This window comes from Pinus tabuliformis, chromosome 8 (assembly GCF_031772625.1).
Source record: "Pinus tabuliformis cultivar Carrire ecotype Pingquan chromosome 8, CPIR1, whole genome shotgun sequence".
In the NCBI taxonomy this organism is placed as follows: domain Eukaryota; kingdom Viridiplantae; phylum Streptophyta; class Pinopsida; order Pinales; family Pinaceae; genus Pinus; species Pinus tabuliformis.
Genome location: NC_142294.1, coordinates 1,484,184,084 through 1,484,256,172, shown reverse-complemented (window position 1 = coordinate 1,484,256,172; position 72,089 = coordinate 1,484,184,084). Strand labels below are relative to the sequence as shown.

The following is a 72,089-nucleotide window of genomic DNA, read 5'->3' as shown; positions in this document are numbered from 1 at the left end:
TGGCACACTTGGGACCTTAGTGAAGTTTGCAGTGACAATGGGGATCCTTAGTAAGAAAGGGCAGTTGTTCAAGCATTGCTTGAGGATAAGCAATTTTTGGTGGGGAGGATTGTAATGTCCCCAATTTTGGTTTTTCATCTGAGGGAGTGAATGGAGTTTATTGGGAGTGCTAAGAGGCATAGAACAAATTATTAAATTGAACATTGGAGTCATTTTTGGCATATGGGACTTAGGAGAAATAGAAAATTAATTTTCTAGTGGAATGTGGGGGCCACACCTATAAGAAATACACACCACTTGGAGAGAAAATCGAATTTCTAAGGGAAGGAGGTGAAAATATTGGATGTAGGGACCCACATGAGGAGGAAAGAAAACAATTATAAATAGAAGGAGCATAGTAGCTATTGGGGCCTTTTGTTCACTAATATATTTTCTTTATTTTTCAACGTGTTTAGTGGGGTCACTAGAGCTGCTTAGCACAAAGTTCTCCAAAGGTAGAAATCACCCTTCTTTCAGTGGACTTTGCGTGCCACCCTAGGAAGGAAAGCTATTACTATTTTGGTGAGAGGGTTGTGGAGTATTGAATCATATTTCAGCATATTCCTTCAACCTATTCGTACTCTAGGGAGGACGCAGTAGAGAAATCAAACCACTCATTTCAGCTAGCTTCTGAGGGTATTTTGTCAGGAGAAAACCAGTGGAGTTTCTTGAGGTAGAGCTCAACGTTTGTGGAAAGTTTTGGAGCTATAGGTGACTGCTATTGAGGGGAAAAAATATTTTCCTAGGGCCTGTGCAGGGGGTCACTGGACAACGTGTTTGTGGAGCTTGGTTCAACTATCTTGTGCTGGGACTTCATGTGAAACCTCTCCCTTACATTTGGGAAAATCTCCTTTATCATTATTATTGTATATTGAGGAGAAATAAGGAGGATTTCAACAGATTACTTCATTAGGGGATGCAACCTTGGTTTAAGAGGGCATAGTGCCAAAAGAGGGCAATTTTGGAAGGTTGGAATTAGCCAAAAGCCTTTTTGGGTTTTCATGGGTTTGTTGAGAGGAGTGAGGGGTTAAATTTGCAGAATTTTTAGGGTAGTATTTAGGCTAGAAATATCCTTTCTATTCAACCATATGTTTTATTATTGAGCCAGTAATTGCACAATTTTGTTGGCTTCCTGGGTGGTTGGTTTGAGGCAGATTCCTGTATGGGTTTGGTTGAGTATTTTGGGGAGAAGATATAGCTGCATTCTCAGGCAATTTCGGGCACCACAAAGGGTGATTAACATCTTTCCCAGTGCAACAACAGTTTCCAATTTCTGTGTCTGCACAGAAGGCTATTGGGTCGAAGTTTCCTAAGTCTTGGGGGTCATCTCTTCCACCTGTATTTCTCTAGCTTGCTTATTCAAGACCAGGTTCACTTGTTCCTTGATATATGTACTCCTTACAACTCATAATTTAATAAAATGACTCATCTTATTGCCCCAGTTTCTTGATGTTTTGGATGGTGCATGCTTAATTTTCATTTTATTCGCTATAGCCTAGTTCATGTGTCTGTTATTAGCTATAAATTGCAATTTGGAACATTACACTCTTTTAAAGTTGATCATTTATTTTTATGTGCAAGTTAGAAAGAGAGACAACCATCACCAGTTTTCATACAAATTGAGGGTGTTGTAGGAGGCGATCACAAAGAAGTAGCTCAACAGATAAAAGGAGGAGAGTATGAATCAATAATGAATGGACAACTAGTCGGGGTTGCCATAATTTTTTTGGATGAAGACTTGGTTTTACAAATCACACAAGAAGGACATAATTCAAATTTTGTTGAAATGAAGAAGGATGCACTAAAGAGTATCAAAAGAAGACCTTTGCACATGATGTAGAGGTATTGAGGGAAGTGACTGAAAAAATGGAGAAGTCTTATTTTTTTTAAATTTACTATTGGTGTGTGAATTTAGGTATTGAGTTGCCCAAGGGAAATCTAGTTGGGTTGATGGATGAAGGAAAATCCTCAATACAAGATAAAGTAAATTTTTAGGAGCAGAAGCCAGGAATGATAAATTTATCCCCTGAAATGAGTGAGGAGATGGTGACAGAAAACAATAAAGATGAGTGTACAAGTGAAGATCCTATTGCTGAGGTGAACATAATTGGATTCTCTTGGAGAAACCTTAAGGAGGAGTTTGATGAAGATGAAGAGTATTATTTAAATGAGATACAAATGAAGGGTGATGAGGATAATTTAAAGCTACTAGTGGAACTAAAATCTTTGGACAAGAAGTTGATGAACCAAATAATTGACATCCAATACATAAAATTTGATCTAGAGGAAGATGGACATAATAACAAGCTAGAAGAAGTCAGGAAGATTAGAATGTTGATGCAAAAAGTACCCATGGAAGTGTACAAATAGATGAGAACCATAGCCAACAACAACAAGCAGCTGAATGTGCAAGATTTCCATAGTAGCATATGTGGCATATTACAAAATTATGTGTGGGATCCTAGCAGAATAAAGCTAGAGTTAGGATAACAAGAAAACTATGCATATGAAGAACACCATTTTGTTTGGGATCATAGAGTGTTTAATCATTTGAGAAGGAGTTTACATTTTTCCACCTAGGGAGTTTGATGCAAGAGCATCACCCTAGGAAAATTTACCTTGTGTAAGGTCCCAAGGGGATCATGTAAATTCTAAGCATGGGTTTTATTATCTCCAATTTATTTGTATAAATTAAAATTAAATGGGTTTTATGGTAGAGCCAACTGTCCTAATTCTAGTGGGGTCTGGATTCTTAGGATATTTTGAGTAGTTGATATTTGGGCCAAATGGGCCTTTGTAAACACTAACAGGTGCTTAGCTTAGCTATTGTAGTAGTTTTAGACAGGTGTCCAATTTCTTGTCCTGAAGGTATCTTTTCCCTCCAATAGTAATTGCATAGGGAACAATGTATAAAAGTAGGTAGGTAAGGTAGTAGAGAAGGCAGAAAGTAGAAGCCCAAAAGAGAAAGGAGAGCTCGAGAAGCGAGCCATGGCAATTTCCTCTATAAATATTTCCTTTATGTTTTAATGGAATCTATATGAATTTTGTATTCTTGTCCTCCTATCCAAATTAGTTGCAAAATCTTGAGCAATTGTTTATGGTGTCGTTTATTCCATTATTTGACTGATGCACGAAAGGAGTAACTGTGAGGTTGCATTGTAGGGGCATGAAGGGATTAAGTAGCATGCAAATGGAAAGTCAATAGGCAATTTGTGTTATTGTCGTTGGAGTGTGAGGAACTCAATATTGTTGGTGATATGACCTAATTGGTATATAGGCAAGGAATGCATTCTTTTAACATTAGGAGGGGGACACTACTTGAAGTTTTCCTTTATAAAGGTATGTGGCGAGAAAGTTTTTGTAAGGGATTTTTGCATTAGCTTCATAAGTTTTAAGTACTCACCTGGATCCTTACTCTGTTCTATTTTTGTTGGTTGCGAGTTCTGATTCCAATTGTAAAGAAAGTGTGGTAGGTCCCTACATAGGAAGGACCTGATTTGGCATTAAAGGACCAAATGAACTTGCCATTCTAAAAATCTTGAAAACACTATAAAAAAATGCAAAGGAATGCCTATTGTGGAGGCGGTGGGATCAATGTGTTGGCATTATGACACAGGTTTGGAACAGGTTTGGCTCTATGACATAAGTGTTGTCCTTGATGGCAACTCACTCAAATGGTAGATCACAGTTCAGGCTCTTAGAATGGAAGAAAATGAGGTATATGCAGGTTCCTCATAAAAAAGTCGCGTATACACGCGAGTGTACCGATCAGAAGGCACGTATACGTATGCACACACTTTCATCATGTGGGAAAACTTATGATTGATCCATGGTATTTAGTCCGACATATTTGAACCTATGGTTTTGGTCCTTGGTATTGCATTTAAAGTGTTGAACCCAAGTATTGGGTCCCTAGTATTAGTTCTCAATGGTTTTGGACCATGGTTTGAGTAAGGCCTAAGACTATAAAAAGTGAAGGAGATCATTTGGAAAGTGAATGGACTTATGGGTTGAATATCTTGAGAGGAGAAGGATCTGGCATACTGGTGATTGGTTGGTGAGTTACAGCTAGATCTGAATCAAGGAGGAACCTGAGCATTACACGATGGTTAAGATCTATTGATGGGTCGAGATCCCTGGGCTTGAATAGTAGTATCATTGTGTGATTTTGATCTATTGTATTTGTCGCATGATTAGATCTATAAATATGATAATCTGGGTATAACTGATGTCTGATTAAGTAAAAGGATAAATTATCTTTTATAGATCTGTACGCAGGTTTCTCTTGGTGAAGTAGCGTACGTCTCTTGAAATATGTTTTAGTTGCTTCTGTTTATTGCTGTAGTGTTCTAGGTTCAGAATTGGTGTCTGGTTACTGGTACTATTTTCTGGTTACAACATTCTGAGAAGTTATTGGTTGATTCAGTATTTGTACAAAGGAGATTGGTTGTTGCAGATCTACTTGATGTTTGATTGATATTCATGGATCCAGTCTAAAAATTTATGAAACGTGGTCCCTGGAAGAAAAGAGAAGGTTGTAGCCTTCTGTAGGTCAGCACCTACGTACTAGTACCTCAGCTAGTACAAGAGCTAAGGGGGTTGTAGCTCCCTTCCAGGAGAAGCTGGAGAACGAGAGAAGGTTGTAGCCTTCTGCAGGTAGCAGCTTGCGTACTGGTATAAGACTGCACCAGTACATAATCACTGTAAAAAGAAGTTTCTAATTGAAAGAAGATAGAGACATATTGCAGCAGGTGGTTTTCACCCACATTGGGTTTCCACCTTATATCTTGTGTTCTTTTGTGTGGCTGTCTGCTCTACTTTTCTATTCCTGCTTACTGTTATATGGTTCTGACACACAGATTAATGATCAACATCTGAAGAATAAATTAAATTCTAAGTTTGGAAGTTATACACGAGTTTCATTAGTCAGAGTTGCGTATACGCGCTGTTTTAGTTTACTGAAGTAGCGTATGCAAATCTTTGTATAAATTTAAAAATAATTTGACTTAATAATACTGATTCACCCCCCCTCTCAGTATTATTTTCAACAATTGGTATCAGAGCCGGTGCTTTAGGAGAAGCTTGATCGCTTGAAGGAAGATCTATCATCATGAGCAACTACGAAAAGGAAGCATCAATCAGGCCACCAATTTTTGATGGGAGCAACTTTGTCTATTGGAAGGTAACAATCACTACCTATCTTCAATCTCTTGGTACAAAAGTTTGGGATATTGTGGAAACAGGATACACTTTTCCTTCAGCAACTCCTACAGATGCGGCTGGTAAGAAGCAGTATGAAACAAATGCAAACGCTGTCAATACCCTTTAAGGGAGTCTATCTCAATCAGAATTCGTCAAGGTTATGCAGCTCAAAACCGCAAAAGAAATATGGGACAAGATCGTTCTGAGTTATGAAGGAGATGATCGGGTAAAATGAGCAAAACTTCAAACTCTCAGAATTTAGTATGAAAATCTTAGAATGTACAATGATGAAAGTGTGGCTAACTATTTCCTTCGTATAGATGAGATTGTTACTTGTATGAAAAACTTGGGTGAAGAAATAAAAGAAGTTGTTTTGGTTGAAAATGTTCTAAGATCTTTGTCTCCTAAGTTTGATTCAAAAGTTTCTGCCATAGAAGAAAAGCAGAATCTACAGAGCCTTACCATGTCACAGCTGCACGGAATCCTAACTGCTTACGAAATGAGAAAAGGTGGACCATCAGACAAGAGAGAAGCTACATTCAAAGCCTCAGGAAAAGGAGATTACAATGAGTTAGAACATATGTCAGAAGAAGAGGAAGAATCTAATTTTGTCAAGAACCTTCAACGGGGAACTGGAAGATTCAGAGGTAATCTGCCTTTCAAATGCTTTTCTTGTGGGAGAGTTGGTCATTATGCTGCCAAATGTCCTCATAAAGATAAAATTGACAAAGGTAAGGAATCAGTTAGATGGAACAGAAAACAAAATGTAAGTAAGAAGAGCTATTATACACATGAAGACAGTGATGGATATTCAATTAGTGATGAATATGAACAACGTAATGATTATAGACTTTTGATGGCTTTTGAAGAAGATGATTTCTTGGATGCTATAGATGGAGAAGGTCTCTATGAAGAAATTTCTAAACTCAAAATTTGTTTAGAAGAAAAGAATATGATTATAGATACTCTGACATTCCAACTTGCTGAAAGAGAAAAACACAATGAACAGTTAGAATGTGAAATTGTGGGACTTAGAAAAGATATTGAGAAAACAAAAGCTCTTAATCTTAAATTTTCTAAAGGATTTGAAACTTTAGATGAGATTATCAAAGTGCATCGTTCTCCTCTAATCAAGACAGGTCTTGGATATACTGAAGAAGCATCTCAAGCATAGAAGCAAGCACAAAAGCCATCCGCCTCCAAAAATTATCTTGATGCAGCAAGGAGAAGTGAACAGGTTGACAATCCACAGCAAAAGCATAATGCAGATCACCACGTAAGTCAGGGACAATTTACCTCAAGAATGAACAAAGGCTACCAAGTAAATCGGGGGCAATCTACTTCAAGGATGAACAGAAGCTACAACCAACCACAGGTAAATCATTCTCAATTTGCCTCAAGAATGGATGTCAATAGAAACTACAATCATTTGGTTGGTAGATTTGATAATCGTAGGAGCTTCTTCAATGGCCAATGTTTCTCTTGTCATAACTTTGGTCACAAAGTAGCTCAATGTGTTGCCTACAAGACAATCATGACTAGAGAAGCTCAAAAACAAAGGAGTATGACTAGGATCATGAAAAGGACCTACAATAACTTTTATGCTCTTGAGAATGAAGTAGAATGTTCTATTTGTAACAACTTCGGTCATGAAGATTCTAAATGCAGGAGCAGGTTTCAGCAAACAACTTAGAAGGAGCAAGTTTCATTGAGTCCTAAAACTTGGAAAAAGAAAGAATCGCAACTAGAAAGATGTGGGATAGCCTTATATGCAGAAGGACAGGAAAATCAGTGGTACATCGATAGTGGATGCTCAAAACATATGACAGGTGATAAAGATAAACTTCAGTCATATAGTGCCTTAGAAAAGGAAAAGAAGGTCTCATTTGGAAATGACACCCCTGCACTCATAAAAAGTAAAGGTTCTGTTATTTTGAAAGAAAAGGTCAAGGTTGGAAATGTTATGTATGTTGATGGCTTAAAGCATAATTTATTAAGTGTCAGTCAAATGTGTGATCAAGGAAATGAAGTAATATTTCGATCAAATGGATGCATTGTTCGTGAGCTTGATATAGGAGAAACAGTGATCAAAGGCATAAGAACTCCAAATAATTTATATATACTGAAGGGAGGACAACAACAATGCTATCTAAGCAAGAATGATGAACAATGGCTATGGCACAGAAGATTGGGGCATCTAAGCTTCTCACATATAAGGAAAGCATGCAAATATCAGGTGGTTCGTGATCTACCTGATATCAGAATTCCAGACAATACAATATGCAAATCATGTCAATTTGGTAAGCAAACCAGAACTAATTTCCCTGAGAAGGAAGGATCAGCTAGCAGGCCACTTGAACTTGTCCATACTGATGTATGTGGTCCATCTAGGAAAAGGTCACCTCGAGGAGAAGAATATTTTATATTGTTCATTGATGACTCTTCCAGGGTGTGTTGGATAGGACTTATGAAGCATAAAGATGAAGCTTTCAAAAAATTCAAATCATTCAAAGCCTTGGTGGAGAACGAATCAGATCGCAAAATCAAATGCCTCAGGTCTGATCGAGGAGGAGAATTTACCTTGAATGAATTTTTCGATTTTTGTGATGAACATGGAATAAGAAGGGAATTCTCTACTGCAAGGACTCCTCAGCAAAATGGAATAGTGGAAAGGATGAACAGAATGGTTCAACAAATGGCTCATGCTATGCTTGATGAGTCTAGAACTCCCGCAACCTTCTGGGGTGAAGCCGCATTTGCTGCAGTTACTATTCTCAACAAGACAAATATTTGGGTAAACAACACTCAAAATCCTCATGAACTTTGGTATGGTAAGACTCCCACGGTAAAATACTTCAAAATTTTTGGAAGTAAATGCTACATCAAGAAGACTGATGAAAATCTTGGCAAGTTTGAACCTAGAGTAGATGAAGGCATTCTCCTTGGTTACTCTCTCCACAGCAAAGCATACAACTGTTACAATAAAAGACTTGGAAAAATTGTTGAAAGTATCGATGTAGTGGTTGATGAAGAAGGAAACACTCCTAGGTAGGTAAAATCTGAAGATTTCGAAGATGATGAGGACTATCCATCAACATCAAATCAGATTCATTATGAAGAAGAAACTCGTGAGGCACCAGAAGAATAGATAAGGATAGAAGAAAAGTCTCCATCCAGGTATGTTCAGAAGAATCATCCAGAATCTCAAATTTTGGGGCAGAAAGAGGCAGGTGTACAGACAAGAAGAACCATTTCAGAAGCTTCAAGCTATCGAGCATTGCTCTCCTCCACTGAACCACAAAATGTAATATAGGCATGAAAAGATGAATGCTGGGTGAAGGCCATGGAGGAAGATCTTGAGCAGATTGAAAAGAATAACACTTGGGAGTTGGTTCCTAGACCAAAAGATAAGAAGGTCATAGGAACAAAATGGATATTCAAAAATAAGCTAAATGAAAATGGAGATGTGATTAGAAATAAGGCCAGAGTTGTTTGCAAAGGGTATGCTCAACAAGAAGGGATAGACTTTGAAGAAACTTTTGCACCAGTTGCTAGAATTGAGGCCATAAGAATGTTCCTTGCTCTTTCTAGCTTTCAGAAGTTCAAAGTATTTCAAATGGACGTGAAGTCTGCCTTTCTGAATGGAGACTTGGATGAAGAAGTATATATTGAACAACCAGATGGGTTTATTCTTGGAAATGATCCAAAACTTGTATGCAGACTCAAAAAGGCTCTCTATGGCCTTAAACATTCTCCAAGGGCTTGCTATTATCGGTTGGATAAGTACCTCCATCAACAAGGTTTTATAAAAGGATCAACTGATAGCAATCTATATATAAAAATTGACAATGATAAGTTGCTAATACTTGTTGTGTATGTTGATGATATCATCTTTGGTAGTAATGAAGAAGACATGAGTCAAAATTTTGCCTTGGTGATGCAGAAAGAGTTTGAAATGTCCATTCTTGGTGAGCTCACATATTTTCTTGGTTTACAAATCCAATAGAACAAAGACGGCAGTATTCTATCACAAACCAAGTATCTCAAGCAGATCTTGAAGAAATATGGGATGGAGGATTCGAAACCAGTATGTAACCCTATGGTGATAGGATGCAACCTCATCGCAAGTGATGAATCGGCAGTAGTACATCAACCAACCTATAGATCCATGATTGGTAGTCTGCTCTATCTAACAGGTACCCGACCAGACATTGTGCATGCAGTGGGAATAGTTGGAAGGTTTCAGGAAAATCCAAAGGAAAATCATCTTCAAGTAGTTAAGAGAATTTTCAAGTATCTTCAAGGAACTCAAAACTATGGCTTATGGTATCCTAGAGGTACAGATCTCACACTTCATGCATATACAGATGCGGATTGGGCAGGAAGCGTGGATGACAGAAAATCACTAGTGGTGGTGCATTCTTCATGGGTCCTAGATTAGTATCTTGGTTCAGCAAGAAACAAAGTTCTATTGCATTATCTACAGCTGAAGTAGAATATGTAGCTGCTGCATCTTGCTGCACACAACTCCATTGGATGATGCAAACATTGCAAGACCTTCAAATCACTTGTACTCCACCTATCTCCATTTTTTGTGATAATACAAGTGCAATCAGTATTTCAAAAAATTCTGTCATGCATTCAAAGACTAAACACATACCGATCAAGTATCATTTTCTCCGGGAACAAGTGCTTGAACAAAAGGTAAAATTGGAGTATGTTCCCTCTAAGGAACAAGTTGCTGATATCCTCACCAAACCACTGCCCAAGTAGACATTTGAATACCTTAGACAGAAGCTGGGGGTAGTTGATGCATCATCTTGCTGTTGAATCTTGTCTGTTTCAGAGAAAAGTTGTGGTACGCGAGTTGAATGAGTAGGATTCACGTACACACACTATTTTATTAAGGTACAGTCGCGTATATGTTGGTTTGAAGAAAAGCAGTGGGGCCAGGCTTAGGATGAAAAGAGTCTGATATGGGTCTGACAAGATACCATCTGGCACAGGTTCAGGGGGAGCATATATTCTTCTAATAATGCATTTTTAGCATTATCTTAGAAGATCTTGGTTCAAATTCACAGTTGGTTTGATTTCAGGTGGAACAGGTACAGAAGGAGAACATGGGTGCTGGTCTGAATAATGATTAACAAATGTTGTTGATGTTTGTTGTTGATAAATGTTAGAGTCCTGTTGTAGATATTTTGTCTCTATGTCTTATATTTCTTTTATCAAGGTCATGTAACGACCTATTTTGGTTTCCCCACTATGCCTGGGATGAATGATGTAATATTCTTATGTTATCATGTATCCCCACTTGGTTGGGTGGATGAGTCAATACTGGTATATTCCCATTTGGACGGGAGATGGATGTATGTATGAGTCTTTGGTGATAGGATGATCATTATAAAGTCATGTTTCTTTTATAGAACATCTTCTTGCAGACCTTGCCTACAAGTCAGGGGGAGCTTGGACAACAGAGTAGAGCAGAAAACGCAACATGGACTCAGGGGGAGCATAACCCTTTGCCCTTGATGTCAAAGGGGGAGAATGACTTCGAGTGAATTTGGGTTGCCATCAAGTCCAAAGGGGCAGATTATTGGCATTATGACACAGGTTTGGAACAGGTTTGGTTCTATGACATAAGTGTTGTCCTTGATGGCAACTCACTCAAATGGAAAATCATAGTTCAAGCTCTCAGAATGGAAGAAAATGAGTTATACACAGGTTCCTCGTAACAAAGTCGTGTATACACATGGTTGTACTGATCAGAAGGCGCGCATATGTATGCACACACTTTCATGCAAAGAAAAGCGCGTACATGTGGGAAAACTTATGATTGGTCCATGGTATTTAGTCCGACATATTTGAGCCTATGGTTTTGGTCCTTGGTATTGCATTTAAAGTGTTGAACCCAAGTATTGGGTCCCTAGGATTAGTTCTCAATGGTTTTGGACCATGGTTTGAGTAAGGCCTAAGACTATAAAATGGGAAGGAGATCATTTGGCAAGTGAATGGACTTATGGGTTGAATATCTTGAGAGGAGCAAGATCTGGAATACTGGTGATTGGTTGGTGAGTTACAGTTGGATCTGAATCAAGGAGGAACCTGAGCATTACATGATGGTTAAGATCTATTGATGGGTCGAGATCTCTAGGCTTGAATAGTAGTATCATTGTGTGATTTTGATCTATTGTATTTGGCGCATGATTAGATCTATAAATCTGATAATCTGGGTATAACTGAAGTCTGATTAAGTAAAAGGATAAATTATTTTTTATAGATCTGTACGCAGGTTTCTCTTGGTGAAGTAGCATACGTCTCTTGAAATATGTTTTAACTGCTTCTGTTTATTGCTGTAGTGTTCTGGGTTCAGAATTGGTGTCTGGTTACTGGTACTGTTTTCTGGTTACAACATTATGAGAATTTATTGGTTGATTCAGTATTTGTACAAAGGAAATTGGTTGTTACAGATCTACTTGATGTTTGATTGATATTCATGGATCTAGTCTGAAAATTTATGAAACGTGGTCCCTAGAAGAAAAGAGAAGGTTGTAGCCTTTTGTAGGTCAGCACCTACGTACTAGTACCTCAGCTAGTACAAGAGCTAAGGGGGTTGTAGCTCCCTTCCAGGAGAAGCTGGAGAATGAGAGAAGGTTGTAGCCTTCTACAGGTAGCAGCCTGCATACTGGTATAATACTGCACCAGTACATAATCATTGTAAAAAGAAGTTTCTAATTGAAAGAAGATAGAGACGTATTGCAGTAGGTGGTTTTCACCCACATTGGGTTTCCACCTTATATCTTGTGTTCTTTTGTGTGATTGTCTGCTCTACTTTTCTATTCCTGCTTACTGTTATATGGTTCTGACACACAGATTAATGATCAACATCTGAAGAATAATTTAAATTCTAAGTCTGGAAGTTATACACGAGTTTCATTAGTCAGAGTTGCCTATACACACTGTTTTAGTTTACTGAAGTAGCGTATACAAATATTTGTATAAATTGAAAAAGAATTTGACTTAATAATACTGATTCACCCCCCCTCTCAGTATTATTTTCAACACAATGTGAAAATGCTATAGTCTGGGTCGCCCCCTAAAATACCTTTCCATGAAATCAACCCGTAGAACCTAGACCCGTCCTAACATTGTGGGTTTAGTGACTAGTTGGAAGTCGGCTCCAAAGTAACAATCAACTTATTGTTTACGGAAGAACATGATGGACCCAACCCCAACTAGTTAGATTTCGTGCCATTGGAGGAATGTTGCAGCGGAAGCGGGATGAGAGTTCCCGATTCCTGACTTGGAGTTGGTCCCGAGGGATGAATTTTTTTATCTTTGGTTGTATGATGGGGAGTGGTACCATGGTATGGTTCTTTAGTTATAGTGAATGGGGCAGTAGGTTTAATTAAATTCAGTAGAAAGATAATAAGGGCGAGAACACATTGAAATAAATAAATTATGCCACAAGGGAAAAATAATCCATGGAAGATGGGATAGAAAGGACGAAGGTCCTTTTAATTGATATGCAAAGGAATCAAACACACAGGATAAGGACTTGTGAGTTTCAAAACTGGTGATTAAAGAGGTTCAAAGGCGCAATAAAATAAAACATGTAGTTGTTGTAGAATTGGTGGAGAGGATTGGGCATGTAGAGAAGGCCATCAAAGGGTCCTGTTATAATTGTGGTATTAGAGAATTATATTTATTGTAGCCGGAAAGGAGGAGAATACACTAGATTAGAGAGGTAAAAATTTCTCTATTTATTTTAATGGTGACTAACAATTTGATGATTTTGTAAAGACAAGATTGAGAAGGAAGAGAGATAGAGGTATAGGAGGTAGGAAAAGGAAGTTTCCCAAAAGGAGGGACACAGTACTAGATTCTAAAAGAAATGAGTTAGGGAGTGTACATTTAAAGGAACTTCTGATAATAGGAAATTTAAGAGAGAAGGAAATTTCCAACAAGGAGTAGAGTTGGAAGGAATGTAATAGAACCCATCCGAGGAAGAGATACCGAGAAGAAACCCTGGTAGGTAACTGGTCTATTATTTCATTTAAATTTTGACAAACAAGCAAATTATTGTAGGTAGCAGCTGATGTGAGTGGTGCACCTACAACCAACAAGATATATAAAGAATTTACAGATTTCCCAAAAGAAGTGGAAAAAATCCCTCGAAACAAGAGAGGTTGCTGAAGAAGAAAACCATATTATAGTTTGAGAGTGAAGGGGACAAAGGAGGTCCTCAAGGGAAGATAATTAGTAGAGTTCTCAAGAAGTGAGCAAGGTGCAATAAAAGCCAGAGAGGAGAAAGGAGTGCTCAAGAGGTTCGAGAGGAGGGATCCAAGGGACACTAATAGCTGGGAGAAGGTGAGGTGCTTAGGTAACAAGAAAATGGAGAAGGCTTGTTATAGGGGTTTTTTTGTAGCTAACAGTGAACAATTGCAAGCTCATAGGAAGGTAGGAAAATAGATGGCTACTGATGGAAATCATCATGGCTCAAAGAAAAGCTATAGCAGAGGAGAAAAGGATTCCAATAGGAATTGCATGTAGAAGAAATTAAGCCAATATGAAGTTCATAAGGAGATAGATGAGATGAAAGCGAGGCTCAAATTTGTGGAGATGATGCTAGAATGAGAAGACCATAGACAAAGATTGGACCTAAGTATGTTCAAATTTCTTGTTAGATAGAAGGGTTTCATGAAGAAGATACCTAAGAGGCCATGGAAGTAGTTGAAGCACCCATTGAATGCTTCAATAAGAGAGGAAATGCTCAAAGCAGTTGAACTTAAGGCTGGAGCAGTTCACACTTGTGAGCGAGTGAGAGGTGACATCCTTAGAGAAGAGGATAATGAGAGACTTTCTGAAAGTATCATGGATTGTGTTCAAAGTCTACAGTAATAGAGGGAGTTGTCAATAAAGGATGGTGATGAGACACTAGTCAAATGTCTGAGGGAGTGTGGAGAAAGTCTCGTGGACAATGTTGGTGAGATATTGGAAGATAATCTACAAGGAGAACTAGTAGCATAAATACCAAAGGTGGCCAGATGGCCTTTCATCTTTAAAGCGGGTGAGATATGTTAATGTAGATAGGGGGCATATACAGGATGTCCAACTAAGAGAAGAAGACACAAGGACTACTTCTCAAATCCAAGAACAAATAGAAAAATACTGAGTAAGAACTTTCCAATGATGCCCTTGTGGCAGATGGGAACCAAGATATTGAGGTGGAAGAATAGTACTTAAAATATATCATGCAAATGGGTGGAGATGGGACTAACTAAGGTCTCATGGAAAGTGGGATAAATCCAAATTTGTAACAGGTGTTTAGAAACATCATTATAGGCCCAAGAGACTCACTCTTTTAAAGTTGATCATTTACTTTTATGTGCAGGCCAGAAAGAGGGATGACCATCACCAGTTGTCATACAGAATGAGGGCAATGTAGGAGGAAATTACAGAGAAGTAGCTAAGAACTATGACCAAAAGATACAAGGAGGAGAGCATGAATTAGTAATGAATGGAAAACCACTTGGGGTTGCCATAAAAGTTTTGGATGAAGGCTTGGTTTTACAAATCACTCAAGAAGGACATAATTCAAATTTTATTGAAATGAAGAAGGGTGCACTATTGTCTCATAAGGAGTCTCAAAAGAATATCTTTTCACATGAAGGAGAGGTGTTGAGGGAAGTGACTGAAGAGTTTGAGAAGTCTTATGTTTTTGAGATTGACAATTAATTTTTGAATTTAGGTATTGAGTTGCCCAAGGGAAACCTAATTGGGTTGATGGATGAAAGGAAGTCCTCAATACAAGTTCAGGTAGATTTTCAGGAGTAGAAGGCAGGAGTGATAAATTTATGCCCTGTAGTGGGTGAGGAGACTGTGATGGACAACAGTAAGAATGAGTATACAAGTGAAGAGCTTGTTGCTGAGGTGGACATAATTAAATTGGCTTAGAAAGACCTTCAGAAGGAACTTGATGAAGATGAAGAGAATTATTTAAATGAAATACTCATGATGAGTGATGAGGATACTTTAAAGCTTCTAGTGGAATTTAAATCTTTGGACGAGAAGTTTATGAATCAAATAATTGGCATCGAGTACTTAAAATTTGAGCTCGAGAAAGATGGACATAGGACCAAGCTAGACGATGAAGTTTGGAAGACTAGAATTTTGATGCAAAATACACACATGGAAGTGTACAAATAGAGGAGGACCATAGCCAACAACAACAAGAAACTAACTATGCAATATTTCTCCAGCAACATAAGTGGCATATTACAAAATTATGTGTAGGATATTCGCAGACTGAAACAAGAGTTGGGACAACAAGGAAATTGTGCATATGAACAATGACAACATTTTTTTTGGGATCCCGAAGGGTTTACTCATTTGACTAGGAGGTCAAATGTTTCCACCTAGGGAGTCTGATGTAGGATCATCACCCTAGGAAAATTTACCTTGTGTAATGTCCCAAGGGGATCTTGTAAATTCTAGGCGTGGGTTTTATTTTCTCCAATTTATTTGTATAAATTAAAATTAAAGAGATTTTATGGTATATCCAATTGTCCTGATTCTAGAGGGATATGGACTATTAGGATATTCTGAGTAGTTGATATTTGGGCCAAGTTTTCCTTTGTAAATACTAATAGGTGTTTAGCTTAGTTGTTGTAGTAGTTTTGCGTAAGTGTCCAATTTCTTGTCCTGAAGAGATATTTTCCCTCTAATAGGAATTTCAAATGGAGCAATGTACAAAAGTAGGTAGGTAAGGCAGTAGAGATCAGAAAAAGTAGAAGCCCAAAAGAGAAAGGAGAGATCGAGAAGCGAGCCATGGAAAATTCCTCTGTAAATATTTCCTTTATGTTTTAATGGAATCTGCATGGATTTCATATTCTTGTTCTCCTATCCAAATTACTTACAAAATCATTAGCCAATTGTCTTGATTCTAGAGGGATCTGGACTATTAGGATATTTTGAGTAGTTGATATTTGAGCCAAGTGGGCCTTTGTAAATAATGATAGGTATTTACCTTAGTTGTTGTAGTAGTTTTGAGTAGGTGTCAAATTTCTTGTCTTGAAGAGATATTTTATCTCTAATAGGAATTGCATAGGGAACAATGTACAAAAGTAGGAAGGTAAGGTAGTAGAGAAGGTAGAAAGTAGAAGCCCAAAAGAGAAAGGAGAGCTTGAGAAGCGAGCCATGGAAATTTCTTCTATAAATATTTCCTTTATGTTTTAATGGAATCTGCATGAATTTTGTATTCTTCTTCTCCTATCAAAATTACTTGCAAAATCCTGAGCAATTTTTTTTTGGCATCGTTTATTCCATTTTTTGAATGATGCATAAATGGAGTAATGACAAAGTTGCATTGTAAGGGCATGAAGGGATTAAGTAGCCTTCACATGGAAAGTCGATAGGCAATTTGTGTTATTACTGTTGGAGTGTGAGGAACTCGAGCTCGCTAGTGATATGACCTAATTGGTATATAGGCAATGAATGGATTCTTTTAACATGAGGAGGAGGAGACTACTCGAAGTATGCCTTCGTAAAGGTATGTGTCGAGAGAGTTTTTATAAGGGATTTTTGCATAAGTTTTAAGTACTCGCTTGGATCCTTGATCTATTATATTTTAGTTGGTTACAAGTTCTGATTCCAGTAATAGCGGAAGTGTGGTAGGTCCCTGCATAGGAAGGACCTGATATGAAGTTGAAGGACCAACAAACTTTCCATTCTAGAATCCTGAAAATGTTGTAAAAAAATTCAAAGGAATGTTTGTTGTGGAGGTAGCGGGATTAATGCAAAAACGCCATAGTCTAGTTCATCCCTGCTAATTCCATTGCATAAAATCAACCCATAAAACCCCGACATCGACCTTGCATTGTGGGTTTGGTGGCTAGTTGGAAGTCGACCCCAAAGTAGTACTCAACTTATCATTTAAAAAATAATGTGAGGGACGCAACCATTAGAGCAATGTCATAGTGGAAGTGGGGCGAGGGTTCCTGGCTCCCTACTTGGAGTGTGTCTTGAGGTATGTTTTTTTTCTCTTTGGTTATATGACAAGGAGTGGGCCCATGGTATGGTTATTTAGTTGTAGTGAATGAAGAAGGAGGTTTAATTTAATTGTGTGGAAAGATAATAAGGATGAGAACGCATTCAAATAAACAAATTACGTCACCAGGGAAGAGAAATCCATGGAAGATGGGACAGAAAGGACAAAGGTCCTTTTAATTTATCTGGAAAAGAATCAAACGCACAGGATAAGGACTTGTGAGTTCAAAATCAATGATTAAAGAGGATCAAAGGCTCAAGAAAAAGAAAAACATGCAGTTTCTATATAATTGGTGGAGAGTCTTGAGCATGTAGAGAGGGCCATCAGAGGGGCCTGCTATCATATGTCAGCATTAAATTTTATAATTAGTCTAAAATATAATCAAAATAAATTTTAATAAAAAATAATTTACCTGAAATCATGGACTATATACCATAGAAAATAATGGAATATCTAGGAAAGGAGAAAGTTATGCCACTCCATGTGATAGTTTCTCTCCTATAAACAAATAGTTAATGATGTTTCGTAGCAAGAAAATGGCGATGGTGAAAATATATTTACTTACAATTTCAATTGCAATGTATTTTATATTTTTTAAAGAAATCTTATGTATTTTTATATTAATTTATATTTTTATATTTCTTATTTTGTTTATTGATTATAATTTATATTTATTAATAATAGAGAAATGTTATCTCTTGGTTGTCCTAAAAAGGATCAAAAACCACTTGCCGATGCATTTGGTATCTATTAACGCTCTAATCAACCACACGTTTACGAAAATAAAGTATGTCTTTGATTTGGGGACAAAATGTACTATTTCATTTTGAAAATAATTAAAATAATTTATAAAGTTTGTTATTATGTGAATATGCATTTTCAGATTTGACTATATTATCTATTTCATGTTTTCATAATGTGATATTTTATACTTGCCATCTAGTTTTAGGAATTTAATTTATTTAATAGAAATAAATTAAGCCCCAAGGGTTAGCTCAGTTGGTCAAAATCAGTGCCTCGCCGTTCGGGAGGTCACAGGGTCCATTATGCCCGAAGCCCTTGGGGTTAGGTCTTGCTAGTGGGCCGTAGGGCTAGATTCCCTTCGGGGTTGATCAACCCAGATTTTTCCATGGACGTAGCGACCACCCGTTGACTAAGGTGTCCGTGAACCATAGCGAAAAAAAATAGAAATAAATTTGATTGAAAAGGAAATGTAGAGATAATATATTGTTGTCAATTGAAATGTATTTTTTTTGTAAGTTTTTCATTATGTAAGGGGTTGCATGAATATATGCTCTTCTAATTGAAATTAAGACTAGCCCTTCAAACCCTTCAAATTTGATCACCGCATAGGACCCATAAATTATAATACAATATAAATACAAGTAATATAAATTTAGTATTTAATTAAAATATATGTTTGAATATGGTATTTTAGAATACTATGATAATAACTATAAATACATGAGCTAATATTAATTTTTTAATTTTTATTAATGAAAATTAATTTATTAAAATTCAAGATTTATTCATATACAGGGTTTGGCTTCACCAGTGAGAACTGAGATGTTTTTTCATTAGTTTGTGATATTCAATTCCTATAAGAATTTTTAATCTTGAGGTTGTCATGAAGGTACTCAAAGGTAGTTTTCAAATGCATTAGACTTACATTATACTCCCCACACACACATGAGTGGATCAAAGCATATCCTCTTATCATTCTTAAAACTAGATATTAACTATTATGGCATCACAACTATGGCCGTAATTTAAAGTTGTGAAGGATGTGGTGGGATCATTTATGATCTCAAAGGAATAGTGGATACAAAATTTCCATGGAGATTAGAAATTACCATTAAGAATGAGGTAAAAGTTGTGGTATTTAAACTTCCACGCATATTCCACTAGAATAATTCATCACAATAGATATTGTATTATGATGAAATATTTTTATTAGTTTTCTTTCTCCAAGTTTTAGATATATTATCACTAGCTTATTGGTAAAATTTATAAATACAACTAAAATATAAAAATTAAAGAACAAGAAAATGCAAATACTATCCACATAATTAATACAAAATGTATCCGGAGATTCCCATAAAGGGAGAAAACCCAACTAGAAGGTGAAGTTTGTTGGTTGTGGAGCCTGCTTATCTTCCTAATTAAGAGGTCTTTGTTTCAACCGGATGTATGCCCCATGAAAACTGTGCACCACTCCACGTGGGGCGGACTTTTCCCCCCCGCGGGGGTTTGGGGGGAGTGCCCTCAAAGCTAAAAATAGATGAAAAAATTCCTTGTAAAATATTGTAATTTTGTATTCAATTTGGGCCATTGATTAGGTGGATGATCTGATAGTAGAAGTTATGTTAATTTAGGGGTTTTTTCTCTATAAGGCAACCCTCAGTTTATATGAGAGAATTGTACTGCAACTGTGGATTATTATTCTGAGAGAGAGAGAGAGAGAGAGGAGGTTGCGTGAGAGCGAAGAGGAAATTACAATGGATTTGATGTAGGTCCTTTATCTTCATTTTTCTAGATAATATAAAACGAAGGACTGGATGTTTCTCCGACGACATAACCCAAATTAGGTGAACCACATATATTTGTGTCTCTCTTGTTTTATTCGTTTTTCATTTTTTATTTTTTATTTTTCACAATATTTTATGTGTTCCATTGCTCTGTAATATATAATTTTCTAACAACTGGTATCAGAGTCGTAGGTCTATTTGGATGACGAACTCACAGGAAAGAAGGGTTCCTGGTTCGAGTGGGAGAAATGGCAGAAGATGGTAGGTTTAGGGTCGAGTAATTTAATGGTCAAAACTACCAGTTGTGGAATATGAAAATGGAAGATTGTTTGTATCAGAAATATATGTACCTACCATTGAGTGGAAAATCAAAGAAGTTGATGAGTATGACAGACACAAAATGGGAGACTCTTGACAGAAAAACACTTGGAACAATACGGTTCTGTTTGGAAGCATCAGTGGCATTCAACATTTCAAAGGAAATGACAACAGGGGGTTTAATGATAGAATTGGCCAAACTATATGAAAAACCCATGGCCTCAAATAAGGTATTCCTTATGAAGCGTCTATTTAATATGAATATGTCTGAAGGTGGATCTGTTGCTGGTCATTTAAATGAATTTAATACAATTACTAGTCGGTTACGCTCTATAGGGGTCAATTTTGATGATGAAATTAAGGCTATGTTATTTATGTGCTCATTGCCACAAAGTTGGAATGGTTTAGTTATGGCCATTAGTAACTCTATCTCTGGATTTATTACTTTAAAGTTTGATGATGTCTTTGGTTCTATCCTTAGTGAGGAAATGCGACGGAAAATCTCTTGCGAGACATCAGGTAATGCTTTGAATGCAGAGACTAGAGGAAGAAAAATGGAAACAGCTCAGGAAATCGCAGTAAGTCAAGAAAAGATAGATCCAAGTCCAGGTTGGGTATACTGTGCTGGAAATGTGGGAAGAAAGGACACATGAAGAAATACTGTAAATCACTAAAGGGAAAATAAGGAGATGGACAACAAGAGAACAATCATGAAGCAAATGTGACAAGTGATGTGTTGCAAGATGCTTTGATTATTTCTTTAAAAAATATTATTGATGCTTGGGTGGTAGATTTAGGGGTCTCATTCCATGCCACACCTGATAGGAAACATTTTCATGACTATGTTCAAGGAGATTTTGGATAGGTTCACTTGGGTGATGATAAACCCTATAAAATCATTGGAATAGGTAAGTTTTTTATAAAACATCAGAATGGAAACCAATGGCTATTAAAGGAGGTAAGGCATGTTCCATATCTTAGAAAAAAATCTAATTTCAACAGGGTTGTTGGTTGGTGAAGGTTGTGTAACTACATTTACAGAAAAAACCTAGAAGGTGACTAAAGGAGCCCTGGTAATAGAAAAAGGAGAAAATGTTGGTACATTTTATTTATGCAATGGTATTTTTAATTCTGTTAATGCTTTAACCTCCACAGGAGAAGATACAACATTGTGGCATCATAAGCTTGGGCACATGTGTGAAAAATAGATGCAAATTATTCACTCAATAAATTTTTTGCTAGGTTTGAAGCATGTTGATTAGGATTTATGTGAAAATTTTGTTTGTAGAAAACATAAGAGAGTCAGTTTTATTAGAGTTGGGAAGGAAAAGAAGAGCAAAAAATTAGAGGTTGTGCACACAGATGTATGGGGACCTGCTCAGGTATCATCTCTCAATGGATATTGATATTATGTTACTTTTATTGATGATGCAACTAGGAAAACATGGATTTATTGTATTCAAAATAAATATGATGTATTTGATACTTTCAAGAAATGGAAAGCCTTGTTTGAAAATGAGACGAAAAAGAAGTTGAAGTGTCTCAGATCAGAAAATGGAGGTGAATACTGCAACAAAGAGTTTGATAAGTACTGTTCAGAGCATGGAATTCACAGAGAATATAGTTCTAGGGACACCACAAGAAAATGGTGTGTAAAAAAGAATGAACACGAAAATCATGGAGTGTGTAGGGTGCATGCAATTGCATGCAGGATTGCCTTTACAACTTTGGGTAGATGTTGTAGACACTGTTGTTTATCTAATTAAAAGAGGGCCTTCAAGTTCCTTGGATGGAAGTATTCTAGAGGAGGCATGGACAACTAAAAAGGTAAATTACTCATTTTTAAATACTTTTAGTTGTGAAGCCTTTGTCTGCATTAATAAATAAAATAGAACAAATCTTGAGGGAAAATAAAATAAATTGACCTTTATTAAATATGGTGTTAATGATTTTGGTTATCGCTTATATGATTATGAAAATCACAAAATCATTAGGAGCATGGATGTCATATTTAATGAAAAGGTCTTGTATAAGGATCAGATGCAGGGAAAGAAACAAGAAAAGGAAAACAATGAATACACAATGCTTGATGAGATCACATAAAATGTGAAGGTGCATTAAAATCGTAATGATCAACAACCACACCAACAAAAACCACAAAGAACATCAAGAACCTCAAACACCTGAAAGTTGTGTTATAAGATCTACCAAGATAAGTTGACCCCTTGAACGATACTCTCCTTCATTATATTATGTATTGTTGAAAGAAGCAATGCAGGTAGAAACCAGGAAGAAGTGGGAGCTAGCCTTGAAAGAAGAGATGGATTCCTTCACACATAACCAGACCTGGGACTTAGTCAGGTTTCCTACAGGTAAAACAACAATTTAGAATAAATGGGTTTATAGGTTGAAGGAAGAAGATGGAGGTAAACAAAGAGACAAGGCTATACTTGTTGTGAAGGGGTTTGTACAGGAGAAAGGTATATATTTTAATGAAATATTTTGTCCTGTTGTTAAAATTACTTCAATCAGAATTATTTTAAGTGTTCTGGCAACAAAAGATTTGCATCTTGAGCAGTTAGATCTATATGCAGTAGCCACAAGGGTATGATGTTAAAGGGAAGGATAAATTAATTTGTAGGTTGAAGAAGAAATTGTATGGCATAAAACAGGCTCCAAGGTAGTGGTGCCTAAAATTTGATAGGTTTATGTCTGAACAAGGTTATACTAAATATCACTATGATCATTGTGTTTATCTTAAAAAGAAAAATGATGGTTGGTATATTATATTTTTATTGTATGTAAAGGACATGCTTGTTGCAGGGTCTGACATGTAGGAAATAAATGTGCTCAAAGAAAAACTGGAAAATTCCTTTGCAATGAAGGGTTTGGGTGCTACAAAACAAATCCTTGGTATGAGAATAAATAGATACAGGAAAAATCGCAAATTAATGTTGTCTCAAAGTGAATACATACAAAAGGTGTTGGAAAGATTTAATATGCAAAATGCAAAACCAGTTAGTACACCTTTGGTCAACCATTTCACAATAAGTAAGGTGATGTGTCCCAAGACCCAAGAAGAGATGGATTATATTTCTAAAGTTCCATGTGCATCAGCAGGTGGAAGCTTAATGTATGCAATGGTTTGGACAACGCCAAATACTCCACATGGAGTGGGAGTTTGAAGCAGGTACATGAACAATCTAGGAAAAGAACATTGGATGACAGTGAAATGGATTCTCAGGTATTTGAGAGGTACCATAAATCAAACATTATGCTTTGGTGGTTTAAACATTACTCTACAGATATATTTTGATGTAGATATGGTAGGTGATAGAGATAACATGATGATCACCACAGGGTACATGTTTAATCAAGGTGGAAAAATTGCCAGTTGGGTTTCAAAAATGGAAAGTGTTGTTAAACTTTCAACAATGGAAATAAAGTATGTTGCTGCTACAGAGGCCAATAAAGAAATGGTTTGGTTACAAATGTTTATGGATGAATTGCGCAAGAAGCGAGAGACGGGAAGGTTGTACAATCATAGCCAAAGTTCCATTCATCTTGAAAATAACTCAACATTTCATTGCAAGACTTAAAATATACAACTCAAGTACCATTTCATATGGCTAATGTTGGAATATGGACAATTGAAGCTCGAAAAGATACACACTAGCCAAAACTCTACAGATATGTTAACAAAAGTTGTAACCAGGGACAAACTATGATTCTGCTAAGTTTCAGTTGGTCTTCAAGTATAATGATGAAGATGAGAAACAACGAGTTCCAAAATGGAAGCGTTGTCCATCAAGTGAAGCAGTGGTGGAGTTTCTATAATTAGTCTCCAAGAAGTAGATTGTTGTGTGTGGAGCTTGATTATTTTCTTGATTCAGAGTTATTTGTTTCAGCCAAATGTATACCCCGGGAATATTGTACACCCCTCTACATAGGAGGGGACCATCCCCCTTAGATGCGGGGGTCCGGGGACCAGCGGGCTCTCGACGGGGGTTTAGGGGCAGCGCCCCCAAAGCTAAAATTGGATGAAAATTTATGTTGTAAAATATTGTAATTTTGTAGTCAATCTGGGTCTTTCACTAGGCAGATGATTTCACAATAGAAGTTATTTTATATTAGGTTTTTTTTCCCTAAAAGGAAACCCTCAGTTTATATGATGGAATTGTATTGAAACTGTGGATTATTATTATGAACGAGAGAGAGATAGAGACTCAGAGGGTGTGTGAGAGGGAAGAGGAAATTACAACATATTTGTTGTAGGTTCTATGTCTTCATTTTGATGGATAATATAAAAGGATGGACAAGTTGTTTCTCCATGGGCATAGCCCAAATTGGGTGAACCATGTATATATGTGTCTCACTTGTTTTATACATTTTTGTATTTTTGTTTCAACAATATTTTATTTGTTCCATTTCTCTGTAATATATAATTTTCTAACAAGGCTTATTGTTTTCTATATTTTCTTCAATTATGAAATACACGTACAAAGAAAGGGGGCACTCACAGTGGAGTTGTCCTGAAAATTGGTCTAAATGGATGTTACAAAATATACTTCCTTCTTTGTTATGCTCTCAAATCCTACTCTTAGATGGTATGTTCAACTATGGAAGAAGTACAATACTAAAGACTCATAGCCACCTTTATTTATAGTATCTTGGTATTTAATGTCATAGCCAGCTAAGGTTAGGGTTTTTCATCCACAACCTTCAATTAACGATAAGATTTTGGACCATCTATAATCTTTTTGAAATTGCACATATGGTTAGATACACATGTGAGTTATGGGGGCTAACATGACATCCACCTAGTGTTGGGTTGTGTTATATTCTTTCCATGACTAGCCTCCCTAGTTAACTGGGGGGTTAGAGGGGGGGCGGCAGCCCCCTATCCAGGGGGTTTGAGGGGAGCAAGTAGTCCCCCTCTATGGGGTTTGGGGCAGCGCTTCAGGGAAAAATTTTTTGGACCCTATATTAGGTGGGCGGACCTACCTATGGTTTTGGGTGCGATGGTTTTCAGTCTATGGTATTGGGTGCTTCAGAATGTACAAATATGTATTGTAACATTGAAAGGAACATAATGAAAAATCAAGTTGTTAGTCCTGGTTTTGGGATCTAGGGGAGAATCCCTATGTATATGTTTTTATGTGTTACTCTCACGTTTTTTATTTTCAGTTCTTAGAATTCATATGTAGGTAATTTCTGTACGGGTTTAAAACCTACACCTAGTACCATGGTGCTCAATCGTCTAGGTCAACTTGTGGGAGGCATAACTTTTGCATACAAACTTTGATAGAGGTTATTTTCAAACCATTGGAAATATCTTAGTGTGTAGAACAACATTGAGAAATTGGGGGTTATGCTCACAAAGTTTTGACCCAAAAGGTGTCACTTGATGCCTCAAAGTGGCTTTGCAAGGTTCCTGACACCAACTCTTCAAACTAGGCACTGCCACTAAAATGAGCCATGCAAGGCAATTCCTTCAATGTTTCCACATATAAAATACCAAGATAAATAAAAAATTATATAATATTCTAATTTAGATTGGATTGAGTAACAACTCATCAATAGATGCATAGGCTAAAGATACAAAGAATAATAAAATAAATAATAATAGGTGACTCATATGTAATAATAAAGTAGGCTACTACAACAATCAACTAGACATGAAATTATTTCCTCTAATGATTGGTCTGATCTATACAAGATTTATGGATGCTAAGAAATGAATTTCAAGTAACTAGGTTCTATTAAGTTTTGTGAGCCCACAACCAAGAAGTTGATTCATTAGAAAGGAAATTTATGGGGCAACAAGTCCCTACCTAGAGTGGGCTTGATTTGATCATTTTTCCTAAATGGGCCTTCAACGATAGCCACTACAAGGCATGACAAACTTATAGTGTATATGATACGAGGCATGGAAAACTTATGGTATAATGAAGGATATGTACTTTCTTGGAGGTAGTATGCATGCAAGGTCAAATCACGTATCTCTTTGAACGACGGTAATCAACTACTTAATGTCCATTTTTCAAATGAATTGGATCTAACACCTAAAGTAAACCACCATTCTGTGGAAGGAACAATGTACTATCTGGATACTTCTGTGGAAGTTGATGTTGGTGATAATTAAGTTTGAAACTTTAATTTATGGTTTATTATATTAGAGCAATGCTTTGAGCAAAGATTATTATAAGATTATTATACCAGTTATTAAGGTGTTTGAATTAGGTTTGACATGATGACATTTGTGCAGTGGCACTCTGATTTCTTTTTCATTGAATTTTTCATTTCCCTTGTGGGGCGAGTGTCTTCAGAACCTACGAGAGAAAGTATGCCTGAAACATAGGCTATTAGAGCCCAGTAATAATGCCCCCCAGTAGGCCTAAGAAAATATGTACACTTTGTCAACCCCATATTGACATTGCCGCTTCATACATTCAATGGTGCATTTATAACATCACAACTTCATGCCTTCTTTGCCGATGTAACCTCACCATCATTAATTCCTTTAATGGTTCATTCCTTGACATCATTTCCTTATGCCTTCATTGATGCCATTTCAACATCATTGGCACCTTTGAAGGTTCATTTCTAGCAGCGCCACTTCATGCTTTCATGATTCCTTTGATATTAATATAATCATATGTGAATTTATAATACCAATCGAAGTAAATAGTAGCATAGTGATACATGAGGAAACCATTTTCATTGAACTATCAGTTTCAATATGAGGCGTCGTGTGGGAAAATTAATGTAACACAACATCTGACTACAATGATCAGAGGTTGGGATTCATAAAATAAGGAAGAGTGAAGGCCACATCCTTGCTATTATGTATGGGATGATTCAATCAGCGCGAACCAATGTATATTATTATCATATATGTATTGACTATTATCATAGATATGATCCTGTACTCCACTTTGGACTCTAACATGTTTTGAAAATGTGCATAGCATACTAGAAAATAAAATAAATTTATCTAAAAAAGAAGAGATCATTGAAGAAAGAATGTGCTGCAAACTAAGACACCTGACCCACTAATCACACCATTTCGACAACTCATTACAAAGTCCTTGAATTAAATTACACATTTTAAAAATTGTTTAGATAATATTTCCATGTTTCTAATATCATATTTTGTTCTACTTAATCAAAGGTAAATGAATAAGGTGACGATCTTTGAGGAAAAAAAAATCACTTATTTTATTATTTTTAAATCTAGGAAATCAAAAAGTGAAGTTAAAATTTCGTAAATTATTGGAATTGAAGCATGTCAATACCAACAAATTTGAATATGATAATATCACATGTCAAAAAGAATGTGCCACATTTCCTATAATTTTCATGCATAAACACCACTAGAGATAGAGGCGGGCTCTGCATAGAGAGCATGAAGAATTGTTGGCTACAAGAAAATCCAATGGTCAATGCTTTTGCAATTGATCAAATGTAAGAATCTTCACTATGTGGTCTTTACAGGTGGAAAACCATTGCCCTGACAAATGAGGAAAATAATTGGGATGTCCTCAGGCATTAGAAACGAATGTTTCTAGCTAGCAAAGGAGAAGAAATCAATGTATCCCGAGAGAGCTTAGAATTGACTCCTAGGCATAAAAATAAAGCATTTTCTCGCATGTTTAGTGGGATTATGTAGTAGAGAAAGGGTGCCTTCCTTTTATTGTATGAGTAGGTATTGTAGGTACTTGGTCTGTTGGTTTGGTTGAGATACCCATCAATGATTGAGTAAGCTCATTGACTTGACATCTCATTCCTTGTCAGATGTGGACAGGTAGTTCCTTGGCTTCTTATAATGATTGATAAATATAGCTGCCTATTGGTTTAACATTCTTGTATGCTTTTGAACCCAGTTCTATGCTAACTTGGCATGATAAAGTCTACTATATATGGTTGTGGGTGTGGGTCTATGAAGTTCCTTGCCTTGGTGGAAGCTCATAGTCCAACTCGGGGGTGGCCTCTCAGAAGAAGAAAGCATTGGGAAGAGTGCCTACAGTTGGGAGGAATGTTGTTTATCCATAAGTAGTGCTGATCTGAAATGGAGCAGATTAGTAATGATGTGCTAATTCTCCATTTAGAATCAAACCCAAGTAAGTGCTTAAGGATTCACCATGTTTGCTTAATTAATTGTTTCCCATGAGAGTTTCTTATGTAAATGTTATAAACAATTTAACATAAAACATATGCTAAACAACAACAAAATAACAACAAAGAACATCAAAATACAACACACAACACATATATTTGATGAGGAGTTCACCCCTTCTTGATTAGGTCTCCTTGGTCCATCTTCCAAAGCTTGGGACTCTCTATTATGCTCAAAATTACAACAATAGTGTGTTTACAATGCTCAAATGCCTCTGAAACCTATCTCAATGAGTTCAAAATAGCCAAAACTGCTAGAATTGACTCTTTTTTCACCTAATTTGGACAAGAATTGAAGAAGTTATGACCTCTCCCAGTTCTCCCACAATTTGCTCAATAAATTCTCCTTTTTCAGCCACTAACCATCAAATTCGCCTAAAATCTACCAAATTTACCACATTTTGGCCATCAGAGCCACACCTCCCGGCGAGTTCGAAAATCACAATCAGCGCGGGAACATAATAGGCAATATCGGCAAACCAGACGACATATAAACTACAACACATAAACATGTCGTGTTCGGGCAATCAGAACTTTATTGCTCATCGCAATAGGCATTAATCAGCAATAATGTGAGTATTAGTGGGGTTTTGGTGCGATATGTGATTTGCAATATCACAAATTGCAATCGGCACTACTAGGGGGTTGATTCTTTAACCCGATCCACCTACGACCTGCGATTTATAATATATGAGGGCCAATGGTGACCTTCCACCTAGTGCCATCTCATTCGCTGAAGACCTTTCCACATCATCACAATCCTGCCATGTAGACAAGTCAAAATTGAACTTTGACTTTCTCTAACTTTTGCATACAAGCTCAAATTCTAGTGTTGTTCGCACCATTGGATTCAGAATGACGAGCTCTTCGATCTAAAGCTGAGTTTCACAAGATTGTGACACTTTGATTTTTGAGCATAAACTTGAGCACCTGATCACTCCTCCCCACTGGAAGCATTTTGGACTCCAAAATATTGTATTAAGTTATTGAATAGATGAGGGTATTATTCCCTCACCTTCCCCTCTTCAATCCATTTGGCCTTTGATGGATTTGTACCTTTGAGATCCACTCGAAGATAGTCAACATTTCCCCTCTTTGATGACCTCGTTCTTATGTTAAGTATGGTGTCTTCGTGAAGCACATCAAGAAATTCTGGAGAAAAATCTTCTATTGATGGAATCTGTACACTTTCTCCTTGATCATCAATCAAAGGAGGCTCGTACAATCTCAAATTTTCAAAATTAACAACAGAATAAATTTTCATATATGAAGGCAAATCAACTTAAAAGCATTATTACCTATCTTTTCCAGAATTTTAAATGGACCATAACAGATTGGTTTCAGCCTTTTACCTTCATCTTGAAGCCTTTCCTTGCTAATGTATAGCCAAATTTCATCACCTACTTGAAATTGATGATCCACACGATGCTCATCATGCCTTGCCTTATACTTGCCTTGACTCCTTTCCAGTTGTTCTTGAACTCTTTGGTGAATCAACTGAATTTTCTCAATGAATTTCTTTTCTTTGTCTATGTGATTATGTCCATTTACAACTACATTTTTTTCAAAGATGAAATCCAAAGGTGATTTAGGCAAATAACCAAGACATGCCTCAAAAGGCGAAGTTAGAGTAGAAGAGTGTTTTGCTCGGTTGTAAGCATGTTGAATATAATGAAACTGTTCATCCCACAACTTAGGATGTTTGCTGCAATATCCTCTTAGCAAATGAATAACTGCCCTGTTAACCACTTCAGTTTGACCATTTGTTTATGGATGGAAGGCTGTACTTTTCTTCAACTTGGTGTCCATCAAGTTCCATAAACTTGACCAAAAATTCCCAACAAATCGGGAATCACAATCACTTACAATAGAAGTAGGTAATACAAAATGAACCCATACTTTTTGAAAGAAAAGTTGAGCTAGTTGTTTTTAGCTATAATTTGTTTTTTACAAGGCATTAATATGCACATCTTGTTGAACCTATCCACAACTATGTATAAATAATCATGAACTTTTCTTGATAAAGGAAGACCTCCTACAAAATCCATAGAAACACTCTCCCATGGACGTGAAGGCACTGGAAGTGGTGTGTACAATCCTAGTTTCCTATTACTAGGTTTACTGAATGCACACAATAAACAACCTATGATAAAACATGACACACTTTCAAGCATACGAGGCCAGTAAAAATACCTCTGAAGATTTGCCACTATTTTACTTACACCGAAATGTCCAGCAATAAGAGAAGTGTGTGCTTCCCTTGTGACATTTACTCTCTCTCCCTGTGGAACACAATGTTTTCCCAAATGATACAACAAATTATCATGTACATGGTAGTCTAATTCCTCAACTTGGTGGCCTTGAATCAAGTTTAAATATACCTCTTGAAAATCAACACCATGTGCGTATTGTTCAACATAACTTTCAGGCAAAAACATAGTTATTCTTGAGTAAAATGGCTACATTAACAACTGGTTTAGAAAGCATATCAACAACTCTGTTATCAATACCTTACTTATACCTAATTACCAAGTGAAATTGCTATAAAAATCCCATCCAATGAAAGTGGCTCGATTGCTGCAATTTTGTTTGAGATTGCAAATATTGTAAATGTTGATGATAAGTGTGAATAATGGTTTCTTTTCCCATCAATTAATGCTTTCATTTCTTCACACTTTGCACCAATGCGTGAATCTATTTATCATACGTAGGATAGTTAATAACAACACCATGAAAAATCTCAAAATGAAATGAAATGGGCTTACCATGCTATAAAAAAATTGCACCCATGGCGTAGTCTCTTGCATCTGTTTGTATTTCAAATGGTTGTTTCAAATTTGGCAATGCTAAAATTGGGGCTAAACTAATTTTTTGTTTTAAAGCATCAAATGTTTTTTTTTGTTTTCCTCCCCATTGGAAGACAACCTTCACGCTGGTTAAAGCATGCAGTGGAGCTTATATGGAAGAGAAATTGGCAATGAACTTCCTCCAGTACTGCGCTACTCCCAGAAAACTCCTTACTTTTGTGATTGATTCGGGTATTGGCCAATTCACAATGACTGAAACTTTAGAGGGGTCAATCTTCAGCTCACCTCCTCCAATTATGTGGCCAAATAAACTAAGGAAATTTTCCCGAATTCACATTTACAAATCTTCAAAAATAATTGTTCTTTTCTCAAGACACCCAACACTTTCCTCAGATGATTGACATGCTCTTCTCGCGATTTGTTAAATATTAAAATATAATATAAATAGATAATTACAAGCTCATCAAGAAAAGGATCTTAAAACGTCATTCATAACTCTCGTGAATGTAGCTGGAGCATTGCAAAGACTGAAAGGCATAACCAACCATTCAAAAAATCCTTGTTCGGTTTTAAAAGAAGTCGTCCAAATATCCTCCTCAGAATTTGATGATATCCACTTCTCAAGTCAAATTTAGAGAAATATTTTGCATTCTTCAACTAATCTAGCAAATCATCTATTTTGGGAAGTGGGTATTGTTGGGTTGTGTTATTTTCTTTCCACTACTAGCTCCCCTAGTTAACCGGGGGGTTAGAGGGGGGGCAGAGCCCGCAGTTCATTGCATCGATTGCATAGCGGGGGGGTCACAAGGGGTTTGAGGGGGGAGGGTAGCCCCCCTCTATGGGGTCTAGGGCAACGCCCCAGGGAAATTTTTTTGGACCCTATATTAGGTTGGGCGGACCTACCTATGGTTTTATGCATGGTTTTCTCACATGGTTTTGGACGCGATGGTTTTTCGTTCCATGGTATTTGATGCTTCGGCATGTATATATATGTATTGTAACATTGAAAGGAATATAATGAAAAATCAAGTTGGTAGTCCCAGTTTTTGGATCCAGGGGAAAATCTCCGTGTATATTTGTTTTATGTGTTATGCTCTCGCTATTGTTTACTTTCTATGTTTTAGCATTTGTATGCAGGTAATTTCTGTATGGGTTTGAAACCTACATTTGGTATCAGAGTTGTTTTGGCTTCAAGGGGATGCCTTTGTTACTGAGGGGTTTCGCTCGGGCCTATGGTAGACCCTGTTTAGTGGGAGATCTATGGGATCGATTTCGGTGGTGAACGAAGATGACGAGCAGTGGAAAGATAGAGATCGAGAAATTTAATGGTCAGAGTTTTGAATTGTGGAAAATCAAGATGGAGGATTTGTTGGTGGATAAAGATCAGTGGATCATGGTAGATCTGGGCACTAAACCAAAGGGAGCATCTGATGAAGAATGGAAGATGTTGGATCAGAAGGAAAAGAGCATAATACGATAGTGCGTCTCAGATTCAGTATTGTTGAATGTATCAGGGGAAGCTACGACGAAGGCTTTGTGGGACAAGTTAGGGACTGTTAGAAAATTATATATTACGGAGCAATGGAACACATAAAATATTGCAGAAATATAAACACAAAAAACGCACAAAAAAAGAGAGACACAGATATACGTGGTTCACCCAGTTTGGGCTACATCCACCCCGAACAGCCAGTCCTTCCTTTCTATTATCCAGCAAAATGAAGAGACACAACCTATAGCAAATCGGCTGTAATATCCTCTGTTTTCTCACAGTCTCACCTCTCTGTTTTTCGCTCACAGAATACACATCTATATCAAAGCCTCAAATACAATACCCTCATACAAAGAGAGGGGTTGCCTTCTAGGGCAAAAAACCCTAAACTAAACATAAGTTCTACCGTCAGATCATCTGCCTAATGAACGGCCCAGATTGACTAGAAATTGCTATACTTTTACAAGGCAATTTTACATTTGTTTTAAGCTTCAGGGGCACTTCCCCCAAGCCCCCGTCGGGGGACCGCTGGCCCCCGGACTCCCCAGCCGGGGGGATCGGCCCCCCCGGACCCCCGCGGGGGGACAAGTCCCCCCCCCCCCCCGCGTGGAGGGGTGTACAAACTTCCTGGGGTATACATCCGACTGAAACAAAGACCTCTAAACAATCATGCTCCACACATAAGAATCTCCCACTTGGATAATGATTGTAGAAACTCCACCGCTGCTTCATTTGCTGGACAATGACTCCTCTTTGGACCTAGTTGTTTCTCATCTTCATCGTCATCCTTGAAGACCAATTGAAACTGAGCATATTCTCATTTTCTCCCTAGTTACAACTTTTGTTAGCATATCTGCATGATTCTGGCTAGTGTGTATCTTTTCCAGCTTCAACTCTCCATCTTCCAACACTGATCGTATGAAATGGTACTTGAGCTGTATGTGTTTAGTCCTAGAATGAAATGTTGAGTTCTTTGCAAGATGAATGGAACTTTGGCTATCACTGTATAACGCGCCCATATCATGCTCCTTACCCAATTCACCCATAAACCTTTGTAACCAAATCATTTCTTTACTAGCCTCTGTAGCAGCAACATACTCTGCTTTTGTTGTTGAAAGTGCAACAATACTTTGGATTTTTGAAATCCAACTGACAGCTGTTCCACCAACAGTAAATACATATCCTGTAGTGCTCCTCCTGTTATCCCTGTCACCTGCCATATCTGCATCAACATATCCCTGTAGAGAAATGTTTGCACCACCAAAGCATAATGCTTGATTTGTGGTACCTTTCAAATATCTGAGAATCCATTTCATTGCCATCCAATGTTCCTTTCCTGGATTGTTCATGTACTTGCTTACAACTCCCACTGCATGTGCAATATCAGGCCTTGTGCAGACCATTGCATACATTAAGCTTCCAACTGCTGATGCATATGGAACTTTAGACATATAATCCATGTCTTCTTGGGTCTTTGGGCACATTTCCTTACTAAGTTTGAAATGGCTAGAAAAAGGTGTACTAACTGGTTTTGCATTGTGCATATTATATTTTTTCAACACCTTTTGTATGTACTCATTCTGAGAGAATTTTAATTTGTGATTTTTCCTGTCTCTAGTGATTCTCATACCAAGGATTTGTTTTGCAGCTCCAAAATCCTTCATTGCAAATGAATTTGTCAATTTTCTTTTGAGTACATTTATTTCTTGCATGTTAGATCCTGCAACAAGCATGTCATCTGTTAGCGCTTGAGATTTCACCTCAGGCTGAGAAAGGTAAACCTCAAGGCAACATCAAACCATTCAGCCCCGTAGCTAGCCCTATGGGGCAGGAGAAGGTTCTCTCTGGTCAATCTCGGTAGATCTTCGATGGATGAGATGACCAACAAGGTAACACTGATATTAGGCTAGTAAACTGATTATAAAGGTTGATTTGGGGGTTTTTAATTAAATGAAGGGGTTTTTCCGAGCTGTATGGGCAAAATCACAGCTTGAACAGAGAAATATAATGAACAACACGGATTATCGACTGAGGCAAGGTAGGCAAAAAATTTAACACCAAATCTAGATTTAAATGGGATGGCAAGACTGGTGAGGAGCTGACAAAGGCATAGGAGATGAATCCTTGTCAAACAGAGGAAAACATTAAACATGAACAAACTTATAGGCAGAGCATGGCAGGCATGAATTCTTACCTAAACACTTCATTTGTTCAGTTAGAAATGAAACATAACAAATTACATATGAAACAAGAGAAAAACTTATGCTAAATTATCATACCACAAGAATCTTAGAAGTCAGAGCTGTGAAATTTCATTAAAAATCCCTGCCTAAAACTGTACATTGAAAGCTCTCTTTTCTCCAGCAGCTCTCAGCACTCAAAACTCTCCCCTCTCTAACTCTTCCCTCACACTAAGAATTTACAATTAAAATAATACTATCTGTAGGAAAACAGATCGACCCAAAACAGGGTGTTGTTTAAACTGACATTACAAAAATTAACAAAAAAACGTTTCATCCATCCTACAAATAGAACAACGTTCCTCTAAACCTTCTACGATTGGTTTATTAAGAGACAAAATCTGGAGCAAAGATCTCATGAAATCATGACTGAAGATCAAAATAGGCAAATTCGTTTATCTTGAAATCCTCTGATGACTGACACATGGAGCGCAGATCTCGTTGAATAAAGTCTGGAAATAGGCATCGAATCCTATTCTACTGTTCTGGCACCGTTTGAATAGCGGTCACAAAGCGTTCATTGCCTGTTGATTCCTTCTCTAATGGATAAAGAAGGTGATTTTCTTCTTGACAACTACTATCAAGGATCCTGCTACACATATTACTTTCGTGGCAGTCCTGAGACCTAGATTAACAATCGCAGTATCCTTACGGCTTTCCTCATGGCCAAGTGGTGTCAAAGCTTCTTTCTTTGGTACTACCATGCCTATAAGCCCACCCTTCAACGCAGTCCTCCAAGTATGCATTCGACCACCATCTGTAATTCCAACACACATACCAGCCCCAATGGATACCTGCCCTTAAATTTCGACTTTCCAAAGTTTCTCGAAAGCTGCTCGACTTTTCCAAGTTTGAAGAACTTAAAAAGTGACTCCGCTGCCCATTTGCATAGCCAGTAAATTTTGATCCATCCGGGCTACTGGAAGATATATCAAATGAACTGCCTGCCATTTAAGTCACTTGTTGAAGCCTGTTCAGATACAAGAGGAATTCCTTCTTGTGATGCAAATTGCATTGAAGCAGCAATTGCCATAGCGAGTTCTACATCCTCTGGGAGAGGCGTGTTTGCAGGTAGGTTTGGCTGCAAAGGAGGTCCTCCCCAAACAACTGGAGTATTCACTTCATTCTGAGCCATACGGATCCCTTTGCAGGCTTCATATAATCTATGCAATTGTGGTTTGTCGCCTTCAAACTCAGACAGAAACTTATATCTACTCTTTGCACCCTTGTCAAATAGTACCAGTACAGGATCTGGCAAATCAAACTTGGGTTCTTCAATTTCAACTTTCGATAGTGAAATAACTGTCCGTGGTCGAGAAACCTTTGGTGTTGGATAAATGGCAAGCTCAAATTTTGGAGGCCTCCTTGGATTGTGTGATATGGAAGGTAACACCACAGCCCGGATTTTTTTGATAGCCACTGAGGTGCTAATGCTTCCAAGAAGTCAGGTCCAGAAAGTTCCCGAATCATACCAGAAAAAAGAGAAATCCATCCCTCAATTATCCGAACCACGGTGACTTGGTCTTTACTTCTTGCCATGTCAAGAGGTGTCTGGCAATCATCATTGATTGTCAAAGGATTCGCTCCATGAGAAAGAAGCATTTTCACAGTTTTGTCAAGGCCACGTTTGGCAGCATGATGTAATGGATTTCCTCCATGAACCCCAGGTTTGTATGAATGTATATTGGCACCCAAACTGATCAATGTTATGGCCATTTCCAGTAAATCGCCTCTTGTACAAGCAAGAATAAGAGGGGTTCTTCCTTCCTTATCCATCCACTTTTGAGCAGCCGGCCATTGCTCTAAGCGATTTACAAACTAAAATCCCCAATCTAAACCATGAAAATACAGAGTTCCAACACCAATTAACTAGCCGCCACATTTCCAGTTATGATTCTATTAAGTATCCATCTCAATAGAGCACTTCCTTAAATCTTATCCACCTTATCTCAATATAGTAGCTAAAAGCTAACTTGCTTATAAGAAGTAGAACCCAGAATGTTGTGAACCTGACAAGAGAGAACAGACTCTCGTGCATTCCCCGTCCAACATAGAGCCGTGGCTGTTGCCACCATGTCAGAATAGTAAAAATGTGCCAATTCGAATTTTCTATATATCGCCTCAGCATAGGAAACAAGAATAGAATTGCAGCAAGTGCATTAGGCAACAAATATACCACCACAGCTAGGATATACAAGGAAGGGAAATTCCACCCGCTAACCCAGCTCTTGAAAGTTTTTATAAGACCAGTAGGATGCTCCCAGGTATGCGCATAACAGACAGGAAGTATGATGACCCATACAGCAGCAACTACAACCTTCAATATATATCTGAGAATCTGTTTGAATTTCATAGAGTGTCTTGCTTTCCAGCTAAAAATGAGATCCGCATTCCCAGCACTAACACAATCATTTAATTCAATAGCTGTGACAATGAAGTTTGTTCGGGATTTCCAGTGAGACTTCTCCAAATAGCTTTTTTTTGCCTCTGATTGCTGATGATGTTTTGAAGTGTGCTTGTGCAGGGATAGGAGCTTGAAGTTGCTGCTGTCTTTTGAAGAGCTGGAGAATAAATTACATAATCTAAAAAATACATTTAGTGATTTCTTCTTCAAAACAGGGTTTTGAAGAAGAATCAATTTCACATTTAATGATTTCTTCTTTTGAAGAAGAATCAATCTCTGACATGAAGAAGAAATCAATCTCTGACATGAAGAAGAAATCAATCTCTGACATGAGACGGAGTCTAACATCATCCACATACAATAACAATATAATATAGCTGCCATCATTTTGCTTTTTCAGATAAACACAATGATCAGAGTGACATCTAGTATAACCTTGTTCAGACATAAACTTGTCAAATTTTAGATACCATTGCCTTGGAGCCTGTTTTAAGCCATACAAGCTCTTCTTCAACCTGCACACTAGTTTCTCCTTCCCTTTCACCTCATATCCTTGTGGCTGCTGCATATATATCTCTTCCTCCAAATCCCCATGGAGAAAGGTTGTCTTTACATCTAACTGCTCAAGATGAAAATCTTCAGCTGCTACAAGACTTAAAATAGTTCTTATTGAAGTCATTTTAACAACAGGAGAAAATATTTCATCAAAATCAATACCTTTCTTCTATGCAAACCCCTTCACCACAAGTCTAGCTTTGTACCTCTGTTTTCCTCCATCTTCTTCCTTCAGCCTGTAAACCCATTTATTCTTCAATGTAGTTTTTCCTGCAGGCAACCTGACTAAATCCCAAGTCTGGTTATGCATTAAGGAGTCCATCTCTTCTTCCATGGCTACCTCCCACTTCTTTCTGCTTTCAACCTGCATTGCTTCTTCATAACATTCGGGTTCACCAGAATCAGTCAACAATAAATAATATAATGAAGGATAGTATCGTTCAGGGGGTCTACTTATCCTGGTAGATCTTCTAACACCACTTTCAGGTGTTTGGGGTGCCTGTTGCTATTGTGGTGGTCGCTGTTGTTGATTATTATTATTTTCAGTTACCTTTACCTTTTCAGTGATTTCATCAAGAACTACATATTCCTTGTTTTCTTTTTCCTGCAACTGATTCTTATGCAAGACCTTTTCATTGAATATTACATCTTTGCTCCTAATGATTTTGTGATTTTCATAATCATATAAGCGATAACCAAAATCATTAACACCATATCCAATAAAGGTACATTTCTTTGACTTTGCCTCAAGCTTTGTTCTATTTTCTTTATCAATATGGACAAAGGCCTCACAACCAAAAGGCTTTAAAAAAGAGTAGTTTACCTTTTTACCTATCCATGCTTCCTCTGGAACACCACCATCCAAGAAACTTGAAGGCCCTCTGTTTATTAGATAAACAACAGTATCTACAGCATCTGCCCAAACCTGTAAAGGCAATCCTGCATGCAATCTAATGCACCTTGCACGCTCCATGATTGTTCTGTTCATCCTTTATGACACACCATTTTCTTGTGGTGTTTTTGGAACTGTCTTCTCTCTGCGAATTCCATGTTCTGAACAGTACCTATCAAACTCTTTGCTGCAATATTCACCTCCATTGTCTGATCTAAGACACTTCAATTTCTTTCCTGTCTCAATCTCAACCAAAGCTTTCCATTTCTTGAAAGTATCAAATACATCAGATTTATTCTTAATACAATAAATCCAAGTTTTTCTAGTTGCTTCATCAATAAAAGTAACATAATAACAAGAGCCACCGAGAGATGATACCTGAGCAGGTCCCCATACATCTGTATGCACAAGCTCTAATTTTTCGCTCTTCTTTTCTTTCCCAACTCTGAGAAATCTGACTCTCTTCTGTTTTCCATAATTGCAATTCTCACAGAAGTCCAAATCAACATTCTTCAAACCCGGCAACAAATTCCTTGAGTGAAGAATCTTCATCCCCTTTTCACTCATGTGTCCGAGCCTATGATGCCATAATGCTGCATCTGCTCCTTTGGAAGTTAAAGCATTAACAGAGTTAGAAATATCATTTCATAAATACAATGTACCAACCTTTTCGCCTTTTGTTATTACCAGGGCTCCTTTGGTGACCTTCCAAGCTTTATCTGTGAAAGTTGTCACACAACCTTCACCGCCTAACTGCCCTGTTGAAATCAGATTTTTCTTTAGATCTGGAACATGCCTCACCTCCTTTAATAGCCATTGGTTTCCATTCTGCTGTTTTACAAGAACCTTACCCATTCCAATGATTTTACAGGGTTTATCATCACCCAAACGAACTTGTCCAAAATCTCCTTGAACATAGTCATGAAAGTATTTCTTATCAGGTGTGGCATGGAATGAAGCCCCTGAATCTACCACCCAGGAATCAGTAATATTTTCGAAAGAAAGAATCAAAGCATCTTGTAACACCTCACCTGTCACATTTGCTTCATGATTGTTTTCTTGCTGTGCATCTCCGTATTTTCCCTTTCGAGATCTACAATCTTTCTTTAGGTGTCCTTTCTTTCCACATTTCCAGCACACTATCCCCGATCTGGACTTGGATCTGCCTTTCCTTGATTTACTGCGATATCCTGATCTCTTTCCTCTTTCCATTTTTCTTCCTCTAGACTCTGCACTCAAAGCATTTCCCGATGTCTCACCGGAGCTTTTCTGTCGCAATTCCTCACTAAGGATAGCACCGACAACATCATCAAAATTTAAAGTACTAGATCCAGAAACGGAGTTACTAATGGCCATTACCAAACCATTCCAACTTTCTGGTAATGAGCACAAGAATAACAGAGCTCTAACTTCATCATCAAAGTTTACCCCTACAGAACTTAACTGACTTGTAACTGTATTAAAATCATTTAAATGGTTTGCAACAGATCCACCTTCTGACATATTCATATTAAATAACCGTTTCATAAGAAATACCTTGTTTGAGGCCGAGGGTTTTTCATATAGTTTCGACAACGTCTGCATCAAACCCTCTGTCGTGGTTTCCTTTGAAATGTTGAAGGCGACTGACGCAGCGAGGCACAACCGTATTGTTCCAAGTACCTTTCTATCGAGAAGGTTCCATTCTTCGTCTTTCATACCCGTCGGCATCTTTTTTTTTCTTCCCAATGGTAGGTATAGATCTTTCTGATACAAATAATCTTCCATCTGCATCTTCCACAGCGAGAAGTTTTGGCCGTCAAATTTCTCGACCCTAAACTTACCATCTTCCGCCATTGCTCCCACTCGAACCAGGAACCCTTCTTTCCTGCGAGTTTATCAACCAAATAGACCTTTGGCTCTGATACCAGTTGTTAGAAAATTATATATTACGGAGAAATCGAACACATAAAATATTGCAGAAATATAAACACAGAAAACGCACAAAACAAGAGAGACACAGATATACGTGGTTCACCCAGTTTGGGCTACGTCCACCCCAAACAACCAGTCCTTCCTTTCTATTATCCAGCAAAATGAAGAGACACAACCTACAGCGAATCAGCTGTAATATCCTATGTTTTCTCTCACAGTCTCACCTCTCTGTTTTTCGCTCACAGAATACACATCTATATCACAGCCTCAAATACAATACCCTCATACAAAGAGAGGGGTTTCCTTCTAGGGCAAAAAACCCTAAACTAAACATAAGTTCTATCGTCAGATCATCTGCCTAATGAACGGCCCAGATTGACTAGAAATTGCTATACTTTTACAAGGCAATTTTACATTTGTTTTTAGCTTCGGGGGCGCTACCCCCAAGCCCCTGCCAGGGGACCGCTGGCCACCGGACCCCCCAGCGTGGAGGGGTGTACAAACTTCCTGGGGTATGCATCCGGCTGAAACAAAGACCTCTGAACAATCATGCTCCACACACAACAGGGACTTTGTACCAATTTAAGTCTCTGGTGAATAAACTGTTCCTAAGGAAAAAGCTGTATAACCTGAGGATGAAAGATGGAGATATTAAAATTTCAGATGAAGATAAGTGCATTAAATTTGTTGTGTTCTCTACTAGATTCATGGGATAGTCTGGTTATTGCAATAGGTAGCAATGCAACTGCCTTGCAGTTTGATGAAATAGTCTCATCCTTGTTGATGTAGGAGATGAGACAGAAAAATATGGAGAGCCAGAATGCTGATGCCTTGTCTATATGATGATGGTCCCAGAACAAAAAAAAAAAGAGTCATCAAGTGGGAGATATAAATCTAGAGGAAGCTCTAAATCTCTAGGAAAACCTGTAAAGGTGGTGTGCTGGAAATGCGGAAAGGAAGGGCACTACAAAAGGGACTATAAATCTAAAGCTCCTAGCAAAGGAAAGGGATATGATGATGCTCCTTCTGCAGAGTTGAAAACCACTTCAGTTGAAGGTGGGGATGTGTACTTGGCTTCTTCAAGTACACATGTATATCATGAGGCATGGTTGATTGACTTAGGTGCATCCTTTCACTTCACTCCCCATAGAGAGTGGTTCTACGAGTATGAAAAATAGGATGGTGGTGATTTCTTCTTGGGGGATGACAGGAAGGCTAGAATCATTGGTTGCAGAAAAGTTAAGTTGAAGTTGCAAGGTAGAAGGATTAGAACACTTCTGGGTGTTCTGCATATTCCCGCATTAGCCAAAAATCTGATTTCTATGAGCAAGCTGGATGGTGCAGGTGTAAAAAAGTGTTCGAGAAAGATACCTACAAGATGGTTCAGGGAGCACTGGTGTTGATGTGGGGAGTTCGGATTGGAACTCTGTACAAGCTGCAAGGTAGAAATGTTATTGATGGGTGCAATAGTTTTGTGGTTCCTGAAAGTGGAGCAGAAAATCTAGTGGTCTCTGGAGAAAAGACCATGCTATGGCATCAAAGTCTTGGACATATTAAAGAGAAGGGCCTTCGAATATTTCATGGTAAAGGTATGGTAGAAGGTATGACTAATAGTTATCTGGATTTTGATTTCTGTGAAAATTCTGTATATGGGAAGCAGAATCGGGTGAGTTTCCACTTTGGTGGTAAGAGGGTGAAACAAATATTAGAGCTTGTGAAAGTGATTTGTTTGGATCTGTGAAGGTTCCATCACTGGGTAAGTCTATGTACTATATGTCATTTATATATGACATCTCAAGGAATACATGGATATATTTCCTCAAGAAGAAGTCTGAAGTCTTTGACAGGTTTAAAGAATTTAAGGATCTGGTGGAAAACCAAACAGATAAGAAGATAAAGGTGCTGAGGATAGATAATGGTGGAGATTTTTGCAGCAAGGAATTTGAAGAATTATGCAAGAAGTGTGGTATAGCACGATAGAAGACTACTCCATACACACCTGAGAAAAATGGAGTTGCAGAAAGAATGAACAAGACATTGATGGAAAGGGCAAGAAGCATGCTCAGTGGTGTTGGGTTAGGACAGGAATTTTGGGCAGAAGCGGTGGAGACAACATGTTACCTAGTCAACAAATCACCTTCATCAGCATTGGAGGATAAGACTCCATAAGAGGTATGGACTGGTAAGAAACCCTCTCTTTAACATATAAGGGTATTTGGATGTGATGCATATGTACATGTTCCAAAGGAGAAAATAACAAAGCTGGATAGTAAATATGAAAAGTGCATCTTTATTGGGTATAAGGATGGTTTAAAGGGTTATAAGCTTTGGAAACCAGTAACAAGGAAGGTTGTGTACAGCCGAGATGTGGTGTTCAGAGAGGTGAAAAATGTTATTAACATGAAGTCCCATCAAAGGAACATGAGAAGATAGAGTTTGAGATAAAGGAGGAAGAATCAGACTCTACAACATAAGAGGAATTAGAAGATGAAGAGCCACAAACTCCGGTTATGAGAAGATCATTTCGAGAAAGAAGGCAACCAGAAAGGTGTATTCCATCTGATTTCTATTCAAATTTTTCTTTATCTATTACTGATGATGATCCTAGAATTGTGAAGGAAGAAGTAGATTCAGAGGATGGAAAACTCTGGAAGGAGGCCATGGTTGATGAAATGGCATCTTTGCACAAAAATGAGGCCTGGGATCTAGTGGAGTTGTCGACTGGAAGGAAACCCATTAGCAGAAAATGGGTGTTCAAGAAGAAGACAAATGCAGAAGGAAAGGTGGAGAAATACAAAGCTCGGTTGGTAGAAAAAGGTTATTCCCAAGTTCCGAGAATTGATTTTGGTGATATTTTTTCTCCTATTGCCAAGGTAGCTTCTATTAGATTACTTTTATTTGTTGTTGTTGCTTTTGATTTTGAGGTAGAATAAATGGATGTGAAAACAACATTTCCTCATGGGGATCTAGAAGAGGAGATCTACATGAAGCAACCTGAAGGCTTTGCGTTGAAGGGTAAGAAAGAACTGGTATGCAAGTTAAAGGAGTCTCTGTATGGGTTAAAATAGTCACCAAGGATGTGGTATTAGAAATTTGATACATTTATATGGGGACTTGGCTTCACCAGAAGCAAAGAAGATCACTGTGTGTATTTTAAATTAATTGGTGACCGTGTTATTTATCTGGTCTTGTATGTGGATGATATGTTGCTAGATGGAAATGACAAAGAAATTATCCAGGATTTGAAGACCCAATTTTCCTCAAAATTTGACATGAAAGATCTTTGATCCAGGAGGATCTCGTCAAATCAGTTGCATAGGTTCATCGTCAGTGTTCAACGTCGCCGTCAACAATTCAGTCTGGTGTCATTTAGTTTCGACAATATTGTTTATGGATCAGGTTGTTCAAGTGATGTCTATGGGTTTTCATGGTGTTCAGTTGATATGGTGTTGTACCTGGTTGTCGACAAGTGTTCATTGTGAGTTCTGCCAGGGTTGATCATCAACATGGGTGTGTTGTCCATGGCAAGGGTTTGATATGGGTTCATCGTCATATGATGTTTGTTGCAAATGTCACTTTGTGACAATTTGATGTAAGTGGTTGATGTGGTCTTCATGGTCATCACGACCTTCTTCAGGTTCTTCTGACATGGTGATGGTTCTCGTTTTACAACATTATAATACACCTATGTTGGATCCTAAATTCTAAACCCTAGGACCTATGTCTAAAGACCTAAGACCTAACACATTAACCTAACACCTAATACATCAAACCTAAGTCTATACCATACATAAGTCCTACACTTATCTAAAACCATGTAACACATACATTACCTAAATCCTATACCTATGTTACATTAAAAATCTATGTATTAATACAATTCCAAAAAAAAACATAAAACACATTAAAATCTATGTATTAAACCAATACATAACACTTTGTATTAACTCTAGGCCACATTAAAAACATTATAAAACAATCCAACGCATATACCTGTGTTAACTGTAGCGGGAAAAGACCACGTGGGTGGTTGACATGTCAGCGGAGTCAGATGTTAGCCGTTGGGGTTAATAATTCACTGTTGTAGAATGGGAAACCATAACCGTAACCTCGCGGGGAATGGTTCAAAACATTTGAATAGTTCATAACTGGAACTGGCGAAGTTAATCGCAACCCTAGTCCAAAACCGTCGGGAGAAGTTTCATTCACATGGCAGGTGGTTAATTGTTAGTCAGAACAGTAGGGCCTAACCTGCAGGTGGCGGCTTACAGTTTGACGCACTGTTCACATGATCCATCCGACCTTCGCACAGTCAACTTGACCGCCAGTGGATTGTGGTTGTTATAAAGTTTAATTTGGGGTTTTTGTTGCAGTTTTTGGTCCAAACTAATTCAACCACCAAGCAACCTTATCCCTAGGTGGTAGATCATAACAAGACCGAGACCTCTTAAACCCAAAAATCAACCCATTCATTCCTAAAACTGGGAAGAAGGAGTTTGAATGTATTTGCAAGGCTATAAGAGGTTGTTTTGCACATTGAAGTGGACATTGGTGGTTTTGGGTTTTGTATGCAGATTTTGGAGGTTAGAGGCTATTTTTGTTTTCAGTGTAATAGGAGCATCCAGAGTCAGAATTGGGAACCATGATAGGCGTTGGAAAGTTGGTTTAGAGAGCTATCCATTGACAGTGACTCAAAGTGCTTGCGTGCACATTCACTTTGGTCAAATATCTGAGTAATCGACCTCTTCTGTTTCAATCCTAATAAAGCAGTCGCCCATCTTGAAAGTGGACCCGGAGACGTAGTCCATCAGGTACGAACTCCATAATCAATATTGATGTCTGGTTTCGCTATGTATTTTCTATTTTCATTACTATTTTGCATCTTATTTATGGTTTATCAACTGTCGTAAAGTCTTCTTCTCGAGTAGTTCTCACGGTTTTCTGCACTTTCAGTAACATTCAACTCATTAATGGCACAATCAATTCTACATCAGTTTTAACTTATGATCATTTCAGATCAATCTTGGTGCTGCAAACTGTATTTTGGGCATGAAAATTAAAAGAGACCAGGTAAAGAGGAAGCTCTGGTTAAACCAAAGGAAGTATGTCGAGACAATACTACAGAGGTTTAATATGCAGGATAGTAAATCGATGAAGGTTCCTATTCCTGTACGTGTAAAGTTATCTCCAGAACAGTGTCCCAAGACACAAGAAGAGGAAGATGACATGTCCTGTGTTCCATATGCAAGTGCAGTCAGTAGCTTGATGTATGCAATGGTCTATACTAGACCAGACATTGCACATGCAGTGGGAGTATTGAGCAGGTTTATGTTAAAACTAGGGAAGGAGCACTGGACAATAGTGAAGCGGGTTTTTACGTATTTGCATGGCACTAGTGATTATGGTTTGTGCTACCAAAGAAGACCAGTATTGGACAGAGTGTTGTATATTCATGGCTTTGTTGATGCAGACTGGGCTGGAGATCTAGATCAGAGAAGATCTACAAGTGGGTAGATGTTTAACCTATTTGGAGGTGTAGTCAATTGGATTAGTAAGAAACAATCTGTAGTGGCACTATCAACTACAAAGGCATAACACATGGCAGCCACTCATGCAAGGAAGGAAGCAGTTTAGTTGCAGAGATTGTGTTCAAGAATGGGGTTAGTGCAACGAGCTATAAGGATAGACTGTGATAGCCAAAGTGCAATTTTCTTGGCAAAGAACCCTGCCTACCATTCAAAGACAAAGCACATTGATGTTCAGTATCACTTTGTGAGGGATATGAAAGAATGAAAAAAGGTGTTGTTGGTAAAGGTGGACACTTTTAAGAATATTGTAGATGCATTGACAAAATCTATGAGCTTGGGGATGTTCTCTTGGTGTAGAGAAACAATGGCCATTGCAGGTTTGGATAAATGACTAAGCTCTCATGTGGCCCCCTATGGAAAGAAAACAACAAATGGGAGAATGTTGGGTTGTGTTATATTCTTTCCATGACTAGCTTCCCTAGTTAACTGGGGGGTTAGAGGGGGGCCAGAGCCCCCCCTTTGTTGCGCTGATTGCGCAGAGGGAGGTCATAGGGGGTTTGAGGGGGGCGGGTAGCCCCCTTCTATGGGGTCCAAGGTAGCGCCTTGGGGAATTTTTTTTGGGACCCTATATTAGGTTGGGCGGACCTACCTATGGTTTTGTGCATGGTTTTCACACATGGTTTTGGACGCGATGGTTTTTTGGTCCATGGTATTAGATGCTTCGACATGTATATATATGTATTGTAACATAAAAGGAATATAATGAAAAATCACGCTGGTAGTCCCAGTTTTGGGATCTAGGGGAATATCTCTGTGTATATTTATTTTATGTGTTATGTTCTCACTATTGTTTATTATCTATGTTTTAGAATTCGCATGCACGTAATTTCTGTATGGGGTTAAAACCTACAGGTGTCGATTCTTTATGGTAATTTTATTCAAAGTTTGATAATCTACAAACATGCACCAAGTTCCATCTTTCTTGGGTACCAAAAAAAAATGGTGAACCACATTGCAAAGTAGAGGGACGAATTACACCTTTGTATAACAATTCATGGACTTGTTTCTTAATTTCTAAACTTTCTAGAATTGGAATTTGATAAATAACAATGTTTGGGAGTGGACAATCTTGTTGTAGCTGTATTTCATGTTGAATTCCCATTTTTGGTGGCAATCCCTTTGGTTCTTGAAACATGTCTCCATATGGATTGACCACATCAACCAATTCAGCTTTCAGCTTCACATCACAGCCTGCAAAGGATACATGCTCTGTGTCATTCTTCTGCTTGATGATAAAGAGCATGAGACTCTTGTTGGAATTGACCAATTGTTTCATTTGCCCTGCACTTTAAAAACATAGATTAAGCTTCTTGCTATGTGTTCTCACAATATACTCCACTACGTCTTTGAACAAATGATATTTGTTCTCAAATATATGGAAAATGGCTTTCCTGTCATACAAATACAAGCTTCCCAACACAATCCTAGAAATATCCAGCAACACCACATCTAATTGGACTTCATCAATGAAATTTGTAGTAATTGCAAACCTAAAAACGCATTTCTGTTTGACCTGAAGATTGGCATCCTTGGTTATCCAACCCAACAGATATGGTTTATGATGAGGCATGGTTTCCAAATTCAATTTCTTGACCAAATCTGTAGAAATTAAATTTGTCTCAGATCCACTGCCAAACAACGTATCAATCTTGGTGTGTTTGGAAATAACTCGGATGTGGAACAACTCAATACTTTTTTCCTCATTTGAAATGTTGTTAGAGTTAATTTGTTGCACTAGTGTTTTCCACGACTTCCTCTTTTCTTGCTTTTTCCATGGATTTTCCCTTAGTGATTGTGGCTGCAATCTTGGTTTCATCACTTGAGTCAGAACCCAAGTCTTGTTGTACAACAACGTTGGTCTTCTATTTCCATTTATTGTTAAATTTATTCGGTCATAATTCAGGATGAATATTCTAGCAATGTTCTTCATCATGGCCCTCTTTGGAACAATTCTTGCACACGGGTTTCTCCCCTTCTTTCTTAACAAAATAATTTTTCTTCTGCTTTCTTTTAAAATTCTTTCCTTTTTCACCATCTAGAATGGCTTCTTCTTACCTTCTTCTTGTACATTTTCCTTCTTGCTTCGAGGTGTGTAGCTTGAACACATAGCTCATCAAGAGTCATGGGATTAAACATAAGAATGGTGCGTCGAAGATAGCTATGCAAACCTTCTATATATTTCAACAAAGTATCTTGTGACTGTAAGTCTACCCCTAGCATAAGAGCTCTTCTCCTAAACTCTTGAGTATACTCTTACACATTTTGACCTTATAACTATCTGAAATTTTGCCAATTCATGATAGAATTTTGCATATGGGCTAAAGGGTAGAATTGTCTTTTTATAGAAGAAATGAAATCAGACCAAGTAATAGAGATCTTACCATGTTTTTTGATCTCGTCTTGAGTCATTTCTTCCCACCATATGAGTGCTGCACCCTCCATTCTCAATGAATCCAACTGAATTTTGATATCATCCTCTTGAAGGTTCTAAATTCTACAATACACCTCCAAATGACGAATCTAGTTATATAACTTTTATGCATTAACTTCTCCATTGTACATAGCAAACTCGAATTTAACATCAATCTTTAGAAAAGGTGATTTACCGATTCCTTTTGCAGAATGATGATGAGTATGAGTAAGGGTTGTTTTAGTGGAAGAGTGTGAAGATGCTTGTGATGTAGAAGATGAAGAAGATGGTGGAGAGGGTGTAAGCTTGTCTCCATTCCCATTGTTGAAAATGGCAACAAGAAATGCTAAAAATAGAAATGTTATAAATAGCATCTCAGGTACTAGTGTTGGATATAGCAACAAGGAATGGAAAATGGAAATGCTAAAAATAGCATTGCTATAAATAGTATTTCGAGATACATTCCAATTTTAGTTAGTCCCTAAACTAAAATTGAGAATTAAAATTCGAATTTGATCTTAGCAGTTGTTTGTAAAATAATTAATTAATTCATCTTGAGTTAACTAGTTGTAGAAAATCAAACATGAAGTCTATGTTAAGACATGCAACAGTTTCTCCATTGATTGAGGAAGTTATCCCTTGATTAAAGGAGATCATGATGAGTTGTACTTTGAGTTGTAATTATTTAGCTCAGTTATCTGAGTTAAGTCTAGTTAGATTAGTTCCAACAGTTTGTGGAATTAATTGTGAGTTCAGTTAGTTAATGCATGCATGCATGTAAATGCTACACTTCAGATAACTGAATATTCTCTCATAAATAACTCATGCATCTCAGTTCAGTCAAAGACCCAATTGAGATCAGAGGAAGGGATAGTGTACTATTAGTTGGAGGGTTTTTCCTATATATGAAGCTCATCCATGCAAAAGGAATTATCTCCTTCAGGACTGCGTAGTTACTTTTGAGTTTAATGTGTTGTGTGAGAGGTGAATTCACATAGGTGGCAACATTGGACCCGAGGAGAAACTGCGTGTTGGGTAGCGGAGCCCCATAGTGAACTTTTGGGGCTTAAAGCTCGAGTATTGGGTCAATGTAATGAAAAGACTCCACAAAATGTGGGCGTGGAGCGGACCATGGGAATTTATAAATAGAGCGAGGCTTTAAGGGTAGAGGCAGTCTTTGGCTAGTTCGGATCTTAAGTGTTATGGGTTTTTGAATGTGATATTCACTCTAAGTCTATAAGTCCAAGTCGTGGTTAGTAGTAGTAAGAGTAGGCTTTGCAGCTGTGTGCGTAGAGGCTTGGTAGAGTCCGCAGCTATGTGCGCGGACCCCTGCAGCTGAGTGCACGGGGTGGAATTGGATTGTACTGGAACAAAAGATTAATAAAAGATAAGTGTTTCTGAAATACTGTGCATCTGCTTGCAGATCTGAGTGTTTGTTCTTCTGTTATGGTTTTATGCATCTTTTTAAGGTTTATGTTTACGCGAATTTGTTATGAATATTGAATGATTAATAAAGACTACCAAATTAAGTCAGATCTATAATAATAAGATACTAAGGGTAAATGATCTAGATATCGCCTCTTCGCACTCGGTACAGGTGCTACGCAAAGGTCATACATTTGCGCGAGGCAGTGCAAGCGCGCAAGATCGGATCGCGACCTTTCCAAACCTCATCAAGACATCCCTAGGGTGTGGAACCCTGGTTCCAGCACCCACCCATACTACCTCGGGTGAGACTTCAGTCCACGCTCCACGGATTGTTGCTGAAAGGGCTGGTAGTGTGGGATTTTTTAGGCTAAAACACTTTTGAACCTGGGTCAGGCCCCAATAAGCCAACAAATGGTTCCATTGCTGGGACCAGGATCTACCTAAGGGATGTCTGATGTCGGAACACTGGAACCCTATGAAGAAGGAAATTGAAGAGTGGTTAGATCAGAAGCTTCACGAGTTCGTGGTACAGGAAAACAAAACTCTGCATATATCCGAGAAGAGGTGGCTGGATCGATACGTATATACGGAAATCCACGAGATCTTCTTCACGACCTTCTCTTCAGAGCTGTATGATTGGATCACGAGGCTAGCCGACAGCTAGGGAAGGTACAAGCTTGATCAACCAATAGTGTGGACTCTGGAGCTAGTGCATAGACTAGAGGCATTAGAAGATAAGATCACGCAGGCCATGGACCACTGGCTCGACTGGATAATAGGAGGGTTTATCACTAAGTTCGCGATAGACACAACCATGAGCTATAGAGAAGCAGAATGGCGTTTTCTCAAGGGACCGTGAGGTAGGTACATCAAATCCTTGAATACCTGGATTAAGATGCTGTTATGTGAGAAAAGGGTTATGCAAATGCATTAATGAGTGGAACAACGCAAAGCAGAAAGATCTACAAGGGGATCGAAGGTTAGGAAACAGTTTGTTAATTTCACCTCCATGAGGCAGCGAGGAACATCGCACTTGGGTTTCCTCGAGAAGTGCGGTCAGTTTGATAAGGAAACGCATTCCGCAATTATCACCTCCACTTACGCCATCACCCACTTCACCTACTTCGCCTCCATCTTCAACCACCCCACCTCCACCAAACCTGTAGTTCAACATGGTGAGCACAATCAAGCTACTCGTATTCAAGGGAGTAGGGAATGAGGATCTAGATCAGTTCTGGTTTGTAGTAAGAGCAGTGTGGGAAGCTCATGGGGTTACGGATGACAACATTAAGAAGGCCACATTGGTTAGCACACTACAGGATCGTGCACTGACATGGTATATCAAGCACTCGAATGATCACCCAAATGCAGGAATAGCAGAAATCTAGAACGTGCTGAACAAAGAGTTTAGCCTGCCAAAGTCAGAGACACAGTCAATAATTGGGTTTAAAGAGATCGCGATAGTTACAGTTGAAACCCCTTGGGATCTAGATTAGAGGATGAAAAGTATGATCTGTGAAGCTAATATGACGCTGACGGATGTGCAACACTGCGCGTGGTTTGTGGCATCTTTGACACCACACTTGAGGATGGTGTTGTCACAACAGAAGCTTTCAATCCAGGCAGAAGCATTGGAAATGGTGATGAGGTTGCATGAAACCCCGATATAGGATCCTGGGTTGGGAGTCCAACAGATCCACGTGCAAATACAAAACCTATGCTTGGAGATGCAGAATTTGAAGCAGGATAGGGCACCTTGGCTAGAATTGCGTGAAGAAGTGTGGTGCATAAAATGTAAAGGCTAAGGCCACGATAAGGATCCTTGCCCAGTATTTGCGAACTATTTGGCAGGAGGGGGACCAATGCCATTAAGACCAGAGGCACAGGCAAGACCAAGTGTAGCACCTGCGCTCTGGTGCACGATCTATAAGGTGGGAGGAAAGCACACGATGGACAACTGTCATTTGTTGCAGAAGTATACTCAGACTCCCCAACAACTGTTTTGCAATTTTTGTAGATCGGTGGGCCATGATGAACGTACGTGTCACAGCTATGATTTAATGATGGAGCAGACCCTAGCATATAGAATTCAAAAGGAAACACGAGGCCTTGACCCAGTTGTAGGGATGGTGCGTGGAGGATTCCAAGGGCGAGGGCGAGGATGAGGAGGAATGGCGCTAGGAAGGGGCCGTAGACAATTAATCTGTTACAATTGCAGAGGACCAGGGCACTACGCTCGTGACTGTACCAACCCCACGAGACTATCTTGTTCATATTGTGCTCAATTCAATCATGAGGTAGTAGATTGTCTTGATGGCGCAGATGCACGAGAAGGGGCTACTACAGCCTACTCCAACCCAGAATATTCAAATGATGAGGTCTGAACTGCACGAATAAGACCCAAATGTGAATATGATGCTGCGAAGTGGGATGACTACTAGGGAAGATAAGGGGAAGAAGCCCGAGGAAGATACATGGGTTCGTAAAGCACCTACAAAGGATCTTGAGTTTGACTTGGGACACGCAAAGTAAACATTTATGGAAGCTAAGAAGAGCTTCACAGAGGCCTTTACTTCAGGTAGTAAGGATCAACCAGAGCCGGAATTGGATCCTTCTATGCTTACTACCTTTTTAGAGACATGCATGAAGCTGCTGCATGACAATAAGGCAGTCAAAGGACTACAAGAGCTGATCACTAGGTGCACAGGGTCGGGTGAACCGTGCGTCATCCGGAAATTGGGAAAGAATGCATTGCTCATTGGGAGGGAAATGAGATTGACGACGCAGATTGGCGAGTATGAAATGGATAAGGTAATCCTGGACCTAGGTTCAAATGCGAATGTGTTACCAAAGAAGACATGGGAACGCATGGGCAGGCCCGTGTTACAGTGGTCTCCTATTCAATTACGGATGGTGAACCAATGAAAGATCTTGCCCATCGGAAGGTTGCAAGGGGTAACAGTGGACATTGAAGGCGCGAGCACGCAAACGAACTTCGAAGTAATAAAGATTGTTGATGACAAAAACCCTTACCCATCGTTGATAGGAATAGACTGGGCCACAGATATGGATGGAGTCATCAACCTGAAGAAGAAGAAGATGATATTCGAGAAAAAGTCTCTACGCATGGTAGTTCCACTGGATCTAGCCGAAGGAGCACGCTACACTGAACCTGTGTGCGATGAAGACAACAATGATGAACTAGACTGCATTTACGAGATAATGGTGCAAGACCAGGATCAGGTGAACCCGACAGCGGATGGGAGGATCTCATGGGAGCGCGACAGTTCTTGCACTTTGGATTCAGATGAAGAAATAGAACGCTGGAAAAACCGGTTGAACGAAGTAACAATGCTGAATTGCAACATGATGGTTAGATCATTGCAATGCGTGATGACCGAAGCAAGGGAATTGCCAATAGATGATGGGGCAATAAATGTGGAGGAATCCTTAGACAAATTTGAAAGTATAGTACCAGAATAGAAGTAGTGCAGTGCGCTAGAAGGGGTGTTGCGTGCGACACCCGCATGATGGGGGCATACACCTTAGAATACTATTGGAAATGGGCATGAATGGAAAATATGGATGTGCTTATGAGGTGGAAGTCCCCAACGATGAACGCGAGCCGGGCAGCCAGGATGAGGCAGTTTGCGTGGCCACCTGTGTCGATGGGTGCAGATGTGTGTTGTGCAAACACCTCCCAAACTAAGAATAAAAAATCAGAACTTGACACAAAAGTAGGGAAGGTGACACACTCCACAAGCATTCTGAAATAGAACGTTCAAAAAGCTATGCGGAGTCATAAATAGAGTTCACCAGATGAGATGAACCAACTGGGACCTGCGCATACCAGCGGTTCACAAAAAGAGGAGTGTGGAAATGACCCCATCATTGACAAGAGGAGATGAAACCAAGAGGACAGAGAGGAAGTCCCGGACCACAGCTCCCGCAGTTGGGACAGGATGCAAGGACTTGGGTTAAGGAATTAGGCAGTTACAAGAAGCCATTCGACAAGAGAGCTTAAAACTTCGTGAACTCGATGAAGAGTGGGCACGGCTGAGGAAGAAAAGCATGACATTGGATGAAGAAATCAATAAACTAGAAACCAGAGTCGCACAAGCAGGCCGCGAGGAAGTAAGCATGATGGGACCAAGCCTAGCCGGCCCTACCACTACATTAGAAAGAGTCGCGACCCTGCCATCATGGGTGCGACTGCACCTTATTAAACATGGGAGTGTACCATACAAAGAAGAACGTGATGTGCTACCGGACACAAGGGTATTTGAAGGGTGCCCACAATCTGGGCTAGCAGGAAAATCAAAGCCTTGCAACAGGGGTGCGACCACTTGACTATCTGTAGGAAGCACAGTCTTAGCGCTCTAAGTAGTTGAAAGAAGGCGCGGGATTATAAACGAGTCTGTAGGAGAGCCGCGTGGAAAGATAGTTATGCGCAGGACCAGTATGTCACCAGGATCGCGGTCGCGCATAAAGGGCTACACTGTTGCGCGAGTAGGCGGGGAGGTGACTGTTGATGTCATTTTTCATGACAAGAGGGTTGATTTAAGATAGAAAGGAGTGGGTGGCAGGCCATTAAGACAAGTATTAAGAGTTAGATTCGGGACGATCTGCCGCCAAGAAGGTATTAATGACTCAGAAGTGGAGGGAATGGTTGAATTCAAACATAACTATAAAAACCCTTGGGGTAGCTTCGAGGCAACACTTGGTGGTTTAAGATTTGCGCCAGTAAAGAGCATTGAGCACCAAGCTACCCTGCCACTCGTGAGTACACAACCGAGTGGATCCAGTATAGCGACGATGATGGTTGCAAGGACTAGAGTGAGATTCACAGAAGAGCTCCGTGTGACCCAGGAGGAGCCTGGAGAGGCAGCAGTTGCCCTGGGGGTTCCAAAGTCCCCACACAAGCTACGACCTTAGAAATGCAAGCAAACAATGGGGCCAGTCTAGGTATCACCATGGAACCCACGATTCAATCAATTGTCAATGGCAGAAAAGGGCAAAGCTGTCACCATTGAAATCGAGGAGGAAGAGGAATATTTGCAAGCCCTGGTCGCTTAAATTAAAGCATAGGACGATGAGGGGGAAAATGTTTCCCAAGTACCTTTGGCGATAATGCTACCCCCATACATCCCCTCGTGGAAACGGATGACCAAGATATCTAAGGACCTGGAGGCCATGAAGAGTGCGCTCCAAACCCCGCTTCTTCCGGATGAAATAAGATTTGACGGTCCGTCGTTGGGATGGGTACCGAATATAAATTTCAAATACTAGGACCTCGAGGACAGTGAGAAGTTCCCACAATTTGCCGAGGAGAAATTACTACAGCAGAAGTGGTTACAGGATGTGGAGAAGGCCAGATTACTCCATCTAAGGTGGATACCCCACTACCACCATGCACCCATCAAAATTTTTGTCATTTTATAGCTACCATGTCTAGTACATGATGGGTATCTCTGGTTGGAGGAGCCGATTCCCATCACGATTGATTTGATACACTGGATTTCTTAGTTGCCTACCAAAGGAAACAATCCTGTAGCCATAGTAGGAAAGAGCAGTGACTTGGGCCTCGCAGAAGCTATGAAGGCCAAATATAAGTGGGAGAAGTGGAAGCGAGGGTATGTAATAGCAAGTATTAAGGACCGAGCGGTGCATGTCGCCACCCAGCTGCTGGTTGGCAAGCTCATGAGGAAATTCCGCACAGACTAGGCGCCAGCGTCTGTAATTGCGTTGGCAGAGCAGTGTGCAGAGGGGGTCCAGTTCAACTGGGCACAGTTTGTCTATGATGAATTTTTGACAAATTGTAGGGAGGCCCAGGAGCAGGGTAAGACATTCCACTACGGGTGGTTGTTCTTATCCATCATGTTGGTTGTAGGGGAGCTACTGGAGGACACCCGGTTTCCCACCATTGAGAAGAACCTACCTGAAGCCGCGAGGTACACCTGACTTTGGGCGACGAAAGATGCAATGAAGGTTCGTGGGATCAAGGTGTTTTGGGTGTTCATGGAGGTGCGCATCAGAACATGGATCAACCGCAGGCCGCATTTGTCCCCAACAATATACAACAGTTTGCAAAGCGCGACCGAATTCAAGGCGGATATGCATAATTTGTATATCCAGGCGTGAAAAGATCCAGCCTAAACATGGGTAAAGCTTCCGTTCATTGCAACAGATGATGAAATCTTCGAGGTAATGGTGGCATGGTCTCAGAGTGGCGTGATTCTGACTTAGCAGAACCATAAAAGTTTTCGACATGGCAGTAGAAGAAGGAAACCAATCTGCGCATCGCGAAGTTGGCAGAGAGAAAGCACCAGGAACAAGAAGCGGTTGCACAACGGAAGGCGGTTGAGGCAATAGCGACAGCATGGACAGCAGAAACCACAACCGCGCCCATTGAAGAGACCGAGGAAGGTTAGGAAATGTCCACGGAGCAAGAAAATCAGGGGGAGGTGGAGACACAAGAACACACAGACCTTACAACAACATTGACCCAACTTAAGAGGCTACGCGGCCACGAGCAACTAACTGCATGCAAAAAGACAAAAAAAAACGAAGACCTTGGAAGGGGAACTTCTTGACAGTAGTGGATCAGTTTGCGATGTCACTAAAGATGCTCTAGAGGAGTTGATGACGGAGCAGACGACTGTGTTGGGGGCGCTTAGAGAGTAGCTACAGGGATTGCAAGTAAGATTCCCGGGAGTGAGTTCACCACATGGCGCGGTGGGGCCATCCGACAATACTCAGCTAATGCGCGCCCACACAGCCCACATCATTGGATTACCTAAAGGTGCAGTTTTGGCAGCACTGTGGACGACGGGGCCACGATGAAGGGCTGTAGGTTGAATTTAGCCGCCCTTCCCAGAGAAACCCTATACCAACTGCAAGATGGGGTAATCGTTGAGCTCCGCGCCTGGGAAGGCCACACCCTCCAGGTCTTAATGGAGCAAAAGGGAAATTTGGAGCAGATTAGTCTACAACGTGATGACTTGGTTACACACAACTAAGGATTGGAACAGGTTGCAGCAGAGGCCTGTAGAAGCGTACCAGAACTGGCTGTGCTAGCAGAACTCCCAGTAGTCGAAAAGATTCACCACATGGCGGTAGGATTCCGTAGGGCCCAAGAGGAGGCCGTGAAATTTTAGTTGGAGTTGAACTTGCAGATCGCTAAGTTGCGGCTGAAGGTGTAGCCCGCTACACCCTCGGAAGTCAAAGAGTAGCACCACTGTGCCATTCAATCGGGGTTGGGAGTGATAGACCAGATGGTACAAGACTGTACAATATTGTTGAATCAATCCCTCCTCACGCTCACTTCATTGCAGGAAGATCCAACCATATAGCAGTTGGAGGCAGAAGCATGGCAGCTACAACAGGCATATGACAATGTCAGAGGGACCGCACAAACGGTTTCCCTTACTCAGTGCCTTACCCGAATGAAGGAGGCCCAGGCTCTCAAGGAACAGGTGGATGCTACGCGCCAAAAAGAAGCAATGCTGAAAGCATGCATTCAGCCTTGGCTCGAGAAAGCCTTCCTAGTCACTGCCATAATCGAGGAAAAGCTAGCACAGATGCAGAATGCATCTGGGCTAAGGCAAGCAGGTGCCCCAGAAAATGATGCATCAGAGATTCACACCCAATTGATACAGAGGATGGTGGAGGAGTGCATTGCCACCGCAAGTGAAGTGAAAAAGTTGTTGGATGGACTTCGCGTTGTTATCACTCAGGTTGTTCCCCAAAAGTTGTGAGAAAAGGGAATATGGTCGAGGTAACCACTAACCAATCTTTTAGATGCAAATTCTAGCCAATTTACAGCTAGAGAGGGCTCTCTCTTTATGATTTAGCTTTATTTTGCTATATGTTAGGCTAGTTATGAAGTGCAGGTAGTTGTTTGATTTTTGGATTGTGACATTCGATAGAACAGGGCTGCAAAGTATGATAAGTTCAGACCATTGGGTTAATGGATTCAACGATAAGAAATTTCTAGGTATGGTTTCTTTTGACAAAAGGAGGGACTGCAGACCAAGATAATTAATCACGCAACATTTTTCAAGCTGGAATCAGGTGAAATGGAGTCAGGGGATGAAAGGCAATTAAGAATATTTCACCATGCTAACAAAGGGAAAGTGGGTAAATATTACCAAGGAGCAGTTAAGAATTCCTTGATCATATTCAGGGTGTAAGAACCAGGGAAACAAGAGCAGTTAAGAATTCCTGCCTATGCTAGTCTTGAAGAAAACATGAAAAATGACAGGAATTGAACACATAGTACAGTTAAGTAATTTCTGAGCTATTCTTTTTTCCTGCAATTTAGAGTATGATATATAAAACATAGAAACAGTAAAACAGGAGTTAGAAAATACTTATTGCGCCATGAAATAATTCAAGAATTCTGCAACATGGGCTTCTGCCATCAATTCCATAACCAGAGAGTTCATCAGCAAAGCATTCCAGCAATCTTTATTCAGAAGAGTTCTCAAATTTACAGCGCAGTTCCAGAATGATATTCACCAACCCCTAATACTTAGATTGGGGAGGTATTTGTACAAAATTTTACAAAATATCTCAAAGGAGATAATATCTTGCCATAACTTCTTTCACCTACTCTACAGAAGGAGTAAATGCTCTTGGGAACAGAGAGAAATGAATGCAGAAGTAAGAAATGTTGTGCTGGCCGTTTTGTTGGTGAAATGCATTGATCACTTGCTCAGCGAGTCGGCAGATGGTACTTTTGGTGAAATTCCACGCTGCTGGTGTTGCTTTCCTAGGTGCTTTGATTGCGCTTTGATTGACTGCTGCCTAGCGTGACTTTATCTGCTCTTTTTTACACTTTATGGCATCTGTTATGTTCTGGAAAAATAAACAAAACTTTGAAATCCGCCTACAGGATTTCCAGCATACTCTGCCACCATTCATCATCTGGTAATTGGTGCCTGCGCATTTTAATTAGAGTTTCATCTGCATCTATGTACCTGAAAAAAGTGGGCTAGACTGTGAAAAGATGCCTCACTTCATGTTCAATAAAAAACAAATTCTCCAAATTGTCATATAGGCTTTGTCCAGATGGGAGTGTTTTCTCTCCTGCAAAACTTGATGATGTTGTGGCCTGAGTATCCACATATGTATTTAATCTGTGTACATAGGCTGCATGTGACATTAGTCTGTAGTCATCAGTTAACAAACTGGGCAGACCCTTTTCCTCCAAAACTCTAAATTTCTGTGTGAAAGAATTTATTTCCATTTGCATTTCCTGGCACTTCCTTTCTAGATTTTGTATGAAATTCCTCATGGTCAAAACCCTTTTAATTATTAAAATAGTGCTTGTCCTGTCCCTGATATCCAGTTTTTCCAGATCTTCTTTGGTGTGGGTGTTCATGAAATATATTAGCCTATTGGCCTGTTCGGGCATGTTTCCCAATGCATCCTTGGCCTTTTGCATTTCTTCTTGAGCTGCTACTACCAAATCAATCTGCTCATGAATTATTTGTATTGATTTCCACATATCAGTGATGGATTGGCTAACGTTGGCCCACAGAATGCTCCTAATTTCTGCCAGAGGTTTGTCTAACAAGAAGTCCTTTTCCAATGCTTTTACTTTGTTTTCCAATGCTTTCACCTCCCTTGTTTTTTCTGCCAGAGTCATCTTGGCTTTATCATAACTAATTTCCAACTTGGCCAGTTTTTCTTTAGCATCCTTTAATTCTGACACTTGCAGTCTTAAATCCTCCATGGCCTTTATCAGTTCTTCAGTAGTCATGGTAGTGCTGCTGCCTGCTGCTGGTGTTGTTGAAGTGCTTGGTGTTGTTGATGTTAGGTCAGTAGGAGGGACTGCTGTTGTGATTGTAGGAGGAGCAGGTGTAACTATTGGAGCTGTTTGTGATGGCTGAGAGGCCAACTCTCCCTATTTTCCTTGTAGTGCTTCCTCCAATGCCTTTTCTGTTTCTGCCAACCTTTCATTCATTTTCATCAGCAGTTCCATTGCATCTTCCTGTGATTTTTGTTCAACAATCTCTGTAGTTTTGGGATGCATGGTAATGGGCAGCTTGAGCTGTTTCCTGAGAGCTGCAATATCATCTTCCTTCTTTTTTATTAATACTTGGATGCCTTTGGGATCCTTGGGATCATGTCCCAGCTCTATGCTAATCTCTTCTAAGAATTTAATTTTGTTATCCTTAGCTAAAGAGGAAGCCTTTTCCAATTCCAATTGGGAAGAAGTATTATTTAAATAATTTTGCAATTTGTGGGCCAACAATGCCTTCTTTGCCAATGTTGAGTATACCATTTCCCAGTTTTCTTATGTAATTCAATTTGGTCCATTGGCTGGATATCCTTGGCTAATACTTCTAGATTGGTCCTGATGTAATCAACAGTTGACTGTGGTTGTAGCATTTTGGGCTTGAAGTGACTCAGGATCATCTTCCCTTCTTGGATGTCATATGCTGACATTAACCTTTGTTGATTTGTGGGTGCCATCTTCAGCAAGTGATTGTAAAGTTGAATCCTTATTGGCTCATTCTTTGCTTTTATTTCAGTGAATGTTCTCTTAATGTCTGAGCCTTTCTTGCCTTGTGACTTGGTAGAAGAAAATTCCACACTATGTTGTCTTCCAATCTCCTGCCTGTGTGAACTGGTCGATGTTTCTGTGGCCGGAGATGTACCCTGGCTGACCACTCTTTCTTCTCTTGGAATGTCTATGATCTCTTGAATGAATTCCTCCTCTGATAAGGGGTTCAATCTTTGCCTTTTCTCCCCTGGTTGCTCTTCCAGACCGCTGATTGGTGTGTCTTCTTGTCTATCCCTTTTCTTGCCTCTTTCCTCATTCAGAGGAGTTTGTAGTATAGGGATTTCTGATGCTTTTGTTTGTGTTGGAGGAACCTGCCCTTGGCCTTGTTCCTTTGGTGTAGCTAGCTAGTCTGTCATTGTATCTTGTTCTGAACCTATTACCTCCTTGCCCTTTGCTGATCCTATGCTGTCTTTTTGTGTGGGTTGCTGAGAAGTCCCTACAAAAGATGTATCACCTCCTGTGTGCTGGGGCAGCTTGAAGGATACCTGTCCAAAAGAGTCCAGGTTAAGTGTTTTTTCAAGCTCTTTCATGGCTTTTTCCAATTTTTCTTCTTTAGTAATCTCTTCAACTAATGTGCCTTCTACCCATTCTTGTTGGTTAGCATATTGTTGAATTTCAGGGATTTGGTGGTGAACATATCCTGTAAGCTTGTTTTTCACTTTTCTATAACTTATGAAATGTTCAGGGTCATATGGTGCCCAATAAAAGCTTTTTTTTCAGCATAAGATGCTCCCTCAAAATCTTATCAGCCTCCTCCCAGGTTTCCCTTTTATTGAAGATAAAAGGGCCCAATTGATTTCTTATCTTGAGCTGTGCCTTTTTCCTAGCACCATAGAAATGAGTCAAATCTGAACTAATAAATTGCCTGAAGTATTCTAGGGAAAACAATCTCATAGGTACATACTTTGGTAGCTTGTAGGGGCATAATTCACAGCCATATATCTGGATCTCTGTGTGATTCTAGTAAAATTACCAGTCACCTATACTGTAGTCTTTTGAGAGATGTAAAATCTTCTGCATTTCAATAGAGAGTATGGCAGGAGGAGTTGTAATCAATAAAGAAGTGGCTAGATATATGAATAGGTCAATGAACTCACAATATGTATAAGGAGAATTATGGACTTCATGGAATACTGAGGTCCAGAATATCACAGATCTCCTTTCTCCTTTGAGGTCCAACTTTCTAAGAGGAATTTGAAAACTATCAGGTTGATTGTACAGCAGCAAATGATATATGTATGATGTGTATTTGAACACTCTTTCTCTATCCAGGCTCATGAATTGCTCATGGATCTTATTAGCTGTGAAGGCGGCATAATCATATTGGACAGCAGGGGGTTGTCCTGGAGTAAATATAGACATTGAAACTAAGACAGTCTCATCAATATGCTCACTGGTTTTGAATCCCAAGATATAAGAAATCATGTCAGTAATGAATGTCCTAGCTTCATTGAACCAAACCTGATTAAAAGCAGGTGGCTGCCTGGGCTGGCGATCTAGCTTCATGAATAATTGAGCTATTCTGGTTATCTCCGAGCTGGGTAGTTTGGCACCTTGGTCAAGCAAGAATTCCATAGTGAGAGGAGCTAGAGGCTGAGTTGGCTTAAAGTGCAGCATCTCATTTATGGATTGAGGGGTAATATAGAAGAGGACAGTCCCAGATGGAGCCATAACTGCTCTTTGTGTGGTGTCATAATTGGCACATCATAAATGGATGAGATCAGGAAGCACATTTACTGAGGGGAGGTAGTATACATGCATGTTGGACTCCCAGATTCCAAAGACATCAGTGTTGCTTTGGTAGCTATTCCTAATTTCACAGAAAGCTTGAAGGCGAGACTTGTCACCAATCATATCATTAATTTGGAAATCTCTGTCAGCGAGGGGCAGCCATTCCAATTCTTTATGTGGTGCATTAAGGGGGGCAAACTTCATGGCCACTGGAGCCTCCATTATATAGTCTTTGGTGATTTTTGAATTTGAATTGTGGGTTTTATGCAGCAGCAGCAGGTAAAATAGTAGTTTTGGGTCCCTTCCGCGAAAATTGCAGGTGGAAACAAGCTTAAATTCAGCTTAATGGTGAATTCACAGAGGGAAACAGAGTTCACGGGATTTCTTTGGAAAAAATGGATAAAACAGTGGCTATCATGCAAAGGTTTGAAGGTAGCACCGTGATTTTAATTTGAATTTTGGTTCTCGGGGCAATTTTACAGAAAAAGCTTGAAAAGACAGGGTTTAGGAGCAGGATTCGGGTAAATACCTGTTTTATGGACGCCCTGTGCAAAATGCAGGTGGCAGACTAAGCTGAGGGGCTGCACTGTGGAGCTAATTTCTTTGGGTGGCGGACTGTGCAGTGGAAATGTCGTTTTGAACGTAAAAAACCATGCAGAGCTTGTGCAGAAGAAACAAAGAAAAATGACCAAAAAACGATATTTTACGCATTTTTAACAAAAATTTGATTTTGGCGGGTTTTTGGCGCGCTTTGGTCGGGTGACGTCAGCATGACGTCATCTTTGTCGGGTAGCGGGGGTACGGAAGCTGACTTGGCGGTGACATGGCGGACACGACGAATGATACAGTGGTGAGGTGGTCGCTGATGTGGGCGACGATGTCAGCGGTGGGAAGCGAGGGCGGTATGTGGTATTATCGCACCGCTTTTTGGACAACGACGGTTTTGGGTGGAGCGGACGCAATAAAACGAGGCGGCGACACGTGTTTTTTGTATGACAATGAAACCGCCAATCTCCTGGATGCTATTGTTCGGCCATCGGAGGGGTCGCGATATTCCTATGGGTCGTTGGATCTACGTGGTATGATCCAACGGCCGGCGGCAAACAAAACAGGCGGAGGGCTAGTATATGGGACCCGCGCGATATATTTAACGTTTGATAAGGTTTTTGCGGGGTTTTTACAATGTATTCAAACTTTGGGTTGGGCGGTTTGGTTATTCATTTAACCAAGTGTTAAATGAAATCCTATGTTATATGCGCGCGGGGAGGGTTTTCCACAAGGTTTCGGGTAAACCTTGGACCCCCTAAAACATTAACATATGACTTTAATCAAGCCCGGGGCGGAGTATTGAAACTTTGGGGCTTTGTGCATTTGATATATAATAGGCGGGGAAAACTTCACATAGGAGTTATATAATAGAGTTAGCGTGTTAATATGAGAAATGTTTTCAAACAAAGCACTAAGCAAAAGGTGAAACTTAGGCTTAGGGAATAAATGGATCCAAGTCATGAACTTTTAGAGACTTAGCATGAGTAGAAGAAAAACATTTTTACACAAGAAATGTGGCTTAGTTCTCTTAAGAAAAACCAGAATTTCACTTAGTCTTTTCCATGAAATTAAGAGAACTAGGAGCACTGAGCAGATCCCAATGTCCTTGAGGGGATGTTAGTAAATATTCTTGGAGAGAGGAGAGGGAAAATTAGTCATGATTCAGGTGTTCTGCAGCCACCTTGCTATGGCAATTTTGATATCCATGAGATAGATCATGTTCAAAATACAAAAATGCTCACAAACCTGCTTCTGCAACATCAAACTGCCTACCCAACCTATTTAGCCTAACATTTTTTCTTCCTTTTGCTTGGGTGCATTTGAACTAGCAAACCCTTTCTCTCTTGTTTTCTTTTAACTGTCCTCCTATCTAAGTCTGCCCTTATCTCTTCCAGGGGCTCAGATTCAGCTGTTGAGCACCCTTGCTTCTCTACCTAACTACTGATCTGCCAAGCTTGAACTGTTTGGACAAATCTTATTCTCTAGTTCTAAAACAAGAAATTTAAACATGGAGAGGCCAAGATTGAGCTGTTGGGCCATCCATCAATCTGTGACAGAAGTCACTGATTGCACATTTTAAACTTTTTTGCAAAAATAGGATAGCAGTGACATTTTGGACTAGCACACTTTCTTGGTCTTTTATTTGGGGTTCATTTTCTTTCTTTCTTGACCAATTCATTATTTTTGCCCTTTGATTTTTCTTTTAGGGCATACCCTCTTTTCATTTTTTAAATTTTTGATTTTTTTTTTTTTTTTGAAAATATGGAACCTTTGCAGCATGGAAAGGATGATCATATTTGGCATTTCAACAGTCAATCATGAAATATGACACCTATTGGTATAGGAGCCTAACACGCGCAAAGATCAGCATACTAGCCAAGTGACTCGGGATCAGTCACGTTGATTGTGTTGGGGGTTTGTTGGGCAGTGGAGCCCCATAGTGAATTTTTGGGGCTTAAAGCCCAAGTTTTGGGTCAATGTAATGAAAAGACTCCGCAAAATGCGGGCGCGGAGCGTGAGAATCTAGGGTAGTCTACCCTAAAATATTGTAGTTTAACATAGAATGTGTCGAACTACACATGGTCCACGAACCATGGGAATGTATAAATAGAACGAGGCTCTAAGGGTAGAGGCAGTCTTTGGCTAGTTTGGATCTTAAGTGTTATGGGTTTTTGAATGCGATATTCACTATGAGTCTGTAAGTCCGAGTCATGGTTGGTAGTAGTAAGAGTAGGCTCTGCAACTGTGTGCGCAGAGGTCCGGTAGAGTCCACAGCTGAGTGCGCAGGGTGGAATTGGATTGTACTGGAATGGAAGATTAATAAAAGATAAGTGTTTCTAAAATATTGTGCATCTTCTCGCAGATCTGAGTGTTTGTTCTTCTATTATGGTTTTATGCATCTTTTTAAGGTTTACGTTTATGCGCATTTGTTATGAATATTGAATGATTAATAAATACTACCAAATTAAGTTAGATCTATAATAATAAACTACTAAGGGTAAAGGATCTAGATAACGCCTCTTTGCGATCGGTACAGGGGTTATGCGAAGGTCAGACATCTGCGCGGGGTAGCGCAAGTGCACAAGATCAAATCGTGACCTTTCTAGACCTCATCAAGACATCCCTAGGGTGTGGAAACTTGGTTCCAACACCCCCCCATACTACCTAGGGTGAGACTTTAGTCTGTGCTCTACGGATTGTTGCCGAAAGGGCCGATAGTGTGGGATTTGTTTGGCTAAAACACTTCTGAACCTGGGTCAGGCCCCAATAAGCCAACAATGCGCAAGGAAATATGAGGCTTGGAGGGCAGGGGAGAAGGTTTGTGAGAAGCCTTTGACTCTCTATGAGCAGCAGAGGGATTGTATTGAGAGCTGGATAGCTTGTGAGCTAAAGCTTTGTGTAATCCAGACATATTTTCACTTGTATGATAATATAGAGATCGAGGTTTTTAGCTAAGGCTTTCCCCAGAGTATTCTTCTGTGTTTCATGTGCATGATTTCTTCTTCTCTATTATATGTGTTCTGATTTATCTAGCTCAAATTGATTAAGCTTCCGCAAAGTTTGATTGCAGAAGTAGATTTAGTATTTTGCTTTAGTATATTGCATTATCAGGTGATCTACAGTGAGAATTTGTACATGGTATTAGAGCAAAGGTGATCAAAGCGAAGAATAGTATACAAAGAAGGGAGAAGGGAGAAGTTTCAAGTTCCTGATTATAGAATTCGAATTCTTATCACATCTCAAATTTCACCAATGGCGTTCAACGGTTTAAGACTCAAGTATGCCCTTAATGACAGCTCGAATTATATAGCCTATAAGGATTGCATGGAAGCAATGTTAGAGGACAACAGTCTAAAGGACTTCATTGATCAAGAAGTCCCCAAGCCAGCAAAGACTAATGCTACAGAATTGGTAGAATAGAAGAAATGTGTGGCTAGAGCGAGAAGAATCCTCCTGGAGGGAGTTCGAGACCACATTGTCTCGAGCCTCCATGGGAAGGAGACACTGTTTTCAATGTGGAAAACATTGAAAGATCTATATCAGAACAACAACGATCTAAAGAAGCTGGCACTGAAAGACAAGCTTCGGAAAATCAAGTGTGAAAAGGGCGACACAATCTCTACATATAGGAACAAGCTCACCACCTACAGGGATGAGCTTGGAAGTGTAGGGATCACGATAGCCGATGATGACATGGTGAGTCTTTCTCTCCTCGGTCTTCCTAAGAGTTGGCATAGCTACAAAGACTCAATAAATGGAAGAGAGAAACTGCCAGATTGGGAACGACTTTGGTCGGATCTGATGCAGGAGGAGATAAGAAGAAGCACCAGAGATGGTTCTTTATCTAAGGAGGATGAAGAAAACTGTGCCTCAGTTAGTGAGGAAAAGAAAGGGAAGGAGAAGGATTCTCATCCAAAATCGAGTTCTTCCTATGGTGGGAAGAAGTTTGAAAAATCGAAAGTGTGATGCTTTCATTGTCATGAGGTGGGCCATTTTGCTACTTGTCCACTGAAGAAATCCAAGAAGGGATCCTTGAAAGAATTTGAAGGTGAGGCACTGGCCTCATAGTTCAAGTTGGATTTCACCCTCATCGCATGCATGGTTTCATCCATGGTGGGATGTGGTTAGTTTCTTGACAGTGGAGCTTCATTCCAAATGACCGACGATAAGAGTTTGTTCAGTACCTTGGAGGAGAAAGATCTCCAGATACTCATAAAGATGGGTAATGATGAAAAGTATAGTGTCTCAAGAGTAGGCACAATTATTTTTCAAAGGGAGCATGGAGCTCGCATTACCTTGACAGATGTGAAGTATGTGCCAGGACTGAGGAAAAACTTGGTATCAATTGCAATGTTGGAAGACAAAGGTTATGATGTAATCTTCAGTAAGGGAAAGGTTTTCCTTAGACATGTCACCACGAGACAGGTGAAGCAGATCGGTTCACGAGTCAAGAACTTGTATGCTCTTAAGGTTCAAGATGCATGCGAAGCCTTGAGGAGCAAGGCAACTGATGGAGACTTGGTGGTTGAGAAGAAGAGTACATCACCTCTCAACATGTAGCGCCAGAAGAAGTCTCAGACAATTGTGGAGGAGCCACAATTGGTGAGGCAGCTTCAGGAGGTTGTGGAGCATCCACAACTAGAGAAGTCGAGAGGAGACCGAGTGGAGGCATCCACTCATGCAGAGACCTCCAGTAGGGGGAAATTTTGAGCCAAGTGGGTAGACGGATCACATGCATCCATACCTCCAGGTAGGAGGTGGGGTGATGTGGAGTGACAATCCCAAGAAGGCTGGAATAGGGGCAGGATCATTGAGATACCAAACCTCTTTGATTATACCTTGCTATAGGAGCCCCGATGAGGAGTAGCAAGACTGGCTAAGTGGGTAGAGGCAGATGTGGATGGATCGGTAGAGAGAGCTACAGTGTAGGAATCCCAAGACAATGCAGAGCTAGCAGGCTGCAACAATGCGAGAGGCACAGGAGTGTTGTACTAGTGCAGGATGGCACAGAGAGGTGTGAAATGGTGCAAGATGCGTGGAGTGTTGCAGCAACTCAGAGGTCACAGAGGGAGCATTTGTCAGTGGCAGAGGAAGCTTCAGCATCAGAGGATATTTCTAGCCCAACGGGGAGGTCAGTTGGGAGATTTTTTTTGTTTCTAGAGTTGTTGGAGCAACAACACTTGGGAGAAGTGTTGCATGCAGAACATTCCAAAGGTTCAACATCAGCTTTGAGTTGAATGCCTTTCTTGTTGATAGGGAGTGTTGAAAATGGCAACAAGAAATGCTAAAATAGCATCTCAGGTACCAATGTTGGATATACAAACAAGGAATGGAAAATGGAAATGCTAAAAATAGTATTTTGGGATACATTCCAATTTTAGTTAGTCCCTAAACTAAAATTGAGAATTAAAATTCGAATTTGATCTTAGCAGTTGTTTGTAAAATAATTAATTAATTCATATTGAGTTAATTAGTTGTAGAAAATCAAACATGAAGTCTATGTGAATACATGCAACAGTTTCTCCATTGATTGAGGAATTTATCCCTTGATTAAAGGAGATCAGGATGAGTTGTACTTTGAGTTGTAATTAGTTAGCTCAGTTATTTGAGTTAAGTCCAGTTAGATTAGCTCCAACAGTTTGTGGAATTAATTGTGAGTTCAGTTAGTTAATGCATGCATGCATGTAACTACTGCACTTCAGATAACTGAATATTCTCTCATAAATAACTCATGCATGTCAGTTTAGTCAGAGACCAAGTTGAGATCAGAGGAAGGGACAATGTACTATTAGTTGGAGGATTTTTCCTCTATAGGAAAGTCATCCATGCAGAAAGAATTATCTCCTTCAGGACTACGCAGTTACTTTTGAGTTTAATGTGTTGTGTGAGAGGTGAATTCACATAGGTGGCAACATTGGACCCCAGGAGAAACTGCGCAAGGAAATATGAGGCTTGGAGGGCAGAGGATAAGGTTTGTGAGAAGCCTTTGTATGAGTAGCAGAGGGATTGTACTGAGAGTTGGATTGCTTGTGAGCTAAAGCTTTTGTGTAATCTGGACATATTTCCACTTGTATGATAATATAGAGATCGGGTTTTTAGCTGAGGCTTTCCCCAGAGTATTTTTCTGTGTTTCATGTGTATGATTTCTTCTTCTCTGTTATATGTGTTCTAGTTGATCTAGCTCAAATTGATTAAGCTTTCGCAAAGTTTGACTGTAGAAGTAGATCTAGTATTTTTCTTTAGTATATTGCATTATCAGGTGATCTACAACGAGAATTTCTACACCCATTACCTCATTTTCCATTACCTCCTCCTGAAGAGCCTTCTCCTTTGGGAGGTTTCGAACTTTCTCCTTGCAATCTGTTATTCCTCTCTTCATAGAGGACCTTCACCATCTCTGTCATATCAAAGAAAGCCTTTTTTAAGGTCTTCTCATCTTCTGTCATGATAGGTTCTCCTTCATGAGACATGGTTTCTGAAAACTCAACTGTAACTTCTGCAACTTGAGGATGTCCTGGTGTAGAGGACTTTGGCAACCTTGCTCTTCTTTCCCTTGAGCCAACTACAGGGCTTTCAACCAACTTCCCTTCTCCTCTTTTGAGCTTTAACCTTGTTAGCATGACACAAAACTAGTAAACAATACTCCTTCTTTGCACAAGCAAATCTAATAAGAAAAAATTAGTGCTCTGATACCAACTCGATCTGAAATGGAGAAAATTAGTAATGTTGCGCTAATTCCCCATTCAGAATAAAACCCAAGATGCTTACAATTTTCTTATCAAGTTCTTAAGGATTCACCATGTTTGCTTAATTAATTGATTCCCATGAGAGTTTCCTATGTAAATGTTATAAACAATTTAACCTAAAACATATGCTAAACAATAGCAAAATAACAACAAAGAACATCAAAATACAGCACACAACACAGATATTTGATGAGGAGTGCACCCCTCTTGGGCTACGTCTCCTTGGTCTAGCTTCCAATGCTTGGTCCTCTCTGTTATGCTCAAAATTACAACAAAAGTGTGTTTACAATGCTCAAATGTCTATGAAACCTGTCTTAATGAGTCCAGAATAGCCAAAACTGCTAGAATTGACTGTTTTTGCACCTAATTTGGATAAGAACAGAAGAAGTTATGACCTCTCCATGTTCTCCCATAATTTTCTCAAGAACTTCCCCTTTCCTGCCACTAACCATCAAATTCGCCCTAAAATCCACCAAATTTGCCACATTGCAGCCATTGGAGCCATACTTCTTGGTGGGTTCGGAAATCCGAATCGACAATTGGCGCAGGAACATAATCGACGGTATCAGTGGACCCGATGAAATATAAACTACAGCACATAAACATATCACGTCAGGGAATTCTATCGCAATCGTAACTTTATCACTCATTGCAATTGGAGTTAATCGTCGATAACATAAATATCAGCGGGGTTTTGGTGTGATATGCGATTTGCGATATCGCAAATCACAATCGGCATTGCTAGGGGGCTGATTCTTTAACCCGATCCACCTGTGACCTGCGATTTGCGATATGCGAGGGCCAATGATGGCTTTCCACTTGGCACCTCCTCATTTGCTGAAGACTTTGCCACATCATCCCAATCCCGCCATGTAGACAAGTCAAACTTGAACTTTGACTTGCTCTAACTTCTGCGTACGAGCTCGGATTTGAGTATCATTCACACTGTTGGATTCATAATGATGAGCTATTCGATATGAAGCTGAGTTTAACAAGATTTTGACACTTAGATTTTTGAGCATAAACTTGAGCACCTAATCAATTTCCATAGACATCTTCAATTAAAAGATAAGTGTCTATTTATGTATGAAACATTGTTTATGCATGCAAAAAATATCCTCATATGAATTTTTGCTAAATTAACTGAATGAAAAGGAAGTATTTTACATGAAGGTGAATTCCTGCATTTAAATGTGTATGATTGTGAATTTTCATGACTGCTTGAGTTCGTATGAGCTCAGATTTACAACTCTCCACAAGTATAGAGTTTAGTGAAATGAGGATGTTGGCTGATCCAGTCGACCCTCTTAGTTCCCTCATCAAGATGGGAAGTTCTGACAGTGTCAACTAATAGTCCCTTTATCCTTAAGTTGGGAAGCTACTGAGTGCTTCGTAGGGAATTGGCCTAAAGGCCCCTTTTTCTTTTGAGTCTGGGTGATTTGAGGTGTCGACCCAGTCTTGTCGAAGGAAATAAAATTCAATTCATGAAGGAAATGTTCACCAAAGAGTTTCCATGGTGTTTCTCGATGCACGAGAAAGAAGAAGCTGCACAAGATTGACAGGTTCATGATTTAGAGTGAGCTATGGCCCTAGAAATGAGTGTGAAATGGGAAGCTATGGGACTTGATCTTTCATTATATATTAGGTTAGGGTAAAATCGACCAAATGAAATTGTTATCATGTACTACTACAAACCACAACAACATATATAAAATGTCACAACTCTCTTGCTACTAAAATAATTCAATCTCCTGCTACTGAAATTGTTCAAATCTCATAGTGAAAATGCCATTGAACTTGTATCTCTATCTCTCATGAAAACCACCAAAACATATATAATCATACAATTGCAGTAAAACATCCTTCAAATACTTTCAAGAAAAATAAAAATCACTTACCTCTTCTGCATCTGATATAGGTTTGTGCTGATTGATGTATATCTAAGAATCTGATATATGTTTGTGCTAATTCAAGTTTGTTGTATATCTAATACCTAAAGAATATTGCGATGTAGGTGTGTTCACCGAGTGAACATAGTGAGTGTTATGCCTGTCAGCTTATAAGTTATTCAAATTAACCAAGGCATGGATCTACAACAACAAGAAATGAAATAGTTCCAAATTGGGGGTTGCTTGCATATTTCAGAAAACAATCAACCTTCTCGAATTTTCACAATGTTATGTGAGATGCACCTCCCAAAGCATCATTGGTTCACATGCACATGGCCAACACATCTAAATAGCCATTTGGTCTGGCGTGGTCTAGCGACATGTGTTGTGGCATGCTCATATTACGTGACCAAGAGATACATACAAATATTAGCAACCAAAAAAACCAACATTTAATGTGAGTGAACTAATGCTTGCATCTCTATATCTATCATATTAATGCTCATATGAATATGACATCTGTATGTCTATCACTTTAAACCTTTAAAGTAATAATT

General features: G+C 39.3%; 1 pseudogene; it reads right to left on the bottom strand.

Moving 5' to 3' along the window:
• Positions 1–35,784: 35,784 nt before the first annotated feature.
• On the bottom strand, positions 35,785–59,810 carry LOC149241436 (putative E3 ubiquitin-protein ligase XBOS34 pseudogene; annotated as a pseudogene).
• Between the last annotated feature and the right edge of the window lie 12,279 nt (positions 59,811–72,089).